Genomic DNA, 72,089 nt, shown 5'->3' with positions numbered 1-72,089 from the left:
CAAAGATCATATTTTTTCCAGATTTTATGTCTCTACTTCCACTTTCATCTCAGCCTGATAAATATCAAACATATGGAAGCAGACCTGTCTCTTGGCAGTTCAACATCTAGGTTCACATCAATTAGGCTGGAGCTGAGCCTACTGGAGATGGACTAAAAATCTGAAAAACAGGTCTTCAGCAAACAGGGAGAAGCCAGTGAAGCTTAAAACAGGGGCTGGCAAACTAAAGTCCATGGGCCAAACCTGGACTGCTGCCTTTTTTTTTTGTCAATAAAGTTTTATGGAACACAGACACACACACAGGCACTTACACATTGTTTGTGATGGGTTTGCACCACAGTGCAGAGTTGAGAGTGGTGTAGCTATGACAGAGACCTATGGTGTCCAAAGCCTGAAACAATTATCTGGCCCTGTACAGAAAAACCTTGCCAAGCCCTGTCTAAAGGATCACTTAGTTGCTTTCATTTTGAAGATCTATAGACAAACAATAAGCTCAAATTCTGGCCCATAAACAATATTATCAAAATCAAAAACGTGAGTGCTTTTTAAGATCTATTCACTCTTTAAAAAAAAAAAAACAAATTAAGAGCACTCTACTGTTTTCTACTCCTAGGAAGTCCTGCAGTGGCAAGCAGAGGAGAGGATAATAATGGCTCTTTATTTTCCTCTCAGACACATCCTGGTACTACTCATCCATTCACTGCTTCCTCCTTCTCATGCCAGGCACATCTCTTACAGTCCACCAGGGGACAAGAAGCCTTTCAAAGTGTTACACTGGGTAACAGCAGAGGCGCAGCCATGTTGTCTCACTGGACACATTCCAGAGTAGCCCATGTGACTATTTGTGCAGAGTGGAGCTTGCCTGATAAATATAAAGTAAACTTTCCTGGGAGAAAAAAAGTTATTTGAACAAGTGTGAATTCTCTTGTATAGCTAAAACTCTGGCTAAAGGTTGGACAAAGTCTAAATGATCAGGCTAGACTGCATTTTCCAAGAGATAGTTGAAAATTATTTACACTTCCTTTAGAACCCTGATAAATGAGTTAGCAATCATTTACCAAGTGTCTGCAAGATTTAAAAAAAAAAAACACTATACTAAATGCTTAGCATGTGATTTTTTAATCATCCGTTATGGAGATGTGGCTGTATTCATAGAAACTGGATAGTCATTCAGAGCCTAAAATCCTTCAGAGGTTATTTGCCAAATAAATTTTAAACACTGTCTTTGGAAGGTTAGGAAATCTCAGTAGAAACTTATTATTTATCCAGCTGCAAACTTACATTACATTAACCTTGATCGACTTTATAGTTTTAAAATTTAGTCCTTTCATCAAGGGCATTATTTAAAAAAGCAAAACAAAAAACACATATTTGATCAAAAGTATTCATTATGTTTTGCAGAATAAAAAGCCATATAGCTTTCAAAACTTGTGCTTCCTGATGACTATGTTCCTCATTCCCATTTCTCTAGCACTTATATCTTCCAGCATACCTTATGCTGTAACTACCTATAGTTTACTACATTATTTTATATTTTACTGGTCCCAAGCTGCTTTATATAGCTGTCATATTCCTCCAACTAGAAGGTAAGACGTTGCCTTCTAATCTTCGATTTAATTTCTTCTCTCTCAATACCTAGTTTCATGTGGCATAAAGCAGAAATAACCGGAGAAATGAATGAAATCAGTACTGCTAATGCTACTATTATTTACAATGATTACATCCTCAATGGACTTGGCAAACTGCATCCATACAACTATAATGAGCTGTAGTTTTTTCCTTTAAAAATAATTAACATTTAACCCTTTACCTTCTTGTTTAATCTCATTAGATGGATAGCAAACCATTTAATATCTTCATTTTAGTGAGGCCCAGAAATTTGTGGAATCAAGATCACAAGGTCAAACAGCTGATCAATTGAGATTAGCTACTAAGCTTTTATGAAATAACTAATTCAGTCCTGGTCTCCTGACTTTAGCCTAGCACACCTTCCAAAAGCCCATCAAATTCCAAAATATAAGGTCTTAAGTCAAATAACGAAGAGCTCAAAATAATGTTTTAGAAGTCCGATTCCATAAGATCACATGATATAAAAGTCAATCATTCTGAAGACAAATAGAAGGATAAACTACACCTGAATTTGAAATTTAATTTCACCCAGACCACTTCAATATCCTTGCCTGGAGAATTCCATGGACAGAGGAGCCTGGTGGGCTACAGTCCATGGGGTTGCAAAGAGTCAGACACGACTGAGCAATCAACACAATAAAATGGTTAGGGGATGAGAAGTCCTTCTAAGAAAAGACTTTAAAAAGATCATGCCTTTTTAAAACATGTGGATGGTACATAAATTAATCTGTTCATCAAATTTCACATATCAGAACCAAAGGTAGTTTCAGAACAATCAGAAGCCTTCTCTTCAAAGTCTAACTCAAGAATTATTTTCTTCCTTTAGGAAGACTTCCTAATTGTCCAGCACTTGGTCACTGTTTTTCCCTTCCCTCTCCTGGCACTTGTATTCAACTGCCAACAATCTCAGTTGCTAAACATAAACATTATAAATATCCTCTCTCTCCAGATGAAGGGAAGCTCTTTTGTGCTAATAACTCTGGAGACCTGATACAAGATAGGCAACATATCTGATGATGATGATTTCTGTTTAATTCCTCAATCCACATTACAAATAATATGTTAACATTCAGGAGGAATTTAAGTGTACCGAAGATATATTCATAACCTATTATTAATGGAAGCCTAGACTGTGTCTGCAGTGTGGATGGAGCTGTTAGGCCGTATACAACTAGAACACCAGCCCACAGAGGCTCTGGTTATAAAAATATTACAGATAAAGAGCACTAAGAGTTTTTAAAAGGGAAGATATTACTTGTTGCCAGGGAAACCTTGAAAGACTTCGTGGGAGGTGCCAGGGGAACTAGGAAGGAAGAGGAGGAGGTTTAAACTGCGGACTAAAGGAGTGCAGGAAGGTATGTGGGAGAGTTTTATGTGGGAGCAAAGCCCTGAGGCTTGTTTGGGGAACAGTGGGTAGTCTACTTTGGTTGTTTATATGGTTATCTTACGAAGTCTGCTGAAAACTGGGGGAAATTATTAAGAGGCGAGAGGCTGGCAAAATACAGGACTGAGAGAAGCGGATGAGTAACAAGACTGAATTTTGGTTTTAAAAAATCACTCTGACAGAAGCTGGAAGTGGTTTAGAGAGTAGAGCAAGTAAGGGAGACCAGTTAGGAGTTAACTTCCCTGCTGGCTCAGAGGGTAAAGCATCTGCCCGCAATGCGGGAGACCTGGGTTCGATCCCTGGGTTGGGAAGACTCCCTGGAGAAGGAAATAGCAACCCACTCCAGTATCCTTGCTGGAAAATCACATGGACAAAGGAGCCTGGTGGGCTACAATCAATGGGGTCACAAAGAGTCAGACACGACTGACTAACACACACACACAGTTAGGAGTTAACTGCGACAGTTCAGGCAGCAGATGAGATCCTGACCTAAGATAGTAGCAGAGAGATGGAGCTGAGGTTCATCTTGACCAAAGACTTGTTAGATCTTGGAGAATGGATGTGTAGGATGTGATTGAAGGAGAAATAAAAGATGATTCTTTGACGTTTAGCTTGAAAAATAAATAGGAATGCTAAAACCTGAAAGAAAGGAATGAAGAAGGCCCCAGTTTTGCAGAGTGGCTGGTAGCTGAACTCACATGTGCCACGTTTGAAGTCTGGTGGCAACATCCCATAAGGAATTTAGCATGTTCATATGGACAGAATTCAGGAGAGAGATCTGGACCAGAATGCAGGCATGGAATGAAACTGTGAGAACAGCTAAAGTGAAATTCGGTTCAATCCCAACATTATAGACAGTAAAAGAACGTGATGTGAGAAACAGTGAAAAAACTAATATCCACTCCCCCACCCCCAGAAAAGGTCTCATGGAACCTGAAGGAGGGAGTAATCCCTGGAGTAAATGATGTCAAATAGTGCAGAGATGCCAAGTAAAGTAACATCAGCCACTGGACTTGGGTCGTCCTGGGTAAGCTAGAGAGAATGCATTTCCAGAGGAGTGGGGGCAGAAGCCAGACAGCAGCCATGGGAAACCCTTGCTTTACCTTCACCTCCACAGTGAACGGTGGAACACAGGCATTTTCTGCTCTGCCCACGATCACTTCCTCTAAGGGGTCCCATTCGTTGAAAGAGGAGACAGGGCAGTCCTTGGGCAGAGGATCAGTGGCCTTGTCATCAGCTGCACAGGAATTCCGGGAGGAAGCCGTAGCTGCCTGGGTGCTCTGGAAAGTTCGCTGCACCCATCCTGTTACAGTTCTTCCAAGCTTCCAAGAACAAAGAAGAGATTATTGTGTGGTCCTGTACAGTACTTGTGGGAGGGAGAAGCAGAGGTGGGATGAAAACCTACGCTAACACAGTCAGGCATTTAAAATCTTTGCAGAGAAAGTAAACTGAGATGTTAGCCTATAGGTGGGTAGTGGGGTTACAGGAGATTGTACTTTCTTGTTTATTTATACATGTACTTTTAAACCTATGTTGTTAGTTGGAATAATTCTTTAAAACTCCTCAGAATATTTTGTCCCTAAATACCATACACATCTCAGAATAGTTTTCTGCAATCAAGCTTTAAGCACTTCTTCTGTGGTTGATGGGTCACCCTTCTTCCCAGAAAGCCAGGAAAGCAACCTCCCTGCTAAGTCCAGCAGGGGAGGGAGCCTCCTTCCCCCTCCAGATCAAAGGTTACTAATATTAAAGTTTCCCCCACCTCCCCAAATGAAAATATAGAAAGCATTTGTAAAGGATTTTATCTTTGAGAATAATCAGTTTCAAGCCATAAATTTCTCCTCACTGACATACACTTCACATTCTTTGGCACTGCAATTATGAGAGAGTGACCAAGTGCTACGGGCTGCATTTTGCAGATGGTCCATAGTACCCTAGCCAAGATAAGGATTAACTAACCCACGTACAAATTTAAACGACTGGAAAGGAGATCTAAGAACTTCATAAAAGCCTTTTGAAAATGTAGAGCCTATAAATTCTAGAGGAGGGAGAGTCCCTCATACGCAGGACAAACCTCGCCCCCCCCCCCCCCCCCCCCGCCCCCAAATCTTTGTTAAAAGTCTTAGGAAGGGGAAAGGAGGGGAGCCAGGTTGGAGACCAAAACAAGAGGGAGTGACAGCTGCTCTGAAGCCAGTTGCAGGGGGAAGCCAAACTGCCCGACTATTCCAGCCCCAGAGCTAGAGAGGGTCTGCAGGCGTTTGCCTGCATACCAGGGAAGCAGAGGGCAGGACCGGACAGAAATCCGGGTAAAGATCGAACTCGCTCCGACTCCCCTTGCGTCTCAAGACTCCATGTTACACTTGGAACGGGCCTGCTCGCTCCCCCTATGTCCCCGAGCCCCTTTTCGCCCCTTCTCCCGTCCGTCCGCTCTACTCGCCTGCCCACCTCTCTGCCCACCCCGGGCCCTGAGCCCCCACCCCCACCCCCGAGCCCACCCTTCACGCAGAGGTGTTGCTTGTCACCCCACCCCCGAGCCCACCCTTCACGCAGAGGTGTTGCTTCTCACCCCACCCCCATCCGGCTGGGGAGGGCGGCGCCCCCTGCTCAGACAGCCCGTGCGTCCACCGGGTGTGGCCCCAACGCGCGCCCCCCCTTCCCCAGGGCCACCGCCGAGCTCCCGGCTGGCGGCGGAGGCTCTTGAAGCGGGGCTTCCGACGGGGCCCAGAAAGAACACGGTCGGGCAAAGCTGGCGGGGGTCAGCGAGGGAACGAGAGGGGGAGAGCACGCGGCCGGCCGACGAGGCGACGGCGCACGCACCCGAGACCCGATGTAGTGCAGCGCTTCGGCACCGCGGCTCCCGCCGCGCAGACACCGCACCCGCAGCATCGCCCCGCGCCCGCCTGGTCTTCACGCCGACCGTGTCCGGAGCTCGGCCGCCTCCGCCCGAGCCTCCCGAGAGCGCGTCCGCGGCGCGGTGTCCTCACGCGCGGCCTTTTGTAGCCTCGCCCCGCCCCAGCCGCCCCCGGTGCGCCCCATTGGCTGCCGGGAGCAGGTGGCGGGGCCGCCAGAGTTAGGAACTGTGCTGACCGCGGGGGCGCGGGGGCGAGTCGGCGAGTCGGCGAGGCCTTCGAACCGGCCTTTTGTTAGCGTGTTGATCCGCCCACTGGCGTATGCAGTGGCCTGTCGGGGCCCCCCGAACGACGGAGAGGGGGGACGCTACTACTGATGAGGCTATGTAATGAGAGAGATATAGATAGATAGATAGATAGATAGATAGATAGATAGATAGATAGATAGATAGATATAGATAGTTTTAAATTCACATTTATGGATTTAAATATGCAAAGAATGAGTACAGCCTTAAATTTAAGTTCATCTCGGTGCACAGACTGACCCAATCCCCCTATTTTGCAGTGAACGAAACCACCTCAAGATTTGGGAGCTTGTTAGAGCAACACCGGGATGGAGACTCGAGGGGACTAGGTCTGGAATTTGAGTCATCCTCTCCTGGGGTGCTGCGCGGTCCACCCACTAGCCGGTTGGGTGTTCTTTGGAATACGTGCCTTTCCAATAGTCTTTGGCCATGTGCCCTTGGCTTGAGAAACTCAGGAAAACAGAGATAAATGTGGGCCAGAAACAAGGGAGGACCACAGAGAGTTTTTTCCTTTTCCCTTCAATTTTATGTATTTAAATTTTTGTTTCAATTTGATAAGGGTACATTTGTTAGGAAAGCAGCACCCTAAGAGCGCGAGGTTTTAATTGCTGTGGATTTGTGTAGAACTGGAGAACTCGCTTTAACCTTTAAATTGCTAGGACAGGAGATTGTAGATTTGAGTATTTCATGTCTGTGCCTACAAAATAATGTAATTGATTATTTTTAATGAGCTGTCTTTTAAATTCTGGTGTCTCACATTTGTTTTCCACTTCACTGACAGAAGGCTCTAAGACAAGCAGGATAGCACTGTGGAAATAGCCTGGGAGAGGGAGTTGGGAAAACTAGGTTCTGGTCTTGACTCTGTCATAGACTACTATGTGTCTTCTTGAGTTGCAATCTTCTTATCCTAAAAGGGAGAACAATTGCATTTATTGTCTCCAGCCCACAACTGGGCCAAAAGGAGAGACTGTAACATAGAATTTAATGTAGCACTAAGAGCTATATGAATATGAGGTAATGTTTCAGCAACTCTAACAATAAGGAGGCCTCTGAATGTGGAATGTGATAATCGGGTGAAAGGAGCCAGTAAACTAGGTTCCTGTCTTAGGTTTGCTACTCACTTGCTTTGTGACCCGGGATCAAATTCTTTCACCTTTCTAATGAAGGTGTCACCTTTCTAGTAAAGGTTTTGGGAAATCTCTAGCATTTCTCAAAATTTACAAAATGCCTTCTCCCTACAATCAAATGCTGCCACCTCTAAGGTCTAATTCTCTCAGTGTACTTCGTGTGGCCAGCGATGCGTTGCTGCTCCTCAATAAAGGGATGTAAGGGGACAGGAAGTCCGCACAAGGGATATTGACATCGTATGTATGTGTGTTAGTCGCTCAGTCATGTCTGACTCTTTGCAACTCCATAGACTGTAGCCTGTCAGGCACCTCTGTCCATGGAATTCTCCAGGTAAGAACACTGGAGTGGGTTGCCATTACCATCTCTGCGGGATCTTCCTGACCCAGGGATCAAACCCTGGTCCTCCTGCACTGCAGGCAAATTCTGTACCATCTGAGCTACCAGGGACATTACTCAGTTCCATTTCTGTCTGAGATCTGAGGACATCCACATGTCCCTCATTAAAGACACCATTTTAATTTTGTAGAGGTAAGAATTGAGGATGTCTGGATATAGTAAGGCCAAGGTGTTTTAAGATTTACATTAAAAAAAAAAAAAACCTTTTATTATAGCCATGGAACATCCCCTTATCTCCTGGAAACCAGAGAAAGTTGTATAAGGTGTATGGATAGAGTCCCCCAAGCTAGTCATACTGCTATAAAAACAAATCAAAGCACTTTATCACCCTTTCTTTCCTATGTATTAATTTACTATTATTATTTTGCTTTGAAAAAGTTTCTGTAACAATTTTCAAGTTGACTTCATCAATTGGAAGCACAAGTCTTCCAAACTGGTTTGTTTGTGTACTACTAAGCCAATTCTCCACAGTATTGATGGTGGTATAATACCTATTGCCTTGGTCTTTGGTTGCTGCTTTTTCCATAGAAATGACATGGACTGTGAACTCTGCCTTTTTATCTCTCATTGGTAATAGGTTGGTGTGACACCAATAACTTTGAACTGAACCAGTACTTGTCAAGAATCTTGGTGGTCTCATAGCTAACGGTTATGCATCAGTATCAGTATCAGTTCAGTGGCTCAGTAGTGTCTGACTATTTGTGACCCCATGGACTGAAGCAGGCCAGGCTTCCCTATTCATCATCAACTCCCGGAGTTTACTCAAATTCATGTCCATTGAGTTGGTGATGCCATATAACAATCTCATCCTCTGTCGTCCCCTTCTCCTTCCACCTTCAATCTTTCCCAGCATCAGGGTCTTTTCCAATGAGTCAGTTTTTTGCATCAGGTGGCCAAAGTATTGGATTTCAGCTTCAGCATCAGTCCTTCCAGTGAATATTCAGGACTGATTTCCTTTAGGATGGACTGGTTCGATCTCCTTGCAGTCCAAGAGACTCTCAAGAGTCTTCTCCAATACCACATTTCAAAGGCATCAATTCTTCAGTGCTCAGCTTTCTTTATAGGCCAACTCACATCCATATATGACTACTGGAAAAAACCATAGCTTTGACTAGGTGAACCTTTGTTGGCAAAGTAATGTCTCTGCTTTTGAATATGCTGTCTAGGTTGGTCATAACTTTTCTTCCAAGGAGCAAGTGTCTTTAAATTTCATGACTGCAGTCACCATCTGCAGTAATTTTGGAGCCCCCAAAAATAAAGTCTGTCACTGTTCCCACTGTTTCCCCATCTATTTGCCATGAAGTGATGGGACCAGATGGCATGATCTTAGTTTTCTGAATGTTGAGCTTTAAGCCAACTTTTCACTCTCCTCTTTCACTTTTATCAGGAGGCTCTTTAGTTCCTCTTCACTTTCTGCCATAAGGGTGATGTCATCTGCATATCTGAGGTTATTGATATTTCTGCCAGCAATCTTGCTTCCAGCTTGTGCTTCATCCAGCCCAGTGTTTCTCACAATGTACTCTGCATATAAGTTAAATAAGCAGGGTGACAATATACAGCCTTGACGTACTCCTTTTCCTATTTGGAACCAGTCTGTTGTTCCATGTCCAGTTCTAACTGTTGCTTCCTGACTTGCATACAGGTTTCTCAAGAGGCAGGTCAGGTGGTCTGGTATTCCCATCTCTTTCAGAATTTTCCACTGTTTGTTGTGATCCACACAATCAAAGGCTTTGGCCTAGTCAGTAAAGCAGAAATAGATGTTTTCTGGAACTCTTGCTTTTTCGATGATCCAGCTAATGTTGGCAATTTGATCTCTGGTTCTTTTGCGTTTTCTAAAACCAGCTTGAACATTTGGAAGTTCACGGTTCACGTATTGCTGAAGCCTGGCTTGGAGAATTTTGAGCATTACTTTACTAGTGTGTGAGATGAGTGCAATTATGCGGTAGTTTGAACATACTTTGGCATTGCCTTTCTTTGGGATTGGAATGAATACTGACCTTTTCCAGTCCTGTGGCCACTGCTGAGTTTTCCAAATTTGCTGACATATTGAGTGCAGCACTTTCACAGCATCATCTATTAGGATTTGAAATAGCTCAATTGGAATTCCATCACCTCCACTAGCTTTGTTCGTAGTGATGCTTTCTAAGGCCCACTTGACTTCACATTCCAGGATGTCTGGCTCTAGGTGAGTGATCACACCATCATGATTATCTCGGTTATGAGGATCTTTTTTGTATAGTTCTTCTGTGTTTTCTTGCTACCTCTTCTTAATATCTTCTGCTTCCGTTAGGTCCATACCATTTCTGTCCTTTTTTGAGCCCATCTTTGCATGAAATATTCCCTTGGTGTCTCTTTCTTGAAGAGATCTCTAGTCTTTCCTATTCTATTGTTTTCCTCTATTTCTTTGCATTGATTGCTGAGAAAGGCTTTCTTCTCTCTCCTTGCTGTTCTTGGAACTCTGCATTCAAATGCGTATATCTTTCCTTTTCGATTCTCTTCTTTTCACAGCTATTTGTAAGACCTCCTCAGATAGCCATTTTGCTTTTTTGCATTTCTTTTTCTTGGGGATGGTCTTAATCCCTGTCTCTGGTACAAGGTCACAAACCTCTGTCCATAGTTCATCAGGCACTCTATCAGATCTAGTCCCTTAAATCTATTTCTCGCTTCCACAGTATAATCATAAGGGATTTGATTTAGGTCATACCTGAATGGTCTAGTGGTTTTCCCCACTTTCTTAATTTAAGTCTGAATTTGGCAATAGTAACATCTACAACTAGTTGTTGGTTTTGCTTTGGCTTCATCTCTTCATTCTTTCTGGAGTTATTTCTCCACTGATTTCCAGTAGCATATTGGGCACCTACCGATCTGGGGAGTTCATCTTTCAGTGTCCTATCTTTTTGCCTTTTCATACTGTTCATGGGGTCCTCAAGGCAAGGATACTGAAGTGGTTTGCCATTCCCTTCTCCAGTGGACCGCATTTTGTGAGAACTCTGCACCATGACCCCTCCATCTCAGGAGGCCCTACACAGCATGGCTCATAGTTTCATTGAGTTAGACAAAGCTGTGGTCCATGTGATCAGATTGGTTAGTTTTCTGTGATTGTGGTTTTCAGTCTGTCCTGCCCTCTGATGGAGAAAGATAAGAGGCTAATGGAAGCTTCTTATCTTTCTTTAAATTATGAATATAAATAATATTATGAACATGCATAATATGGTTATGTGTATTCATGTCTAATAGTAGTATACTCCTGTAAGTTAATTTAAAGGCATAATTTATGGTAATGTGGCTGGGTGGGGGCAGGTAAGAGGGGAGAGAATACAAAATACATCAGAAGTAAGGCAAATGATTCTGCTTTCAGTTTCTCTCTCATTACTGTTGCTTTGGGGATATGCCCATCTCTACCTGGTTCCAACCAACAAAGTAAGGAGTTTTTGAAATGTATCCTGAGATTAAATAAAAAAGCTTGCATAGTCATTGGGTCTAGAAAATAAGTAACACAAGAGCTTATTGTAAGAATTCATTATTTCACTATCATGGTTGACATCAGAATATATACATAGAAAGCAAGCATAATGTATTCCTAGAACTTAGAGATACAGATATTCTGTGAACCCCATAACACACACACACACACACACACACACACACACACACACACACACGAGACTGGTGATCAGTGGAAGTTACCCACGCTGAGACATTTGTACGTTTAGTTTATAAGAGACAGGATAGCTCTCAAATTCAATCAGAAAAAAAGTGAGATTACTTAAGTTGAAACAAGTGACTAAAATATATCCTCATGACTAGAATGTAATTTAAAGAAAGATGCAATTTTTAAGAAGTCCCATTTGGACTGAATTAATCAAATATCTCTGGAAGGACACACAAGACATGGATAATATAAGTTTACCCTGGGGCAGGGGCCTGGGTGACTGGAGGACAAGGCAAGAGGGAGATTTTTTTCACTCTCTACCCTATTGTACTTTTACATTTTTAACATATGAATGTGCTACCTAATAAAAAAAATCAATATTTAAAGGGCTGCATTTATAGAGGTATGATTGTCAAAATGGAGTTTTTTTTTTAACAAAGGAAGCCACAGTGTACAATCTGTCAGAGTCTATTCATCCAGCTCTAACTGAGGATAGAGTCAGAATATTCTGGTCCCTGGAAAGGTTGATATCCACTGAAGGCAGGAATAATGTCATGGGTTTTGAAGTTATTCTTCAAGAATATTTCTTTTATTGTTTAAGAATATTTATTTCCTTCAGACTCTGAGTTTACCAAGTAACCTTCTCATTCTTGGGAACCTTGGCATGGGGAAGGGGTTATCCTGCAGGATGAGGACAAAATGAAAGACAGGGCTGGAAAGATAGAGCCTCCATCATCAAGCATTAAATCATTATTTCAGCTTATCCTTCAAAGTCTGATGGGTTTGGTAGATGTACCTCAGTACTTGCTCTCAAAGTGTGTTCTTCTTAATGTTCTCTGTTTCCTGCCTGCCTGCCTGCTTGCCTAGTTAATTCTGGGTAAACTGGTGAAATTCAGTTTCTGGATCTGAGACGCTATGGGTCTGACTTGCTCTGACAACACCATGTTCTCTGACCTCACAGTGTCTGTCACACTGCACTGGAATAGCCTGCTCATCTGTTTGTCTCTTGTTGGGCTGTTAGCTCCCGAAGGGCAGGCAGCCTGTTTGATCTGCCACTGTATCCCAAGCACTTGTTGTTTCGTTGCTAAGTTGTGTCTGACTCTTTGTGACCCCATAAGACTGTAGCCCACCAGGCTGCTCTGCCCATGGGATTTCCCAAGCAACAGTACTGGAGTGGGTTGTCATCTCCTTCTCCAGGGAATTTCCTGACCCAGGGATTGAACCTGCGTCTCCTGCATTGGCAGGAGGATTCTTTACCACTGAGCCTCTTGGGTATCCCAAGCACACTACCTGAAGAAACACAGGCCCTCCGTTGATTGTTCAAGGAAGGAGGTGCTACTCTGGAAGCCCAGGCTTGAATAACCAGACCTCCCTCTCTGATATTTGTCTTGCAGTCATTGATTTCCACATCCTTTAGGTCTCTAGAAATCCTCTCACATAACATCAGCTATCCCCACTATTCAGATGATTTCAAGTCGTTCTTTCCAAGTAGCATCACTTTGTCTCTGAGGTGTCTTATCTACATTTCTGAATACTTGGAGCTCAGAATGTTAGCCTAGGAGCTCTGATATCAATTTTCAGCTACACTTTGGGCAAGACACTCCTCCTCACTCAGCCTGAGATTTCTCATTGAAAATAAAGGAACTGAAAAAAAGAATAAAGGAACTGGTCACTAGATAATCAATACGTTCCCTGCTGGCTCTAAATTTGCTAAACTTATACAGTATTTTGTCAGCATCTCACACTTAGTGTGCCTGCCGTGGAATGCACCCCAGCCCTTCTTCCTAACTCTTGTCAATGACTTCATATTCTGGTCATTTCCACTTGAAATTCTCTAGGCATCTTTGCCTCATCCCCTTACTCCAGTCCTCCATATCCAATAAGTTGCAAAATTTATGAAAGCAGCCTCTTTACTGTCCTCTTACAGGTCTTTTTGGGATGTTTATTAGTTGTCAACAGCATGGGTCATTACTGCCCAACATTTCTCAATGTGGTGGATTGTTTCATCAGATGACAAGTGCAAAACAGTAGCTCCAACTAAGTTAAACCCAGCTTTATTCAAGATTTAAAATAATCTCAGCTTAAATCAGCATTCAAACTGACCTGGCTTTAAGAAAATTGAGGAAGAAACATGTAGAACCTGCTTCAAGGAATCTTCTAACTTCTTTCACTTCAGTCTTTTGATACCCTCTGGAATTTAAAAACAGTAAAACACTATTCTCCTCTTTCAAGTCCTAAGTAAACTTAAACTAAAAGGCAAAGGTCATAATGATAATATGTAATAATCTCTTGATACATGAGTATATGGCAGGCAATTTTTGTTAACAGTAAAACAAGTGCATCTGTTCCAGCCCAGTCTTTTATTTTTAAATCACAGCCTTATTGAGATAAAATTCACAAAGCATAAAGTTAACTCTATTAAAGAGTACCAGTCAGAAGTTTTTAGTATATGCAGAGTTGTCCACCTGTCATCACCAATTTCAGTACATTTTCATCATACCCAAAAGAAATCTTGTACCCATTAGCAAACACTCCCCTTCTACCTCCTCCCAGCCCCTGGCAACCTCTAGTCTACTTTTTATCTATTGATTTATCTATTTTGAGCATTTTGTATAAATGGAACCATACAATTTGTGGTCTTTTGTGTCTGGCTTGTTTTGATTAACAGTTTTTTCTTTATTTTTTTAATTGGAGCCCAATAGACATTTAGGTTGCTTCCATGTCCTAGTTATTATAAATGGTGCTGCTATGAATATTAGGGTACATGTTGTCTTTTTCAGTTATGATTGTCTCAGGGTATATGCCCAAGTAGTGGGGTTGCTGGCTCATATGGTAGTTTTACTCCTAGTTTTCAAAGGAATCTCCATTCTGTCCTCCATAGTGGCTGTATCAATTTACATTCCCACCAGCAGTGCACAAAGGTTCCCTTTTCTCCACATCCTCTCCAGCATTTACTGTTCCTTGATTCTTTGGTGATGGCCATGCTGACTGATGTGAGGTGACACCTCATTGTAGTTTTGATTTGCGTTTCTCTAATAAAGAACAATGCTGAGCACGTTTGCATGTGTTTATTAGACATCTAAATGTATTCTTTGGAGAGGTGTCTGTTTAGGTCTTCTGCCCACTTTTTGATTGGGTTGTTTGTTTTTCTCATATTGAGCTGTATGAGCTGCTTATACACTTTGGAGATTAATCCTTTGTCAGTTGTTTCCTTTGCAATTATTTTCTCCCATTCTGAGGGTTGTCTTTTAACCTTGTTTATTGTTTCCTTTGCTGTGCAAAAGCTTTTAAGTTTAATTAGTTCCCCTTTGTTTATTTTTACTCTACAAGTTGGGTCAAAGAGGATCTTGCTGTCATTTATGTCAAAGAGTGTACTGCCTATGTTTTCCTCTAAAAGCTTTACAGTTTCTGGCCTTACATTTGTCTTTAATCCACTTTGAGTTTATTTTTGTGTATGGTGTTAGGAAGTGCTCTAGTTTCATTCTTTTGCATATAGCTGTCAATTTTTTCCCCAGCACTACTTATTGAAAATGCCGTCTTTTCTTCACTGTATATTCTTGCCTCCTTTGTAAAAGATGCCCATAGGTGCGTGGGTAGCATAGTGTTTTTAAGATTGATCCATATTGTAGCATGTATCAGTATTTCATTCCTTTTTAAGGCCAAATAATATTCCATTGTATACATAGATGTACCACATTTTACTTACTGTTCATCAGTTGATGGACATTTATATTGTTTTCATTTTGGGCGTTTGTGAATAATGCTGTTATGAACATTTATGTACATGTTTTTGTGTCAGTGCATGTTTTCATTGATTTTGGATGTATATCTATGAGTGGAATCATGTTAACTCCATGTTTAACACTCCGAGGAACTGGGAAACAGTTTTCCAAAGTGGCTGCATGAGTTTTATATTCTCACCAGCAATGTATGGGTTTCCCTGGTGGCTCAGGCAGTAAAGAATCTACCTACAATGCAGGAGACCTGGGTTTCATCCCTGGGTTGGGAATATCCCCTGGAGGATGGCATGGCAACTCACTCCACTATTATTGCCTGGAGAATCCCCATTGATAGCAGAGCCTGGTGGGCTACAGTCCATGGAGTCACAAAGAGTCGGACATGACTGAGTGACTAAGCACAGCACACCAGCAACATAAGAGGGTTCCAGTTTCTTCACATCCTCACCAACACTTGTAAATCCATACTTTTTGGTCATATCCATCCTAGTAGGTGTGACATGTTATCTCACTGTGGTTTTAATTTTATGTTACCCCAGACCAGCTGACCTGCCTCTTGACAAATCTGTATGCAGGTCAGGAAGCAACAGTTAGAACTGGACATGGAACAACCGACTGGTTTCAGATAGGAAAAGGAGTACATCAAGGCTGTATATTATCACCCTACTTATTTAACTTATATGCAGAGTACATCATGAGAAACGCTGGGCTGGAAGAAGCACAAGCTGGAATCAAGATTGCCGGGAGAAATATCAATAACCTCAGATATGCAGATGATACCACCCTTATTGCAGAAAGTGAAGAAGAACTAAAGAGCCTCTTTTTGAAAGTGAAAGAGGAGAGTGAAAAAATTGGCTTAAAGCTCAACATTCAGAAAACAAAGATCATGGCATCTGGTCCCATCACTTCATGGCAAATAGATGGGGAAACAGTGGAAACAGTGGCAGACTTTATTTTGGGGGGCTCCAAAATCAACACAGATGATGACTGCAGCCATGAAATTAAAAGATGCTTACTCTTTGGAAGGAAAGTTATGACCAACCTGGACAGCATATTAAAAAGCAGAGACATTACTTTGTCAACAAAGGTCTATCTAGTCAAGGCTATGGTTTTTATACATATACCCCCTCTTTTTTAGATTTCCTTCCCATTTAGGTCACCACAAAGCACTGAGCAGAGTTCCCTGTGCTGTACACTAGGTTCTTATTAGTTATCTATTTTATATACAGTAGTGTGCGTAAGTCAACCCCAATCTCTCCGTTCACCCCACCACCTCTTTCCCACTTGGAGTCCATAAGTTTGTTCTCTACATCTGTGTCTCTGTTTCTGCCTTGCAAATAAGTTCATCTGTACTGTTTTTCTAGATTTCACTTATAAACAATACTATGTGATGTTGGTTTTTCTCTTTCTGACTTACTTCACTCTGTATGACAGTCTGTAGGTCTATCCACATCTCTGCAAATGGCCAGGCTTCATCCATGGGGCCGCAAAGCAAGGACATGACGGAGCAACTGAGCCTGCAGGCAAAATGGCTCCATTCACCCTGCTGAAAGAGCTGTGCCTCACGTTTCCCCATAAGCTGGCACTTCCCTTTCCTAACGCAACAGCCACTAGCACTGCAGGTGTTGACCAGGGGGTAGACCGTGCGTCATCAGAACACAAGAATGAGGAATGCATTTGGTCATTCCAGAAATGGTGAAGAAGTTACTGAATCACCATCATTATCTTTCATAATACCATGCCACAAAGATTTCTTTGCCTATGAACAATTTCTGGGTTTGCAGAAAATACCCCAGGATGCCTCAGTGGTGGGAGGGCAGCTTTCACTGGGCCCTCTCCCTCAGCTCATTGATTCAGCCTAACTTCTTCTCCCAGTATGTTTTTAACCCTCTTCTTAAATCTGATTCCCTATTTTCATCTCAGGCCTAAGTCTTTAAAAATGCTAAGAAATAAGAAATGAATTGCGTGAATAACAACTGGAAAATAGTTAAAGAAATAAAAGTGCATTAAGCATTGGGCTCCTCTGTGAATAAATAAAAATTTTAATGAATATTTCTTAAATGAATGAATAAATTTAGGATTTAGAACAAGTCAATTTCATCCTAGGATAAAACCTACAGCCATGGACTTTCCTGGTGGTCCCTTGGTTAGGAATCCACCTGCCAATGAAGGAGACACAGGTTTGATCCCTGTTCCGGGAAATTTCCATATGACATGGGGCAACTAAACCCACAAGTCACACCTACTGAAGCCCTAGAGCCCATGCTCCACAATAAGAGAAGCAACCACAATGAAAAAACCTTGCACTGCAACTAGAAAGTAGCCCCCACTTGCCACAACTAGAAAAACCCCAAATGCAGCAACAAAGCTGAATGCAGTCTTAAAGAAATAAATAATTTTAAAAATAAATAAATAAATAAATAATTTAAACAAAACATGCAGCCACTATGAAAGTTTCAGTTCAGTGCAGTTCAGTCGCTCAGTTATCTCCGACTCAATGCAAGCCCATGGACTACAGCACACCAGGCTTCCCTGTCCATCACCAACTCCTGGAGCTTACTCAAACTCATGTCCATCGAGTCGGTGATGCCATCCAACCATCTCATCCTCTGTCATCCCCTTCTCCTCCCGCTTCAATCTTTCCCAGCATCAGATTCTTTTCAAATGAGTCAGTTCTTCACATCAGATGGCCGGAGTACTGGAGTTTTAGCTTCAGCATCAGTCCTTCCAATGAATATTCAGGACTGATTTCCTTTAGGATGGACTGGTTGGATCTCCTTGCAGTCCAAAAGACTCTCAAGAGTCTTCTCCAACACCACATTTCAAAAGCATCAATTCTTCAGTGCTCAGCTTTCTTTATAGGCCAACTCTCACATCTATACATGACTACTGGAAAAACCATAGCTTTGACTAGACGGACCTTTGTTGGCAAAGTAATGTCTCTGCTTTTGAATATGCTGTCTAAGTTGGTCAAAGCTTTTCTTCCAAGGAGCAAGCATCTTTTAATTTCATGGCTTCAGTCACCATCTGCAGTAATTTTGGAGCCCCCAAAAATAAAGTCTGTCACTGTTCCCACTGTTTCCCCATGTATTTGCCATGAAGTGATGGAACTAGATGCCATGATCTTAGTTTTCTGATTGTTGAGTTTTAAGCCAATTTTTTCACTCTCCTCTTTCACTTTCATCAAGAGGCTCTTTAGTTCCTCCTCACTTTCTGCCATAAGGGTGGTGTCATCTGCATATCTGAGGTTATTGATATTTCTCCCAGCAATCTTGATTCCAGCTTGTACTTCATCTAGCCCAGCATTTCACATGATATATTCTGCATGTAAGTTAAATAAGCAGGGTGGCCTTATACAGCCTTGATGTACTCCTTTTCCTATTTGGAACCAGTCTGGTGTTCCATGTCCAGTTCAAACTGTTGCTTCCTGACCTGCATACAGATTTCTCAGGAGGCAGGTAAGGTGGTCTGGTATTTCTATCTCTTGAAGAATTTTCCACAGTTTGTTGTGATCCACACAGTCAAAGGCTTTGGCGTAGCCAATGAAGCAGAAGTAGATGTTTATTTGGAATTCTGTTGCTTTTTCGATGGCCCAGCGCATGTTGGCAATTTGATCTCTGGTTCCTCTGCCTTTTCTAAATCCAGCTTGCACATCTGGAAGTTCACGGTTCATATACTGTTGAAGCCTAGCTTGGAGAATTTTGAGCATTACTTTGCTAGTGTGTGAGATGAGTGCAATTGTGTGGTAGTTTGAACATTCTTTGGCATTGTCTTTCTTTAGGATTGGAATGAAAACTGACCTTTTCCAGTCCTATGGCCACTGCTGAGTTTTCCAAATTTGCTGGCATATTGAGTGGAGCACTTTCACAGCATCATCTATTAGGATGTGAAATAGCTCAATTGGAACTCCATCACCTCCACTAGCTTTGTTTGTAGTGATACTTTCTAAGGCCCACTTGACTTCACATTCCAGCATGTCTGGCTCTACGTGAAGTGATCACTCCATCATGGCTTTCTGGGTCATGAAGATGTTTTTTGTATAGCTCTTCTGTGAATTCTTGCCACCTCTTCTTAATATCTTCTGCTTCTGTTAGGTCCATACCATTTCTGTCCTTTTTTGAGCCCATCTTTGCATGAAATGTTCCATTGGTGTCTCCAGTTTTCTTGAAGAGATCTCTAGTCTTTCCCATCCTATTGTTTTCCTCTATTTCTTTGCATTGTTCGTTGAGGAAGGCTTTCTTATCTTTTCTTGCTATTCTTTGGAACTCTGTATTCAAATGCATATATCTTTCCTTTTCACGTCTCCTCTAAACTATTTGTAAGGCCTCCTTGGACAACCATTTTGCCTTTTTGCTTTTCTTTTTCTTGTGAATGACCTTGATCACTGCCTCTTGTACAATGTCAGGAGCCTCTGTCCATAGTTCTTCAGGCACTCTATCAGATCTAATCCCTTGAATCTATTTCTCACTTCCACTGTATAATCATAAGGGATTTGATTTAGTGGGATTTGAATGGTCTAGTGGTTTTCCCTACTTTTTTCAATTTAAGTCTGAATTTGACAATAAGGAGTTCATGATCTGAGCCACAGTCAGCTCCCAGTCTTGTTTCTGCTGACTGTATAAAGCTTCTCCATCATTGGCTACAAAGAATATAATCAATCTGATTTCGGTATTGACCATCTGTGATGTCCATGAGTAGAGTCTTCTCTTGTGTTGTGGAAGAGGGTGTTTGCTATGACCAGTGCGTTCTCTTGGCAAAACTCTGTTAGCCTTTGACCTGCTTTGTTTCGTACTCCAAGGCCAAATTTGCCTGTTATTCCCAGTATCTCTTGACTTCCTACTTTTGCACTCCAGTCCCCTATAATGAAAAGGACATGTACAGAGTTTGAATAATCTAAGGCAATTTTGTGTCATGATATTAAAAGAAAAAGAACAGACTATGAAATTATACACATAGTATTCTCTCAACCATGATGAATACCTATACAAATAAAATCCTGGAAAGAATTCACTGAAATTTTTTTCTTAATTTATTTTTAGTTGAAGAGTAATTACAATATTGTGTTCATTTCTGCCATATATCAACATGGATCAGCCATAGGCATACACATGTCTTCTCCCTCTTGAGCCTCCCTCCCACCTCCCACCCCATCCCACCCCTCTAGGTTGTCACTGAGCCCTGTTTGAGTTCCCTGATTCATACAACAAATTCCCACTGGCTATCTGTTTTACATATGTTAATATATATGTTTTCCATGCTACTGTCTCCATTTGTCCCACCCTTTCCTTCCTAGTGGAAGTGTTGAGTAGATTCAAAGGATTAGATCTGATAGAGAGAGTGCATAAAGAACTGTGGATGGAGGATCATAACACTGTACAGGAGGCAGTGATCAAAACCATCCCCCAGGAAAAAAAATGCAAAAAGGCAAAATGGTTGTCTGAAGAGGCCTTACAAATTGCTGAGAAGAGGAGCTAAAGGCAAAGGAGAAAAGGGACGATATACCCATCTGAATGCAGTGTTCTAAAGAATAGCAGGGAGAAATAAGAAAGACTTCCTCAATGAACAATGCAAAGAAACAGAGGAAAACAATAGGATGGGAAAGACTAGAGATCTCTTCAAGAAAATTAGAGATACCAACAGAACATTTCATGCAAAGATGGGCACAATAAAGGACAGAAAAGATATGGAGCTAACAGAAGCAGAAGATATTAAGAAGAGGTGGCAAGAATAAACAGAAGAACTATACAAAAAACATCTTCATGACCCAGAAAGCCATGATGGTGTGATCACTTCACGTAGAGCCAGACATGCTGGAATGTGAAGTCAAGTGGGCCTTAGGAAGTATCACTACAAACAAAGCTAGTGGAGGTGATGGAATTCCAGTTGAGCTATTTCACATCCTAATAGATGATGCTGTGAAAGTGCTACACTCAATATGCTAGCAAATTTGGAAAACTCAGCAGTGGCCACAGCACTGGAAAAGGTCAGTTTTCATTCCAATCCTAAAGAAAGACAGTGCTAAAGAATGTTTAAACTACTGTACAGTTGCACTCAATCCACATGCTAGCAAAGTAATGCTGAAAATTCTCCAACCTAGACTTTAATAATACGTGAACCGTGAACTTCCAGATGTTCAAGCTGGATTTAGAAAAGGAAGAGGAACCAGAGATCAAATTGCCAACATGCGTTGAATCATAGAAAAAGCAAAAGAATTCCAGAAAAACATCTACTACTGCTTCATTGAATATGCTAAAGCCTTTGACTGTGTGGATCACAACAAACTGTGGAAAATTCTTCAAGAGATAGAAATACCAGACCACCTTACCTGCCTCCTGAGAAATCTGTATACAGGTGAAGCAGCAACAGTTAGAACCAGACATGGAACAGTGGACTGGTTCCAAATCGGGAAAGGAGTACATCAAGGCTGTATAAGGCCACCCTGCTTATTTAACTTCTGTACAGAGTACATCATGTGAAATGCTGGGCTGAATGAAGCACAAGCTGGAATCAAGATTGCTGGGAGAAATATCAATATCCCCAGATATGCAGATGACACCACCCTTATTGCAGAAAGGGAAGAGGAACTAAAAAGCCTCTTGATGAAGGTGAAAGAGGAGAGTAAAAAAGTTGACTTAAAACTCAACATTCAAAAAACTAAGATCATGGTATCTAGTGCCATCACTTCATGGCAAGTGGAAGGGGAAATAATGGAAACAGTGACAGATGTTATCTTCTTGGACTCCAAAATCACTGCGGATGGTGATTGCAGACATAAAATTAAAAGATGCTTGCTTCTTGGAGGAAAAGCTTTGACCAACCTAGACAGCATATTCAAAAGCAGATTCATCAGTTTGCTGACAAAGGTCCATCTAGTCAAAGCTATGGTTTTTCCAGTAGTCATGTATGAATCTGAGAGTTGGAGTATAAAGAAAGCTGAGCACTGAAGAACTGATGCTTTTGAACTGTGGTATCAGAGAACACTCTTGAGAGTCCCTTGGACAGCGAGGAGATCCAATCAGTCCATCCTAAAGGAAATCAGTCCTGAATATTCATTGGAAGGATTAATGTTGAAGCTGAAACTCCAGTACTCTGGCCATCTAGTGTGAAGAACTGACTCGTTTGAAAAGACCTTGATGATGGGAATGATTGAACGCAGTAGGAGAAGGGGATGACAGAGGATGAGATGGTTGGATGGCATCACCGACTCGATGGACATGAGTTCGAGCAAGCTCTGGGAGTTGGTGATGGACAGGGAAGCCTGGCATGCTGTAGTCCATGGGGTCGCAAAGCGTCAGACATGACTGAGGAACTGAACTGAAATGAGCTGATAAGTAACTGTACCTGACAGGAGTTGATAAGGAACCAAACATAGTGAGAGCCGACTATGACAGCTCTCATGACAGAGGAATATTTTAAGTGCCAGAGTCCTAAGTTTGAAAAGATCTTGGTGTGTTTAAGGAACTGAGAAACCAATGTGAGTGAGGGAGAAAGTTGCCTGAGATAGGAAAGAAGAGGTAGGTAGGAGACAAATCATGCAGACCCTCTAGGTTATGGCAAGTTTTTGAACTTTATTCTAATTAAATGCATTGCGAAGTTATTGGAGGATTTTAAGCAGGGCACTACTGAGCGACTGAACAACAACTCCTTCCGCCCTTCCCCGTGTCCATAAGTCTGTTTTCTATGTCTGCATCTCCATTGCTGCTCTGTAAATAGGTTCATCAGTACCATCTTTTTAGATTCCATATATATACGTTAGTCACCGACACAATGGACACGGGTTTGGGTGGACTCCGGGTGTTGGTGATGGACAGGGAGGCCTGGCGTGCTGCGGTTCATGGGGTCACAAAGAGTCAGATACGACTGAGTGAATGAACTGAAGTGAACTGAATATACGTTAGTATAAGTTATTTGTGTTTCGATTTCTGACTTACTTCACTCTGTATAAAAAGCTCATTAGCACTGACTCAAATGTGTTCCTTTTTATGGCTGAGTAATATTCCATTGTGTATATGTACCACAGCTTGTTTATCCATTCATCTGTTGGTGACATCTAGGTTGCTTCTATATCCTAGCTATTGTAAATAGTGTTGCAATGAACACTGGGTTACATGTGTCTTTTTAAATTATAACCTCCTCAGGGTATATGCCTAGTAGTGGGATTGTTGAGTCATTATGGTAGTTTTATTCCTATTTGTTTTTTTTTTAAGGAATCTCCATACTGTCTTCCATAGTAGTTGTATCAATTTACATTCCCATCAACAGGGCAAAAGGGTTCCCTTTTCTCCACACCCTCTCCAGCATATATTGTTTGTCGATTTTTTGATGATGGCCATTCTGATTGGTGTCAGGAGAAATTCACTAAATTGTGAACAATAGTTATTATCCTCAGATAGAGATATATCATGGGTGTTCTTTTTGTTCTTTCCAATTTTCAGCAACTTCTGCAGTTTTCTCTATGAATCATTCTTACACTTGTAATCAGAAAAAAATAAACATAAATGTCAGTATTTTTTTCTTTAGAAGCAAAGGGTCCTGTGTTATACTATAAAGAACTCTCTCATTGTCACAGATGTTTTCTCTCACAGCTCTGCCCCAGGAAAACTGGAAACACTGTTCTGGGAGAATGCCTCCCACAGCCACCTGGCTCCTCTCGTGTCCACACACGTGGTGATCTGGCAGGACGAAGAGATTAGTGTGGGAAGGCGCTTCTGTCTGCCATGCACTTTGCCCAGCTCTCAGCAGGTCTGTGCTTGCCATTCCATTCCTGTCTGTCTCACTTGTTGCTGGTGAGGAATTTTCCCAAATTATCACTCCCAGAGAAAGGCATTTCTCTAACTAGGTCTTGGGAGATGGAGACGTAACATTTGCCAGTTTTCTGTACCCGTCTCTCAGGTTGACTTGGGCCACATCCCAGGAGAAAGCACTTACCCCACCCACCTCAGGAGCATTACGTGGCAAAACATCCCCCCAGCTGTGTCCTGTTCTCACTGAAGAAAGGCCTGCCTACACAGAATTTTTCAGAATTTGCAAGCTAGTGTCAGTGTAGGACCCACTTTTTAATATTTTGCTTAGGACTCCTAAATTTCCATTTCCACCATGCTGTTCAGAATTTAAAAGCAAAACTCTATACTAAGACTGAGGACTGCAAGGCCTGAGCCACAAATGTTCAGCCATAAGATGGAAATGAAATTATCTGAGAGGTATGAATGTTTAATGAGGCCTGATTTGGAAATGACAGCCAACACAGGGCCTTTTCTGGAAAGTTATATTGTTCATGTGACAGCAATTAAGTCACCCCAGGGGACAGATTTCATGCATATCAACATTCCGCAGACAGGCGAGTCTGCAACAGGAGACAATGTGCTTTTCTGGCCCAGCTCTGTAACAGCCACATTTCTGACTTAACAGTCCACTTATGGCAGGGAAAATCCAGCAATCTCAACTTACCATACACAGCCAATTAAAAAAAAATGTGTACTACTATAGGACAGGTTCCTCATTGACTCTGGTTAGGTTAACTTGTAATATTTCATGGTGATCTTGTTTCTCAGGTCCAAAGCCTTCTCGAACCTCCACAGGCAGAGTGAAGCAGTTCTACCCTGAGTACCAGCGTACCTTGTTAATGCCTCTCTTACACCACTTGTTACATGCCCGGAACCGCTTGTTTACAGATCTCTCTCTATCACTGGACCGAGACTTCTGGAGGGCAAGGGCTAGAACTCTTGTACTGAGCACAGCGATTGCCAAAATTAATAAGTGCCCGTGGCACTAACTGCCTGTCAAAATGTTCATTTCTCCCCTCAGAATTGATACCACACTTTAAACAATGTTTAACACAGTTGAGAGAGCTATATTTATAGAATTTTAGAACCGAGGGGGAACCTCATTTTGTTGAGGGGATAACCACAACTCAGAAAGGCCCAGTGACCCATCCAAATTCATCGAACATTGCTGAACTGAAACATGTACATTACCATGTGTAAAAGAGATAGCTGGTGGGAAGTTGCTGTATAACACAAAAGCTCAACCTAAGGCTCTGTGATGACCTAGAGGGGTGGGATCTGGGCGGGAGGGAGGCTCAAAAGCCAGGGGGCAGTTGTATACTTATGGCTGATTCACGTCGTGGTATGGCAGAAACTGACACAACATTGTAAAGCACTTATCCTCCGATTAAAAAAAATAATAAAAAAAACATTGCTGAGACCATTCCTCAGTGCAGTTCTCTTTGTAAGAGTTAAATGGGCTTTAGGAAGACAGACTTTTATTTTACATTCTGGGAATTCATATCTGTGAGCCTTTAACTTCCAAGTTTAACATCATGGTGCTAACAGGCCTCAAGACGTATTTTAAGTATGGATAGTATAGGTCACCGTTGGGCCCAAGTCTGCCCTCTAAACTTGAGGAAGATATGGATCAAGAGAAACCTTGCTTTAATGTGTTAAAACTATTTTCATGAGTTTGTGGGACATTTTATTTTTGTTTTCCATTATAGTTTTAGATTTATAGAAAAGTTACAAAGGTACTACAGAGTCCTCATAAATCTGTCACCCAGTGTCAGTTTCACCTAATGCCATCTTACATTATCTATATTTGTCAAAACTAAGAGACTAATACTGTGTGCATTCTTATAAATGGAACACCAGAATTAATTCAGATTTCACCAGTTTTTCCACCAATGTCCTGATTCCATACCAGGGTCCCATCCAGGATACCACATATGGTTAGTTGTCATCTCTTCTTTGAGCTTCTCTGGTCTGTGAAAGAGAAGCGTCTTTGCTCTATGACAATTTGTTTGTTTCTAATTTTTATTGGAGTATAGTTGATTTACAGTGTTGTGTTGGTTTCAGATGTACAGCAAAGTGAATCAATTATACATATATCTATTCTTTTTTAGATTCTTTTCCCATATATGCCATTACAGGGTATTGAGCAGAGTTCCCTGTGCTATACAGTTGGTCCTTACCAGGGACCTAGTTTATATATAGTAGTTTATATATGTCAATCCTCACAATTTATCGTTCCCTTCTTTCCCCTGGTAATTCTGTTTGTTTTCTACATCCGTGAGACTATTTCTGTTTTGTAAGTAAGTTAATTTATATCCTTTTTTGTTTTTGGATTCCACATATAAGTGATATCATATGGGATTTGTCTTTCTCTGTCTGACTTACTTCACTCAGTATGACGATCTCTAGATTCATCCATGTTGCTGAAAATGGCTTCATTTTGTTCTTTTTCATGACGGCCATGACAGCTCTGAGGAGTACTGGTTGAGTATTTTTTAGATTGTCCCTCAATTGGGTTGGTCCTATGTTGTCCTCATGACTAGACTGGAGTTGTGGGGTTTTGGGAAGCATACCACAAGGTGACATTCCCTTCTCATTACATCATATCAGGAGGTGAGTGATATTCCCATGCTATCACTGGTGAGGCTAACCATGATCACTTGGTGAAGAAGGGTATTTGCTAGGTTTCTCCACTGTAACGTTAGTATTTTTCCTTTCCATTCTCTGTCCTTTGGAAGTGAGTCACTAGGACCGGCCTGGAAGGGAAGAAAGGTTTTATGTTCATATAGTATTTGGAATTCTTTCCTTAGGGAGATTTATCTCTTCAGTTCAGTTCAGTTCAGTCCCTCAGTCGTGTCCAACTCTCTGTGATCCCATGAATCACAGCATGCCAGGCCTCCCTGTCCATTACCAACTCCTGGAGTCCACCCAAACCCATGTCCATTGAGTCGGTGATGCCATCCAATCATCTCATCCTCTGTCATCCCCTTCTCCTCCTGCCTTCAATCTTGCCCAGCATCAGGGTCTTTTCAAATGAGTCAGCTCTTTGCATCAGGTGGCCAAAGTATTGGAGTTTCCACTTCAACATCAGTCCTTCCAATGAGCACCCGGGACTGATCTCCTTTAGGATGGACTGGTTGGATCTCCTTGCAGTCCAAGGGACTCTCAAGAGTCTTCTCCAATACCACAGTTCAAAAGCATCAATTCTTCAGCGCTCAGCTTTCTTTATAGTTCAACTCTCACATCCATACATGACTACTGGAAAAACCATAGCCTTGACTAGATGGACCTTTGTTATAAATGTCTCTGCTTTTTAATGTGCTGTCTAGGTTGGTCATAACTTTCCTTCCAAGGAGTAAGTGACTTTTAATTTCATGTCTGCAATCACCATCCGCAGTGATTTTGGAGCCCAGAAAAATAAAGTCAGCAACTGTTTCCACTGTTTCCTCATCTATTTCCCATGAAGTGATGGGATGGGATACCATGATCTTAGTTTTCTGAATGTTGAGCTTTAAGCCAACTTTTTCACTCTCCTCCTTCACTTTCATCAAGATGCTCTTTAGGTCTTCACTTTCTGCCATAAGGGTGGTGTCATCTGCATATCTGAGGTTATTGATATTTCTCTCAGCAATCTTGATTCCAGCTTGTGCTTCCTCCAGCCCGGTGTTTCTCACAATGTACTCTGCATATAAGTTAAATAAGCAGGGTGACAATATACAGCCTTGATGTACTCCTTTCCCTATTTGGAACCAGTCTGTTGTTCCATGTCCTGTTCTAACTGTTGCTTCCTGACCTGCATACAGGTTTCTCAAGAGGCAGGTCAGGTGGTCTAGTATTCCCATCTCGTTCAGAATTTTCCACAGTTTATTGTGATCCACATGGTCAAAGGCTTTGGCATAGTCAATAAAGCAGAAATATATGTTTTTCTGGAACTCTCTTGCTTTTTCGATGATCCATCTCTTATCCTCCCATTATTTGTGGAGACTTTGGTTTAATAGATAATAGCAATTCCTTGAATTTGTGGAAAGCTAAACTAAATTAAAATTGTATAAGATAGTAAGCTTGGACAGATGAAAAAATAAGCATATGGTGTTAGAATATGAATTTAAGTAATAAACACCTCTTTGGGGGATACCACCATGGCTACCCTGGTGGTCCAGGTGGCAAAGAATCTGCCTGCAATGCAGGAGACCCAGGTTTGATCCCTGGGTCAGGAAGATCACTTGGAGAAAGAAATGGCAACCTACTCCAGTATGCTTGCCTGGGAAATCCCATGGACAGAGGAGCCTGGCGGGCCACACACAGTCCATGGGGTTGCAAAGAGTTGGATGTGACTTAATGACCAATACTTTCACCATGGCTGAGAGGATTCACGTCAGTAAGCTTTCCAGATAACTGAAATGCATTTCTTTAATCACCAAGAGGGTTTTTTTTTTAATATATAAACTTCTCCCATTTTTCCAGCTGCCTTTCCAAGATGTATGCTTTTATCTTCTTGAACAGAATATTCTGAACACAAATATAATGTTGTTACAAAGACTGATCATTATACTGAAATTCACAGTGATGATGATGGTTAAACTTGACCTCAAAAGTTTTTTTCCAATCCAAGTTTAACAACTATCAGACAAAATTAATGATGCTCTGTCCCCAAATAACCAAAGACTTCTTGTTTTAAACCTGAGGTTTTTACCTTCAGCTGGGGTATAGTGGTGTCAGCCTTACTTCTAGACCGGAAGGAAGCAACAGGTGTTCACACAAGAGCATGCAGGACAGCTCATACAAATTGCTTGCGGAGGTGGTTAAAAACAAGATTCTGATTCATGCCTGAAATTCTGCATGTCTAACAATCTTCCAGGTGGTGCCGGTGCTGCTGGTCCATAGATCGCTCTTTGAGTGGCAAGGACCCAGGAACTCTACCCACTAAACTGTGCAGTCTGGTTATTGGCAAGGCTTTAGGAGGCCAGGAAGTTCCTGGCACAGAGCAGAGCTGCAAAGAACTTTGACTAGACATGGATCATTCACAAAGTACAGACAGAGCTTAGAAAAAGAAGGAGCTAGGTGACAAAAATAAATCACTCATACTTCTAAAATAATCCAAAGGAAGGAAAGAGAATTCTCTTCCTTAAGAGATGTATTAATAGAGACAAATATTTTCTGGTCTCTGTGGTTCCTTTGATGTTGAAAAGAAGTACCCAGGCCACATCAAAAAAATAATAAGCTAATGTTACATAAAGATCAGTTTTGTGGAGAGAGGTCCACTTCTACAGCTTGAGACTTCTTATCCTAAAATTATACTTGAGAATTTTAGGATGCACTAATGTGCGTTTTATATGATTGCTTCTATTATTTTCTCACAAACAAAGGTTGGTTTGTCCTTCAAGATCCAAGCCACTACAGCCAAACCCTTAGCTTCTTTCAAATTAAGCTAGTATGACATATGGAATCTATTTATTTAAATCTAAAATCATTCCTCACTACCCAAAGAGGGTTGACTCCAGGACTCCTGTGGATAACAAATCCATGGCTGCTCAAGTCCATTATATAAAATGTTTGCATATAAATGATACACATCCTCCAGTATAGTTTAAAACATCTCTAGATTACTTATAATACCTAATACAATGTACATGTTTTGTGTATAGCTGTAAATGTTAAAGCTATATAAATACCCTCCTACATTTTGTGGGAATGTAACTTGGTACAGCCATTATGGAGAACAGTAAGGGAGTGCCTTAAAAAAAAACAAAAATAGAGCTATCATAAGACCCAACAATTCTACTCCTAGGCATATATCCTGAGAAAACCGGAATTTGAAAGGATGCATGTACGCTAAATGTCATTGCAGCATTATTTACAATAGCCCAGGATGCTAGTAAAGTAATGCTCAAAATTCTCCAAGCCAGGCTTCAGCAATACGGGACCTGTGAACTTCTAGATGTTCAAGCTGGTTTTAGAAAAGGCAGAGGAAGCACAGATCAAACTGCCAACATCTGCTGGATCATCAAAAAAGCAAGAGGTTCCAGAAAAACATCTATTTCTGCTTTATTGACTATGCCAAAGCCTTTGACCATGTGGATCACAATAAGCTGTGGAAAATTCTGAAAGAGATGGGAATACTAGACCACCTGAGCTGCCTCTTGAGAAACCTGTATGCAGGTCAGGAAGCAACAGTTAGAACTGGACATGGAACAACAGACTGGTTCCAAATAGGGAAAAGAGTACATCAAGGCTGTATATTGTCACCCTGCTTATTTAACTTATATGCAGAGTACATTGTGAGAAATGCTGGGCTGGAGGAAGCACAAGCTGGAATCAAGATTGCCGGGAGAAATATCAATAACCTCAGATATGCAGATGACATCACCCTTATGGCAGAAAGTGAAGAGGAACTAAAGAGCATCTTGATGAAAGTGAAAGAGGAGAGTGAAAAAGTTGGCTTAAAGCTCAACATTCAGAAAACTAAGATCATGCCATCTGGTCCCATCACTTCATGGCAAATAGATGGGGAAACAGTGGGAACAGTGACAGACTTTATATTGGGGGGCTTCAAAATTACTGCAGATGGTGACTGCAGTCATGAAATTAAAAGATGCTTGCTCCTTGGAAGAAAAGTTATGACCAACCTAGACAGCATATTCAAAAGCAGAGACATTACTTTGCCAACAAAGGTTCATCTAGTCAAAGCTATGGTTTTTTCCAGTAGTCATATATGGATGTGAGTTGGACTATAAAGAAAGCTGAGCACTGAAGAATTGATGCTTTTGAACTGTGGTGTTGGAGAAGACTCTTGAGAGTCTCTTGGACTGCAAGGAGATCCAACCAGTCTATCCTAAAGGAGATCAGTCCCGGGTGCTCATTGGAAGGACTGATGTTGAAGTGGAAACTCCAATACTTTGGCCACCTGATGCAAAGAGCTGACTCATTTGAAAAGACCCTGATGCTGGGCAAGATTGAAGGCAGGAGGAGAAGGGGACGACAGAGGATGAGATGATTGGATGGCATCACCAACTCAATGGACATGAGTTTGGGTGGACTCCAGGAGTTGGTGATGAACAGGGAGGCCTGGCGTGCTGCAGTTCATGGCATCAAAAAGAGTGGGACACAACTGAGTGCTGAACTGAACCGAACTGAGTTCATGGAAGGAACCTAAATGCCCAGTGACCGAGGAATGGAGAAAGAAGATGTGGTCCGTGAGTGGTATGGAATCTAGTCAGCCATAAAAAAGGAATGAAATAATGCCATTTGCTGAGATGTGGATGGACCTAGAAATTGTCATACAGAGTGAAATAAGTTAGAAAGAGAAAAACAAATATGGCATAATATCACTTATATGTAGAATCGAGAAAACGGGTACAGATGAACTTATTTGCAAAGCAGCAATAGAATCACAGTTGTAGAGAACACACTTATGGTTACCAAGGGAGAAAGTGGGGTGGGATGACTTCTGAAATGAGATTGGGATTGACATATATACACTACTATTTATAAAATAGGTAACTAATGAGAACCTACTGTATAGCACAGGGAACTCTCCTCAGTGCCATGTGGTGACCTGAATTTGGGAAGGAAATATTAAAGAGTGTATATATATATATATATATATATATGTATGACTGACTCACTTTTCTGCACAACAGAAAGTAACACAACATTGTAAAGCAACTATACTCCAATAAAATTTAGCTTTACAAACCACGTAAACAGACACCAGAGTGCACAAAATTCAAGTTTCACTTTCTGAAACTTTCTGTAATTTTTTTCTAAATATTTTTGATCACAGTTATTTGAATCCACAGATGCCTGAACCTGGAGATACAGAGGGATGACTGTGCAATGCAAGTATGATTCCTGAGTGAAATGTGTCTTTATTAGGGCAACTAATGAAGGATTTCTTTCTTTTTAAAATTTATTTGTTTTATTTTTGATTGGGCTGCGTCTTCATTGCTGTGCACGGGCTTTTTTCTAGTTGCGGTGGGTGGGGGCTTCTCACTGCTGTGGCATTTGACTGCAGAGCATGGGCTCTAGGCACACGGCTTTCAGGAATTGCAGTTCGTGGGCTCAGTAATTGTGGCGCACCGGTTTAGTTGCTCTGTGGCGTGTGGAGTCTTCCCTGATCAGGGATCAAACTTGTGTCCCCTGCATTGGCGGGCGGATTCTCGTACCACCAGAGAAGTCCATGGAGGGTTTCTTGACTGTGAGAAAGCTTTCACATCATCATATGTGTTACAGCAAGGTTTTGGAAATAGTTCTGGTCAGAAATGCAGTACTGAGGGGAAAACACCGCAGACGGATCTGGAGACCTGAATTCTAGCCCCTGCTCAACCAGTAACCATTTGGATAACGTTTACCACTTGGGCAAGACACTTAACCTCTCTAGGCCTAACTGTATAAACTAGATGACCTCAGGGTTTCTTTCAAGCCCTGGTTTTTCACCACTCCATTCCCATATCTCAGAAAGATGTTTTGCATACATTTCAAAATAATACTTACATCTGTTTACAGTGTCATTAATAAAGCTGATTCTGCCAACATGTGCTTAACCCTTGAGCAAGTAGAAATTGAATGTTATATCAAATAAATATCAGAGAAAAAAACAGCTGAGATTTGACCTCACTTCTTGAGTAGATATGTTTGTGGTTGTCAGCTAGCTAAGCCACTAATTTAGTTAATATTATACAGAGTTATTGCTAAACTCGCCTTTCCCCCAGATAATGACTAAAAATCAAAGTTTATAGCATGGGTTATTACCAGTTGGTAAAACTCTGAATTCATCATACTGGGTAACAAATATTATGTTAGAGTTGATTTTATTTATCTATTTAAGAAATTTTGGCCGCACCACCCAGCATGTGGGATTTTAGTTCCCTGACTAGGGTTTGACCCCGTTCGCCCTGCAGTGGAAGCACGGAGGCCACTGGACTGCCAGGGAAGACCCCAGAGCTGATTTTAGATGGAAAAAAATGACTCTAGCATCATTGACTGAATTATAAAAGGTAAAGAAGAAAAGTGTTGACTGCTGCCTGAAAAAATTTAGCTTGGTAAATATATATCTGAAACAGTGGCAGGCACTGTGGCAGGGTGAGATGCAATCAGCATAGCAGTGAGAACATGGGTTGCAGAGCTATATATTCAGATCTGAAGTCTGACTCTACCACTTGCTGGCAGTATGACTGTGAAGTTGCTTAAACCCTCTGGACCTCAGCTTTCTTGAATGTGACAGGAATAATACTAGTACATAACTCACAGAGTTGTTAGGATGATTAAATAATACATGTAAAGCACTTAAAACATCACTCATTACATGTTCACTGTTGTTACTGTTAGGAACTAAAATGGGGAGAAGGAGAACTAGTCAAGACAGGAAGGCAAGCATGGTCACATTAAGAGAAAGATGCTGAGAGCAAGTTCAGAAATGGGGAAGATAGTAGTACTTTCCATGTCTACTTCCTACATCGATTATTCTCTGGATGTGACTACAATACTCTTGTATATAACCCTTCACTCTCTGCATGTGTGTGGGTAATATTTCAAAGTGATTTCATACATATCTCATTTGATTATCAGCAATCTAGGGAGGTAAAATCTCTTACCCAATCTAGCAAATACTGCTGACTCGCCTAGAATGTGGGTGAGGCAAGCCCAGGACAGTCCCTTAGAGCACATGAGCACAATGCCAGAGAGCATGGCAGATCACGGAAGGCTGTCTCCTATCTGGATGCCCAGAAGTGTTGCTGGGCTCTTTATATGCCACTGGAGATGTAATGTGGGGTTGTTTTCTTTCCCACGATGACCTTACTGTACATTTCTTAAAAGCATTACGTTTGATCATCCTCATAGCTTCACATCTACCATCTGTACCTCATGTTTGTTGGTACTAATAGTAAGCATATTTTTCATGCTTCACCCAGACTTGCACTTCCCTTGTGGCTCAGCTGGTTAAGAATCTGCCTGCAATGCAGGAGACCTGGGTTCAATCCCTGGGTTGGGAAGATCCCCTGGAGAAGGGAAAGGCTACCCACTCCAGTATTCTGGCCTGAAGAATTCCATGGACTGTATAGTCCATGGGGTTGCAAAGAGTCAGACATCACTGAGTGACTTTCACTTCACTTCACCTCACCTCACCAGCTCTAATTTTGTATCAGAAAGTAGCCATTTAAAGCACTTTCTTTGCTTAACCCTGGCAGGTAATTGTATTGCTGCATTTTATGTTGTTTGTTTTTGCTATGATACCAAAGCAATATCCTATGAAACAGTGCCACAAAAATATTTCACATAGAGTTAGGGAACCCATAGAAAAGGTCTATATGGTAATGATAGAACATAATCTCTGGCTGAGTAACAGGAAATGTGTCAAAGAAGTTATTGGCTTATTATTATAAATTAAGACAATAGTTAACATTGACCACCTTCTGTGTGCCTCGCAATATGCCAGGTGTTTTATGTGAATATAATCCATATGATATTGCAGTATGCCCAGCATATAGCAAACAGTAGGAGTTTAATAGATATTTGTTGAGTAAATAAATTTGTGGGGTAGGAATTACTTTTATCCATTTTACAAATGATGAAAATCAGTTTAGAATTTTAAGCTTTGCCCAAGATCACATAACTATTAAGTAACTAGTGAACCTAGTTGGTCAACCGAAATTTGATTGTAGCATAACATAGTGTAGTGGTTCAGCGTGGGAACTCGAGCCAGCCAGACCACCTAGTTTCGAATCCTAGCTCTGCCACTTGCAAACTGTGTGACCTTGGGGAAGTTACTTGGCCTTTCTGTGCCTCAGTTCCTTCATCCGTAAATTAGAAATAATAATTCCAACTTCCCAATGTCATTGAGACAATTAAATAAGATCATACATGTAAAGCACTTAGAACTGCGCCTGGCACTCTCTAAATATAACTATTACTGTTTAGTAGAGTCTTACATTACATACCAGTAGAGCTTTCTACTTTTCAAAGAAAAATTTTTATAAATTATCTCATAATATTCTTATAAGGTATGCAATAATCATTACAATTAATATAATAGTATTTTATGGAGTATAACCTATAAAAATATTGAGTCACTATGTTGTACACCCAAAACTATTATAAGTCAACTATATGTCAATTTAAAAAATAATAGTATCTCACTTAATCTTCACAATAGTCCATTTTATAGATTACAAGAATCAGGCTCAGAAAGATTAAATGCATTGCTGAAGATCACAAAGCAACTAGTTAGGCCCTGTTGGGAAAAGGTAGAATGAAATATTAAAGATAACACACAGTGTCAACTCTTAGAATAACTTTTAAGAAGGGAGTAGAGGGAAGACAGATAGGAAAACAACTAGCCCATTCAAGGCATAATGAAGGCATGTGCTAAACGGGGTTCAGGTTACATGTTGAGAAAAGCCAAAAGAAGAATTGATGAATTCTGTTTGGAGGTATGGCACCAAAGCAGGTCACTGTTTTCATGGCAATGAAACATACAGCGTCTGCTTGAAGTCAAAAAAGTTTGAAGGTCTGGGAGTAGCAGATAAACATGGAAAGGAGTTTCCCAAAGAAAACTTTGAAAAATGCCTAAGCATTCATAATCACTCCCACACATTTGGGGACGTGGGAAGGAAACAGTGACCTTCATTTTAACAGACAAATGAAGTATTCAGTACCAAGGATAATGTGAACAGTGTAGAAAATGAGTGGACATGGCCTGACCCATGTAGAAATTATGTGAAAATAAGTAACTATATAGACAACAGACTGTTTCATACACCTGGGTGTGAATCTTGGGAAAACCTAGAAGCCACAGTTGAGAACACTTCCAACTCAAATCTTAGGGCCTTTTTGGTTCCAGACTCCCTCTAGTGGTCAACATTGGTGCTTTAATTGGTACTCGTCAGTTGATAGAATCAGCAAATTTGGGATCATATTAAAAGCAAATAAGCAGGGAATTCCTTGGTGGTCCAATGGCTAAGACTCCACACTCCCAATGCAGGAGACCCGGGTTCCATCCCTGGTCAGGAAACTAGATCCCACATGCCACAACTAAGAGCTTGCATGCTGCAGCTAAATGTCCTGCATGCCACAATGAAGATTGGAGATCTTCACTGAGTGCCACAACTAAGACCAGTGCAGCCAAATAAATAAATAAAAGCAAATAAGCAAAAGAACCACACAAATCTTCTTTTTAAAATTTTTTTATTTTTTATTAATTAATTTATTATCTCTTTTATTTTTGGCTGTGCCAGGTCTTCATGTTTTGCGTGGGCCTTTCTCTAGTCGTGGCAAGTGGGTGCTACTCTTCGTTGCGGTGTGCCGGATGCTCATTGCGATGGCTTCTCTTGTTGTAGAGCACAGGCTCTAGGTGTGCAGGCTCAGTAGTTGTGGAGCACAAGCTTAGTTGCTCCGAGGCAACATGCCTTGATCAGGCATGTGGAATCTTCCTGGACCAGGAATCCGTTTCTCCTGCATTGGCAGGTTGATTCTTTTTTTTTTTTTCCATTTATTTTTATTAGTTGGAGGCTAATTACTTTACATCATTACAGTAGTTTTTGTCATACATTGAAATGAATTAGCCATGGATTTACATGTATTCCCCATCCCGGTCCCCCCTCCACCTCCCTCTCCACCCGATCCCTCTGGGTCTTCCCAGTGCACCAGGCCCGAGCACTTGTCTCATGCATCCAACCTGGGCTGGTGATCTGTTTCACCCTAGATAATATACATGTTTTGATGCTGTTCTCTTCAAACATCCCACCCTCGCCTTCTCCCAGAGTCCACAAGTCTGTTCTATACATCTGAGTCTCTTTTTCTGTTTTGCATATAGGGTTATCATTACCATCTTTCTAAATTCCATATATATGTGTTAGTATACTGTAATGGTCTTTATCTTTCTGGCTTACTTCACTCTGTATAATGGGCTCCAGTTTCATCCATCTCATTAGAACTGATTCAAATGAATTCTTTTTAATGGCTGAGTAATATTCCATGGTGTATATGTACCACAGCTTCCTCATCCATTCGTCTGCTGATGGGCATCTAGGTTGCTTCCATGTCCTGGCTATTATAAACAGTGCTGCGATGAACATTGGGGTGCACGTGTCTCTTTCAGATCTGGTTTCCTCGGTGTGTATGCCCAGAAGTGGGATTGCTGGGTCATATGGCAGTTCTATTTCCAGTTTTTTAAGAAATCTCCACACTGTTTTCCATAGTGGCTGTACTAATTTGCATTCCCACCAACAGTGTAAGAGGGTTCCCTTTTCTCCACACCCTCTCCAGCATTTATTGCTTGTAGACTTTTGGATAGCAGCCATCCTGACTGGCATGTAATGGTACCTCATTGTGGTTTTGATTTGCATTTCTCTGATAATGAGTGATGTTGAGCATCTTTTCATGTGTTTTTTTGCCATCTGTATGTCTTGCTTGGAGAAATGTCTGTTTAGTTCTTTGGCCCATTTTTTGATTGGGTCATTTATTTTTCTGGAATTGAGCTTCAGGAGTTGCTTGTATATTTTTGAGATTAATCCTTTGTCTGTTGCTTCGTTTGCTATTATTTTCTCCCAATCTGAGGGCTGTCTTTTCACCTTGCTTATAGTTTCCTTTGTTGTGCAAAAGCTTTTAAGTTTCATTAGGTCCCATTTGTTTATTTTTGCTTTTGTTTCTAAAATTCTGGGATGTGGGTCATAGAGGATCCTGCTGTGATTTATGTCGGAGAGTGTTTTGCCTATGTTCTCCTCTAGGAGTTTTATAGTTTCTGGTCTTACATTTAGATCTTTAATCCATTTTGAGTTTATTTTCACACAACGCTTCTTAAAATGGTTTCTCACAAAAAGAAACTATTTTGTTGAATGGTATAATTTCAACTATTGAGGTAGTGGGAATAATAGTGTTGCAAATGGTCTGATCTAAAAAGGAACACAGTGGATATCACAGGCTGACTGGAAAAGCCAGTTACAGTTCTGCTGATGTGTGGGTAAGAGCTGAAGGTCGAGGAACAGGGTTCCTGTATGCTTTTGTTTGCAAACTAAGGTGAGAACTCAACTTTTAGGGATAGAGAAAAGTGAATATTTTCTGTGTATATGGATCCTACAGGGTCAGAGAATTCTAGCTTGGCCTTGTATAAAGTCAACCTTTAGACTAACCCAAAGAAATATGTAGTTTCTTTCCTATCATATTCCTAATGTTGCAGCCTCTACATCTGTATTAAACCAAATTCAGAAAATTCTAAGAGTGATATAACTGTTTCCCTTCATTGGCTTTGGTTACACCCTTTGGCTATGTCTTTAAAAAGTCTCCTACTTCTTCTACACGACCACATGAGGAGGAAGACTTCTGTGTTTCCCTTCCTGCCAGTTCTGTATTATAGATACACATAAATCTGCCAACTTTTTAATATGACAGCCCTTTACATATTTAAGAGTGTTATCATGTCCTCATTAAGTCTTCTTTCCCTTTTTTGGATTTCCAAAGCTTTTTGGAACCAGAATAAACAAACCTCTGTGAGGTACAGCTATCATGATTGAATAAATTAATGGGCATTTGTTCAAACCTTCAGAGGTAAAAAAATATGTATTGGAATATAGTCGACTTACAATGTTGTGTTAGGTTCAGGTGCACGGCAAAGTGAATGAGATACATATATACATATATCCATTTGTTTTTTTAGATTTTTTCCCCCATATAGGTTATTACAGAATGTTGAGCAGAGTTCCCTGTGCTATTCAGCAGGTTCTTGTTAGTTATCTATTTTGTATATAGTAGTGTAGTAGTGTGTATATTATGTCAATCCCAATCTCCTAGGTTATCTTCTCCCGTCCCTTTCACCTTTGGTAACCATAAATTTGCTACGTCTGCAGTCTATTTCTGTTTTGTAAATAAGTTCATTTTTATCCTTTTTTAAGATTCCATTTGTAAGTGATATCATATGATATTTGCCTAAGTTTATCCGTGTTGCTGCAAAAAACAATGGCTTTTTATTTCAGAAAATACAAAGCTGTTCTTCAGGATAGAAAGCCCAGAGATGAATCCATGCACCAATGGACACCTAATTTATGACAAAGGCGGCAAGAATATACAATGGAGAAAAGACAGCCTCTTCAATAAGTGGTGCTGGGAAAACTGGACAGCTACATGTTAAAAAATGAAATTAGAACATTCCCTAACACCATATACAAATGGTGTTAAACAGAATGGATTAAAAACCTACATGTAAGACCAGACACTATAAAATTCTTAGATAAAAACACAGGCAGAACACTCTGACATAAATTACAGCAAAATCTTTTTTGATTGACCTCCTAGAGTAATGAGAATGAAAGCAAAAATAAATAGGACATAATTAAACTTAAAAGCTTTTGCACAGGAAAGGAAACCATAAATCTGACAAAGAAACAGCTCTCAGAATGGGATAAAATAATAGCAAATTAAGCAACTGACAAAGGATTAATTTCCAAAACATACAAGCAGGTCATATAGCTCAATGTAAAAAATCCAATCAAAAAATGGGCAAAAGACCTGAATAGATACTTCTCAAAGCAGACACAGAGATGGTCAACAAATACACGAAATGATGCTCAACGTTACTAATTATTAGAGAAATACAAGTCAAAACTACAATGAGGTATCACCTCACACTGATCAGAATGGCTATCAACAAAAAATTTACAAACAATAAATTCTGGAGAGGGTGTGGAGAAAAGGGAACCCTCATACTCTGTTGGTGGGAATGTAAATTGATATAGACACTATGGAGAATAGCATGGAGGTTCCTTATAAAACTAAAATTAGGTATAACACAGCAATTCCATTACTGGGTGTATACCCAGAGAAAACCATAATTCAGAAAGACACATGCACCCCAATGTTCAATGCAGCACTATTTACAATAGTTGGGACATGGAAGCAACCTAAATGTTCATCAACAGAGAAGTGGATAAAGAAGGTGTGGTACATATATACAATGGGATATTACCTGGTCATAAAAAGGATTGAAATTGGGCCATTTGTAGAAACGTGTATGGATTTAGAGACTGTCATACAGAGTGAAGAAAGTCATAGAAAAGTGAATATCCTTATTAACTCACATATGTGGAATCTAGAAACATGGTATCAATTCAGTTCAGTCGCTCAGTTGTGTCCAACTCTTTGCGACCCTATGGACTGCAGCACGCCAGGCCTCCCTGTCCATCACCAACTCCCGGAGTTTACTCAAACTCATGTCCATTGAGTCAGTGATGCCATCCAACCATCTCATCCTCTGTCATTCCCTTCTCCTCCCATCTTCAATCTTTCCCACCATCAGCGTATTTTAAATGAATCAGCTCTTCCCATCAGGTGGCCAAAGTATTGGAGTTTCAGCTTCAGCATCAGTCCTTCCAATGAATATTCAGGACTGATTTCCTTTAGGACTGACTGGTTTGATCTCCTTGCAGTCCAACACCATACTTCAAAAGTCTTCTCCAATACCATAGTTCAAAAGCATCAATTATTCGGCGCTCAGCTTTCTTATAGTCCAATTCTCACATCCATACACGACTACTAGAAAAATGATAGCCTTGACTAGGTGGACATTTGTTGGCAATGTCTCTGCTTTTTAATATGCTGTCTCAGTTGGTCATAACTTTTCTCCCAAGGGTCTTCTACAACACCATAGTTAAAAAGCATCAATCCTTTAGCACTCAGCTTTCTTTATAGTCCAACTCTCATATCCATACAGGACTACTAGAAAAACCATAGCCTTGACTAGATGAACTTTTGCTAGCAAAGTAATGTCTCTGCTTTTTAATATGCTGTCTAGGTTGGTCATAACTTTCCCCCCAGGGAGCAAGTGTCTTTTAATTTCATGGCTGCAGTCACCATCTGCAGTAATTTTGGAGCCCCCCAAAAAAGGCAGCCACTGTTTCCACTGTTTCTCTGCCATGAAGTGACAGGACTGGATGCCATGATCTTAGTTTTCTGAATGTTGAGCTTTAAGCCAACTTTTTCACTCTCCTCTTTCATTTTCATCAATAGGCTTTTTAGTTCCTCTTCCCTTTCTGCCATAAGGGTGGTGCCATCTGCATATCTGAGGTTATTGATATTTCTCCTGGCAATCTTGACTCCAGTGTGTGCTTCTTCCAGCCCAGCATTTCTCACAATGTACTCTGCATATAAGTTAAATAAGCAGGGTGACAATATACAGCCTTGACGTACTCCTTTTCCTATTTGGAACCAGTCTGTTGTTCCATGTCCAGTTCTAACTGTTGCTTCCTGACCTGCATACAGGTTTCTCAAAAGTCAAGTCAGGTGGTCTGGCATTCCCATCTCTTTCAGAATTTTCCACAGTTTATTGTGATCCATACAGTCAAAGGCTTTGGCATAGTCAATAAGGCAGAAATAGATGTTTTTCTGGAACTCCCTTGCTTTTTAAATGATCCAGCAGATGTTGGCCAATTTGATCTCTGGTTCCTCTGCCTTTTCTAAATCCAGCTTGAACATCTGGAAGTTCACGGTTCACGTATTGCTAAAGCCTGGCTTGGAGAATTTTGAGCATTACTTTACTAGTGTGTGAGATGATTGCAATTGTGTGGTAGTTCGAGCATTCTTTGGCATTGCCTTTCTTTGGGATTGGAATGAATACTGACCTTTTCCAGTTCTGTGACCGCTGCTGAGTTTTCCGAATTTGCTGACATATTGAGTGCAGCACTTTCACAGCATCATCTATTAGGATTTGAAATAGCTCAACTGGAATTCCATCACCTCCACTAGCTTTGTTTGTAGTGATGCTTCCTGAGGCCCACTTGACTTCACATTCCAGGATGTCTGACTCTAGGTGAGTGATCACACCATCGTGATTATCTCGGTTATGAGGATCTTTTTTGTATAGTTCTTCTGTGTTTTCTTGCTACCTATTCTTAATATCTTCTGCTTCTGTTAAGTCCATACCATTTCTGTCCTTTGAGCCCATCTTTGCATGAAATGTTCCCTTGGTATCTCTAATTTTCTTGTAGAGATCTCTAGTCTTTCCCATTCTATTGTTTTCCTCTATTTCTTTGCACTGATCACTGAGGAATTCTTTCTTATTTCTCCTTGGTCTTCTTTGGAACTCTGCATTCAAATGGGTATATCTTTCCTTTTCTCCTTTGCTTTTTGCTTCTCTTCTTTTCACAGCTGTTTGTAAGGCCTCCTTAGACAAAGCAAGAGTAAAGACAGAGACATAGAGAACAGCTGTGTGGATACCCAAGAGGGAAGGGTTGGGTGGCAGGAATTGGGAGATTGGGATTGACATATATACACTATTGATGTTATGTATAAAATAGATAACTAAGGAGACCCTACTGTATAGGGAACTCTACTAAATGCTATGTGGTGACCTAGGTGGGAAGGAAATCCAAAACAGAGGATATGATTCACTTTGCTGTACAGTAGAAACAACATTATAAAGCAGCTATACTCCAATAAAAATTTTTAAAAGTTACAAAGCTGTTCTTGAGAAGTCTGAATTTACAGTCTTTGTTCTTCAAAGATAGTAGAAAGCAATAGGATTAAGAGAAAGAAGAAAACAGGGTTTAATTGATGATTTCCCCATCTCAGGATCTCTCATTATAGTTTCCTGGTTCTTTTTAGGTTGTTCCAGCCTAGAAGCTGGAAGCAGACAGCAGAGGTCAGTAAATGACTATGGACTCCAGAAGTCACCCATAGTGTCTGCAAAGCTATAAAGAGGGCGACGAGATTTTACCAAACCCAACACCGCGGCAAAGTAGCCTGACGGTCCCATCATTGTCTAACTTCCTATTGGTCCTTTCCACCTATCAGGGATCCGCATCTGCGGCTTCCCTGGCGCATGCGCATCACCTGCTTCCGGCCGCGGTGTGCCGGTCTTTCCGGCCCGGTGGAAGTCCTACGTTATTTTCCTGGGTTTTGCGTCTTTCGCGAGAAATGGCTCCGGACTCGGGTTCCTTTCCGGAAGGACCTCCCTTAAAGCTGCTACCCGTAGATGCTAGGGATCGAGGCACCCAGCGCTGTCGTTTGGGCCCTACCGCCCTCCGCGCCTTAGGCGCCCATCTGGGCTCGGCGGTGAAGATCTCTCTACCTGACGGTGGCTCCTGCCTCTGCACCGCCTGGCCGCGGCGGGATGGAGCAGACGGCTTTGTGCAGCTGGACCCGCAGTGCATGAGCCCGGGGGCGGCAGTGGGGGCGCCGGGGTCTCGGGGGATTATTAACCTGAACCGATTCCGCTTAGTGCCCTGTCCGCCCCTTCGGCGCCTCGCGGTGTGGCCGGAGTTGAGGGAGCAAGCGGGCGCGTCCGGTGCCCCGAGTACAGCCGCGGTGCTGGAGGCGGTGCAGGAGCTGCTGAGGAACCGTCCAGTCTCTCAGGGCCACGTGGTGGCCGCTCCACCAGGCGCTCCGGGTCCAGTGGCCGCCCTGCACATCGTTAGCGGGGTGCCCCAGCCCGAATCCGGCCGGGCTGGTTACCCCTCGCACCCACATCAGTCTAAGCGAGGTTCCTCGGTCGGAAGAGGAGCCGCAGCCCGAGGTGCCCCTGGGGGGGCTTTCGGAGGCGGCCGACTCGCTGCGGGAGCTCCTTCGCCTGCCGCTCCGCTACCCGCGCGCCTTGGCCTCTCTAGGGCTAGAAGTGCCACGCGGGGTGCTCTTGGCCGGCCCCCCGGGAGTGGGCAAGACCCAGCTAGTGCGGGCAGTGGCCCGGGAGACCGGCGCGGAGCTGCTGGCGGTGAGCGCTCCCGCGCTACAGGGCTCCCGGCCCGGGGAGACGGAGGAAAATGTGCGGCGGATCTTCCAGCGCGCCCGGGAGCTGGCCAGCCGCCGTCCCACCCTCCTCTTCCTGGACGAGGTGGACGCCCTGTGTCCCCGGCGGGGCGGCCCACACCAAGCCCCCGAGAGCCGCGTGGTGGCCCAGGTGTTGACGCTGCTGGACGGCATCGGTGAGGACCGCGAGGTGGTGGTTGTGGGATCCACGAACCGGCCGGATGCTCTAGACCCAGCGCTGCGCAGACCTGGGAGGTTCGACCGAGAGGTAAATGCTCAGCCAGTTAGCGCGTTACCCCTGAACCTGGCCTCTTGTGCCCCTGGTTGGCTGCCCCGAGGCGTTTCCCACTTAGCTTTGGAAGTCAGGCAAACTGGAGTGGGGCTTTTTCTTTTTATTTTTTTAGAGAACCCGTTCTCTGGTCTACAAATGATCTGCGAGCCAGGACCCTTTCCCTCGCAGAGTCAAATTGCTCTGAGAAGCCAGGGGGCCGTTTGGGATTGTTGTGCAGGCCCTGAGGATGAATACTGTTATCAGTAATGTTAGTTTTTAAGGACTACTACAAGCTATTAAATGGCAACCCACTCCAGTATTCTTGCCTGGAGAATCCCATGGACCAAGGAGCCTGGTGTGTTATAGTCCATGGGGTCACGAAGAGTCAGACATGACTAACACACGAGCTATTAAACTCTTAGATTTGGAATGAGAATCTAAAGTAGAAGGATAGCCTCAAGAAATGTGTTGAAATAAGAAAGAAGGCAGGAAAGAACTAAATCAAAGCAGACGTTAACTCTTCTATCTAGATTTATTCATTCCTTGTCTGAATGCCAGCATCCTGTACCACAGTTGCTTAGTTGGCAGGAAGATTGAATATTCAAAATATTCAGATATTCAAGTATTATTTTATAAACTTCAGCCCTAAATTGATTCTTGGTTTCTGTTAGATAGTTTGAATAGTGGTTGTGATGTTTGAACTTTGTGGTAGGATTGTAAAGAGACAGCTGATAATTGCAGACTTTAGCATAATCTGTTTAGAACTTGAGTGGATTTCTTCCTCACACCATCTAATACTTGTCTGCTGAATAAGATCCATAAGGGCAGGGATGTAGACTTTCTCATTTACTGGCTCCTAGAATGTGGTAGGTTCTCAAAAATAACAAAATAAAAACTTCCTGACGTTGTTGTTGTTGTTCAGTCACTAAGTCATGTCTGACTCTTTGCGACCGCATGGACTGCAGCACACCAGGCTTTCCTGTCCTTCACTATCTTCTGGAGTTTGTGCAAGCTCATGTCCATTGAGTCAGTGATGCTAAGTAATCATCTCATCCTCTCTTAACTCCCTTTTCCTTTTGCCTCCAGTCTTCCCCAGCAGCAGGTTCTTTTCTAGTGAGTCGGCTGTTTGTATCAGGTGGCCAAATTATTGGAGCTTCAGCGTCAGCATCAGTCCTTCCAATGAATATTCAGGGTTGATTTCATTTAGAATTGACTGGTTTGATCTTGCAGTCCAGAGGACTGACTCTCAAGGGTCTTCTTCGGCACCACAGTTCAAAAGCATCAATTCTTAGGCACTCAGCCTTCTTTATATGGTCCAACTCTCACATCTGTACATGACTACTGGAAAAACCATAGCTTTGACTGTATGGACCTTTGTTGACAAAGTGATATCTCTGCTTTCTCATTTGCTGTTTAGATTTTTGTCATAGCTTTCTTTCCAAGGAGCAAGCATCCTTTAATTTTGTGGCCGCAGTCACTGTCCGCAGTGATTTTGGAGCCCAAGAAAATAAAATCTGTCACCGTTTCCACTTTTTCCCCTTCTATTTGCCATGAAGTAATGGGGCGAGATGCCATAATCTTAGTTTTTTGAATGTTGAGTTTCAAGCCAGCTTTTTCACTCTTGAAAATAAGGATTTTCTCATATTCAGAATCAAGTTATATACTTAAGAGTACCTAGTAATAGTTCCAGATTTGTTCGCTAAATTATTATACATGTTTGTGAAGATAAAAAAATATTTTTAAGCTGTAAATGTTTTCTTTTCTTGCTTCGCACATAGGTTGTCATTGGAACTCCCACTCTTAAACAAAGAAAGGCAGTTCTACAAGTGATTACTTCAAAGATGCCTGTCTCCGGTCAAGTTGATTTGAACCTCCTTGCAGAAATGACAGTTGGCTATGTTGGTGCAGACCTGACTGCACTCTGTAGGGAGGCTGCCATGCATGCTTTGCTTCATAGTGAGAAAGTAAGAAGTATTGGTTTATGACCTACATTAACCCTCTTATTAATGTAACAAGTTAATTTGGGTACTTAAAAAAGTGGTAAGTACCTTTTCTTGAAACTTTTGATACCTTAGACATCTGTTTCTTTTTTTTTTTTCATTTATTTTTATTAGTTGGAGGCTAATTACTTTACAACATTGCAGTGGTTTTTGTCATACATTGACATGAATCAGCCATGGATTTACATGTGTTCCCCATCCCGATGCCCCCTCCCACCTCCCTCTCTACCCGATCCCTCTGGGTCTTCCCAGTGCACCAGGCCCGAGCACTTGTCTCATGCATCCAGCCTGGACTGGTGATCTGTTTCACCATAGATAATATACATGTTTTGATGCTGTTCTCTCAAAACATCCCACCCTCGCCTTCTCCCACAGAGTCCAAAAGTCTGTTCTGTACATCTGTAGACATCTGTTTCTTATATGTATTTTTACATCTGAATTCCATATATAAATAGTGTATGACTGAAAGTGGGAACAGAGAGCTGACTTCTCTAGGTCAGCCGAGGGACTGTTCCCGTTCTCCCATAGTGCTAAAGCCCAGAGCAATAAGGAAAAAGACACTGTACCCCCAGAAGAATCAAACATGTGTCTTTAAAATTTTCATTTTATTTTGAATCTACTTCAGACTTAGAGAAAAGTTGCAAAAATAGTACAAAGAAGTTTTGCATTTTCTTCACCCAGATTCTTCAAATGTAACATTTTACCACCTTTGCTTTATCATACTCTCTTCATGTGCATGGTTGTTTCTATATATATACTCATACTCTCAAGTGCAGCCAAGATGCCCACATAACTTTGAAAATTTGAGTGTTTATTTCCTAATATCAGACTAACCAATAGTACAATAATCAAGATGAAGAAATTAATACCAACTTTTACTTAATCTATATAGACCTTATTCAAATCACAGCATTTGTCCCATTAATTTTCTTTGTAGCAAAAATTTTAAAAGGAAAAAAGAAAAAAAATATTTTTTGATCCAGGATTACACATTGCATTTGTTAGTTGTCATGGTTTTCTTAATTTTTACTGAAAAGATATTTTATTTCCAATTATTTTTTGCACTGGTCAATGCTTTCTACAAATAACATCTTTAATACAGCTTACATATCCTCATTCACATATTCAATAATCACATAAGTTCATTATGTGAACAGCAGTGAAAATGTTTAATCATTGGATATTAATTTTTAATCTAGAAACTTCTTCAGTCTTTCTTTTATGATTTTAATTATTTTTAAGAGTACAGTTCAGTTGTTCTGTAGGATATTCCTCAGTGTAGGTTTGACTGATACCTTCTCATGATTTGATTCAGGTTTTGCATTTTTGGCAGAAATATTCCAGAAATGATACTGTGTTCTTCTCATTGCATCTGTTAGGTAGAAATGATATATCTTTGTCCTGTTACTGGTTTGATATCTTGGATAAGGTGGTTATTTCTGAGATTTCTCCATTATTAAGATACTGTTTTCCCCTTTTTTATCAATACTCATCTTGTAGGGAAAAGAACCTATTCTTACTCTGAAGAAGATTAGGTGCCTGGAATTTTACTTAAATTCATCTTTGACATTTAAATCCTTAATTCATGACTGCCTTTTGAAAAAATAGTTGGGATATTAATTTAAATGTAGTAGTTTTCAACAATATAGATTGGAAAATCTGTTCACTTTGTATGTAATAAGTCATCCTGAGTCCCTAAACTCCTCCAGAAAAAATTAATTTCATTGTGCTAGGGGTTCTGTTGTAACACTTAAAATTGTCCTGTGATCGTAGATAATTTTAACCCCTAATTTTGAGAGCTTTTTTTTTTTTTATAAACCATAAAAGGATGATTTATCCTAGATTTTGAAAACATTTTTACCTAGTTAATTTCTATCCTTCCTCATCTTCTTTTCCTTTATTTTTACTCTTACACTGAAGGTAGGGAAGGAATTATGTGAACTTTAAGTCCTCATCTTTGGGGTTTAGAACCAAAAGTGCTTAAAGATTCAATGACAAGTCCCATGTGTGAAGATGTGAGAATATATGCCTCTTGCAGGGAGGACAGGAGTGCAGGAAGTGGGAACAGAGGTTTACGTTTAGAATTCCCTCTGCTTTGAAGTTCCAGGTTTGGCCTGAAGCACGCTGGCTTAGGTGGACAGACTGCTGCATTTGTCCTGGGGTGGAGCCCACTGCTGCTTCAGAAGGGCCTGCCCAGGCGTAGTTACCGCAGGTGACGGCTGAGTCCATAAACAACCAGGGAAAGTGGGAAAAAGACAGGCAAAAAGGAAGAGTGGACAGAGGCGTCTGGGCACGTACTGGCTGCATCTGTTTCTTTTTCCCTCTCCAGGAAGCTGAGGGGCTGTTGCTGCCGCTGTCTATTACAGGGCAGATGAGGACACATTAGAGTTTGTTCAGCTTTTTGTCAAGTATGTCTATTAAAGTATTGGAAATACAGTTTAACACATAAACATATACACATGGAAGGGAAATGATTTTATCTGCCTGAAAGGTTTGTGAAAATCAAGTGAATAATACACACACTAATGATCTGGAAGTGTAAATGGGATTTTCAAATGTTAGTTGGTGTTCACTTAAAGTATATTAGTATTCATTTACCCAATATCTGATACTGCTAGCTAGAAAAAAAAAAAGATTCTATTAAAAAAAATTATTTAATGACATTCTTTGTGAGAAATTAAATAAGATCAAACTTATCTGAAATCTCATCTCCCAGAGATTATAATTACTAACATATTTAGGAACACTGTTAAGAATAGCTCTGTATATACATATTCACTTATTTAATTTTACATAAATGGGATAAAATAGTTTGTTATTGAAAATGGGAATTTGGGGACAACTAAATATTCAGAATTTGATGTAAGGGTAAATACTTAAATATAATACAGATATTACAAATATAAATATGAATTTTTAATAGCCAAAAAGAAGATAATTTGCTGATTTGACAATTTTAGAATGGCAAAACAATACTATTTTTAAAAAAGATGATAAGTTCAAAAGCAAAACAAACAATACTATAAACAAAGGCGAGGACATGAGACAGACTGGGAAAAGTACTTTCAGCCCATGACAAAAGACCAGTTTCCTTGGTATAGAAAGAAGTCTTAACAAAGCAATAAGACCAATCCAAGAGAAAATGTGTAGTAAAATATGAACTGATGAACTGGTAGTTGACAATGAAAGGATTACAAATGACTAATAAACATGAAAAATCCTCAACTTTCTTTAAAGATTAGTCTTTTTTGATTCTTTCCCTTTTTTAAAAACTTATATTGAAATAATTAAAACTTCAGGGGAAAAATTTTAAAAATTAAAACTTCAAGGAGTGTTGAAGGTAGAGAACTCCTGCTAATTCCTTTATCCAAGCTTACAAGTTTTTAGCATTTTGCCATATTAGCTTTATCTTCCTCTCTTTTCTCTCATCTCTTTGTCTCTCTATATATATATACAGTTGATTTTTGAGCAACATGCGTTTGAACTGCACCAGTTCACTTATACATAGATATTTCTTGATAGTAAATCCTACAAGTAGTGCACAGTCCAGGATTGGCTGAATCCACATGGATGCAGGGAACAACAGATTCGTTGGGCTACCTCTACTTAAATGAGGATTAATCTCCATGTTGTTCAAGAGTCAACTGTATACATATACACATTGGTTTTTTTTTTTCTGAATCATTTGAAAATGGGTTGCATGAGTTTTAATCCATTATCCCTTAATATTTTAGTGTCCATTTCCTATGAACGAATGTGTATAATCTCATTATATTCAGGAAATTTAACACTGATCAAAATGTTGTCACATCTACAGTCCCTATTCTGATTTTGGTGGCTGTTTCAATTTTTGTAGCACCCTTTTCCTTCAGTGTAGAATTTAGTCCAGGGTAATGTATTATGTTTAGTTTTTGGTTTTCTTTACTTTTGAACATTTCCATAGCACTTTCTTGGTATGTGTGCGAAATTTTGACATTGACATTTTTAAAGATTTAAAGTCAGTGATTTTACAGAGCATCTATCAGTTTGGGTTTGTCTGTTTCCTCCTAGTTAGATTCAGGTTACTCATGCCCATTAGGAACACTGCATTAAATGTTAGTGTGTTCACCTGCTTCTCACTGGGGGTGCCCCTCGTGAACGACTGGTGCAATCAACTAGTCAAGCATTGGTCCAGTTTATCTGCTGTAGAGCTGTTATTTTTCCCTTTGCAACTAATAAGAAATCTGTGAGGAGCCCCTCTGAGACAATGCAAGTATCCGTTCCCCATCAGACTTTCTCTCCCCTAGATTGGCATCCACTGATGATTCTTGCCTCAAATAGCCATTACTGTAATGGTTGAAAAATTTATTTTCTAATTCCATTATTCCTTTTACCTCACTCTTGATTGAAGAAATTCAATTAACACAATAGTAAACACCATGTTTTCTGTCACAGTGGCAGAAATTTAACGTTTGGTCATGTCCAGTGTTAGGTGTGGGGAAAATAGCTTCATATCATTGGTACAGCTTGGAGCACATTTTAATAGTAGCTATGAAAATTTTAAGTGTGCATACTCTTAAGCACAGTAATTCTATTTTGAGGCAAGTATTATATAAAATACTTGAACATGTGTACAAAGACATTCAGTTGCAGCTTTGTGTTTAGCACCAAAAGACTGGAAAACCTCTGTTCAACAGAAGGGTGTCATTAAAATATTCATGTAATATTATGAAGTTGTCTGAAAGAATGAGGTATTAATGTATTTGTGGACATGAAAAGATTCTTGAGAGATGAAAAAGTACAAATTAATGTGTACAGTATGGTCCCATTTGTGTGTCTCTTTGAAAGGATATACATATGTCATAAACATACTGGAAGAATACACAGGAGACTATTGACATTCTCTGGGGATGAAGATTGGTGGGAGTTGAGGGGGAGACATTTAATTTTTTCATACCATGTGTTATAAATTTCTTTATAGTGATAACAAAATAGATGTATAAATTCAAATAAGGATCACAATAAAAAAGTAATCATGTTGTGTACCACAAAAAAGGCCCACCTGATTTTTGGTTTGATTTCGCTTTTGGGGTGGATTACTTCAGAACCAGGACAATCCGACGATTGATGAAACAGACTTCCTTGAAGCTTTTAAAAAGATCCAACCCTCATCACTTCGAAGTGTCATTGGACTGACAGACATCAAACCTGTTGGCTGGGAGCAGATTGGTGGCCTTGAAGATATAAAACTGAAGTTAAAGCAGGTGAGATAGAGAATCTATCTATATATATAATAAAAATCCTAATCTAGTTCCTTTTTGCCTGCAGGATAATAGCATAATATCTTATCCCACCTTACACTCCAATATTAAATAGAGAATCTGCTTAAGCCAGTAGAATATGATGGTCTAAGTGTAATGCATTTGTGCTGTAAACAAGTGGGACTGAAACTTCCGGCCGCCTTCACTAATGCGAACCTAACATCTGGATCTAATGATCGCCTTTCAGTCCTTGTTTAACTGGACTCTACAGACGTCAAATGCCATTTTTCATACTTTCTTTCTTCACCTTTTTGTTTAGTTTTTGCTCTAAAGAGTTTCTAATTTAGATGAAGGATCAGTAAACTCTTTCTGTGGAGGACCAGAAAGTAAATAATTTAGGTTTTATGGTCTCTGTTGCAGTCATTCAACTCTACTATCACAGCGCAAAAGCAGTCCATTGTTCCATGTCCAGTTATAACCGTTGCTTCTTGACCTGCATACAGATTTCTCAGGAGGCAGGTTAGGTGGTCTGGTATTCCCATCTCTTTCAGAATTTTCCACAGTTTGTTGTGATCCACACAATGAAAGGCTTTAGCATAGTCAATGAAGCAGAAGTAGATGTTCTTCTAGAATTCTTTGCTTTCTCCATGATCCAACAACTGTTGGCAATTTGATCTCTGATTTCTTCTGCCTCTTTGAAATCAAGTTTGTACATCTAGTTTTCAGTTCACTTCAGCCAGTTGAAGTCTAGGTTGAAGGATTTTGAGCATAACCTTGCAAGTATGTGAAATGATGCAATTGTATGATAATTTGAACATTCTTTGGCATTGCCCTTCTTTGGGATTGGAATGAAAATTGACCTTTTCTAGTCTTGTGGCCACTGCTGTCTTTCAAATTTGCTGACTTATTGAGTGCAGCATTTTAACAGCATCATCTTTTAGGGCTTGAGATAGCTCAGTTGGAATTCGTCACCGCCACTAGCTTTGTTCATAGCAGTGCTTCATAAGGCCCACTTGACTTCATACTCCAGGATGTCCAGCTCTAGATGAATGACCACACCATCCTGGTTATCTGGTTCATTAAGACTTTTTTGTACAGTTCTTCTGTGTATTCTTGCCATCTCTTCTGCTTCTGTTAGGTCCTTAACCATTTCTATCCTTTATCGTGCATATCCTTACATGAAATTTTCCCTTGATATCTCCTGTTTTCTTAAAGCACATTTAAATATGCTCTAATTTTCCTATATGCTCTCATTTAATCTTCACAAAATAGCCATACTTTGCTGTGAGACACACTGTCTTCCTTTAGCTCTGAGATGTTAGGCTTCCCTACCTTTTTGAGCACTCCTCTCCCTTACTTTAAATGCTAATTCTTCAAGCTCCGAAGAGTCCTCTTTTTGCATTTTCTAAGTGAGTCCTTCATCTCTCATCTCCTGAAGCGTGTCCCAGGCTTCAGCTGTCTCCTGAAAGCAGCTAACTCATAAATCTTTTGACCATCAAAACTACTTAACTCCCTGCCTATTAACTAACTTCCAGGGATCTCGGATTCAGCGTGGCATGTCCAGAGTTCAACTTGTCAATTCCATCTTTACATCTGGATTCCCTCTCCCAGTGAAGACAGCCAGTTACCCCATCTCCTAAGTCAGAGACCTGTCTTCTAAATGCATGTCATGTTGTATGTCACGTAACTTCCCCTCTGGACTTCCCCCCCTGCATAAAATACACTTACATTTTATGTTTCAAGTCCATCCCTTCCACGCGGTCTCTGCTGCCTGTGACATACCCAGCCTTATTATTTCTGTAGTCTGAGTCATCGCACTCATTGACCACTTCCCTCTGGTTTCGTTTCCTTCTAGTTCATTCTCCGTACTGCTTCCTCATTGTTGACTAACCAGTCAAGGCCCAGTGTGATCTGACTCCTACTTCCATTTCAGCTCCATCACTCCTTGCCTCCCACGTCCTCCACTCTGTTCTGCTTACTGCTGGGAGATGAACTGGATGGTTTGATGTGTCTCTGTATATATTTGTTCCTTGTCCACGGAATGCCCTACTCTGGCCTGGTTGTTAGTTTTTAAGCCTGTCTCCCCAACTACAATAGGAGTTTCTAGCACGGGGATCTTGTCTGTCTTTTTTTGTAGAGGCAATGTATCAGTAGTTAAGAACTCATGCTCTTGACCTACACTGTCTGGGATTAGTCTTAGTTCTGCTACCTCACTCTCAATAAGGTAATAAGACCTGGGCAGGTTACTTCACTTTTTAAGCCTGAGTTTCTGCATCTCTGAAATTATGATGATAACAAAACCATCTACCTCAGAGGTACTGAGGATTTGTTTATAATTCAGCTAACATTTAATGAGTGCCTACTTTGTGAAGGTGGTGTTCTAGGTGATGGGGATTTAGAGGTGAACTTTGCCTACATTCTGGCAAGAGCAGAATGACAAACTCAACATGGGAATACAGTAATTTCAGCTAGCAAATGAGTGAGTGCTCCAAAAATAAAAAATGGATAGTAGCATAGAGTGCCTAGGAGGAGGAAGGTCTGTTTTAACTACAGTGGTTAGGGAAGACCTCTCCAAGGAAATGACTGTTGAGTGGAGACCTGAGTGATGCAGAATAGCACATAAAGATCGTAAGGGAGTATTTAAGCAGAGAGACTAGCAAGTAAAGGCCCTGAGATGGGAATAAACTGGGGTGTTTGGGTGATGGGTTATGTTAGGCCTTGTAAGCAGTGATAAGTTAGGAATTTGGATTTGAATATTGTAATTCTGACAAGTCATTGAAAGATTTTAAGCAGGAAGTGATGTGACCTCACTTACATCATAAGCTCACTGGGTGCTATGTGGAGAATGGACCCCATATCCAGCTCATAGCAGGTAGCTGAAGATTGTTGAATGAATTTATTGAATTTTTTTTTCACAGTATACTAAAACAACTGTTTCCTTTTGTGTCCTGTCTCTTTTTGTGTTCTTTTAGAGCATTGAATGGCCTCTGAAATTCCCTCGGGAATTTGTTAGGATGGGCCTGACACAACCAAAGGGAGTTCTTCTATATGGGCCCCCTGGGTGTGCCAAAACCACGCTGGTGAGGGCCCTGGCTACGAGCTGTCGTTGCTCTTTCGTTTCAGTGAGCGGAGCTGATCTCTTCTCGCCTTTTGTTGGAGATTCAGAGAAAATCCTGTCTCAGGTTGGTTTATTTTCCCCCATGTAGTTAAGTTTACTTTTGAATTTTTGTTTCTTGCCTTAAGGATAAACCCTATTATTTTTTAAATGTAACTGGCTATTTTTCCTGTTAACGTTATACCTGTTTGTGTATAGAAAACTTAGAAAATATAGAAAAGTATAAATAGGAAATCCTCCATAATCTCTCTACTTCTGTTAACATTTGGGTGAATTTTCTTTGTCATTTTGTTTCCTTGGGTGGGAATATGTATTATATATATAATATCCACTCGTTTTATATATGTATATCCATTCATTATAGATACGTGTATATACCTATCCACTCATTGGAGAAGGAAATGGCTACCCACTCCAGTGCTCTTGCCTGGAGAATCCCAGGGACGGTGGAGCCTGGTGGGCTGCCATCTATGGGGTCACATAGAGTCGGACACGACTGAAGCGACTTAGTAGCAGCAGCCCCATCCACTCATTATGTATATGTACTATCCACTCATTTTATATGTATATATATAATATATATATATATATATATATCCATTCACATATATATACATATACATACATGTATATTTTTATTGTGATTTAGTGTTACCACTTTTAAAATTCGGTAATATTAAGTGTTTTTTGAAAATAAGATTTTTAAACCCTGTATAATACTCTGTTCTTTATTTTATTTGTTCATTCCCCAGTTCTTAAACATTTAGAATCTTTCTTTTTATATTTCAAAAATTATAAATAGTAGTGCAGAAAACATTCATTCATATGAGTAAGGCATGATGTATAGCCTTTTAATATTTCCACTTTTGAACAAAAGGTATTTCGACAAGCAAGAGCAAATACACCAGCAATTGTGTTTTTGGATGAAATTGATTCAATCTTGGGCTCTCGATCAATCAGCAGAACAGAATGTAATGTTCAAGATCGTGTTCTTTCTGTTCTTCTAAATGAATTAGATGGTGTTGGATTGAAGACTATAGAGAGAAGAGGAAGTAAATCAGATCAACATGGTAAATGCAAGCAGCTGGAAACAAATGAAGAGGTATTTACTAGCCAGGATACACCAAAAATCCAGGCCAAACAGACTGCATCTATATTATCTTTCCCTATGCTGGATTCATCTCTATAATTTGTTTGACTATTAGGATTTTTACAGAGCTGATAAAATTGTGATTTAGCTGGGAAGATGAGGCAAATTTTATAATAAAGTATTTTAGATATGTATGAATGTGAATTTTTTCCTAAGATTAGAAATATAACTACATATTGCTAGTGAAGGGAGTGTCTTAATTTCTGTATCCTGTGAAACTGGTGTTTTATGTGAAATGGAAGAAAACAGACTATTCTTTCCAATAGTCAGTAATTAAAAACTTCCAGCTTTGTTGAGGTTTCCTTGGTTCTGATGAAGTTAAACTGACCTTTGGAAATCCTGTTCCTTCCTAAACTTTTATTTGTTTTTTCTGGTTGTTTCTTGTTTCCCATTTCTTAAATTGTTCCATAGAAAGAGAATCTTATAGCTCCTTAGAGACATATGCCACTAGAATTTGAAGGGACCCATGAGGTGTTCTAATCAATTCTCATAAAGCAGGAATTCCTTCTATAGCCTCTGACAGGTGTTTACCTAGCCTCTGTTAAAATATTTGCAGATACAGGGAACTCATTGCTTTGAGAGATCACATTATGGAAAAACTGCTCTGAAAATTAAGTTCAGCAATTCTGAATGCTTAGCATGTGTAAGGCCTTGCTATAGCAGCTCTTAGATATTTTTAAAAAAATCTTCATCCTGGATTTATATACATGCAACTTATATTAGTTGTTATATTTTTGCCTCTGTAAAGAAAAAAAAAAAAAGAGGTAAAATAAATCTCCCTCTTCAAGAACATGAGAGCCAAGACTTTTCATAGGTATACTATGTTGCTAGTCAGATACTTCTGTCTTTTCAAGTCATGCATTTAAGTTGTAATCATTGGCTGGGACTCAGATGCATTCAGGTCAGCAGATAGATGTTCTCTGCTGTGGTGTAGAGCTTTTTTCATCAGTTCTCACATTGAGAGATGCCCCACTGGGTTGATCACTCCCTTCACTGTGTGCACAGAGTAGCTCTTTGATTAATAATTTGTTTCTAGGGTGCCTTGATATTGAGAAGGTGGTCTGGATAGGAAATGTAAGCATTCTAGTCTGAAGAAAACAGTATTCTCCTATTTAAAAACAAATGGACCTGCTGATTTGTAATTTAAAAAAATACATTTACTAATTAACGACTTATTGATGTTACTTTGTGTTGTATATTTTCCCTCAGCTAGAGTTTCAAGAAATTTTCAATAGCAACGTCATGGTTGTTGCAGCAACAAATAGACCTGATGTGTTAGATGATGCCTTGTTACGGCCTGGAAGACTAGATAAGATTATTTATATTCCACCTCCAGATGAAAAGGTAATCACTGTGCACGTTTACTCTGTGTGAGCATTCCTAGTAACACATCAGTGTCTGAGCTCTAAGAAGATGGCAGAGTTGAGTTCCTGACTGGATGTCGGTATACATGGTGTGTGTCCTATATTGGATTCTGTGTTTTTCCTTACCTGATGGCCCATCATATATCATCATTTTCATCTGCTTTTGCTGGGTACGCTGGCCATGTTTTCAGAGAAACATAAGCCTAAAAAATGGTAGTAATTTCAGCTTTGTGGAAGACTCAAAATACTGAGTTTAAGAGTCTCCTCAACATTATTTTGCAGCTAGAGTGGAAGAATCCTAAAGCGTTAAAGAGTTTTGGAGATTATCTGGGTGAGCATCCTTATTTTGCAATGGAGAAATCTGAGCTTACAGAGATTATATAATGTATCCACAGCCAAAGAATCAGTAAACCCTTTGTCCTTCACAACCAGAGCCACTGGCAGAGTGGTGAAAGACACAGAAATTGCATTTTTTATTTATTAGATTTTGAAGGGATGAAAAAATTTTTTTAATCTATTTTACTTTTTTTAAATTATAAAAATATTAAAATTTATCTTGATGTCACATTTACTTTCTTACCTCTTGAGAAAAACTGATTCTTATTTTTTAATTCTTAAATATATATACTTTCTCTGTAATATAGAAAATTCTGTATGTTTTAATATAACATTGTGTCAAACATTAAGCTTCTAAACATATTATGATTTATTTTGTTCCAGGGAAGGCTTTCTATTCTGAAAGTCTGTACCAAAAACATGCCAATGGGGCCTGATGTTTCCTTAGAAAAGGTAGCAGCAGAAACCTGTTTTTTCTCTGGAGCTGATCTTGGAAACCTCTGCAAAGAAGTAAGTTAATTAGTGAAGAAAATTTACACATTTCTGCATTTATTCAGATCTTCATTCACTTGGCAGTATTTACTGAAAGGGAGGCACAATGGGAGGTGAAACAAGCCGCTCTGGTCCCTTACCTTCTCTTCAGGGCTTACGGGTTGATGGGGCAGGGGGTGGTACCGAGAGGTGATACTCCATTTAAAAATGTAGTGAGTCAGGGAAGTTTAGGGTGCTAGGAAGAATACCAGTCCAGACTTGAAAATAAGAGAAGGCTTTCTGAGAGAAGGTGTGTGTACATTGCAAGTGGAAGGACGATTAGGGAGTTAGCCAGTCTGTGGGAGAGAAGGGGAGTGTTTGAGGCACAGGGAATAAAACATGCAGGTGATCAGAGGTGAGGGGATGACATTGTTGAAGAGGTGGCCAGTGGCCGGCTCCCACAGGTCCCTGTAAGGCACTCTAAGGCATTTAAACTTTATCTTGAGGGCAGAAAAAAGGTCAGCCATTGTAGGTTTTTCCTTTCCAAAAACTTGTGAAAATAAAACATCAGAAAAATGCACAGATCAGGATAAAGCCCACTGAATTAACAAAGTGAACACACTTGTGTAACTACCACTTGGGTCAAGAAAGAATGTCATCAGCATGCTAGAAGTTTTCGTGGGCCTTCCTACTCTATCACCAAAGAACCACTCTCCTGATTTCTAGCACTGGGGAGATGACTTTTGCACTTTATATTAATGGAACCATATGGTATCCTTTTCCGTCTGCTTCTTTAACTCAAGATTATGTCTGTGAAATTCTTCCGTGGTTTTGTGTGTAACAGTGAAAGTGTTAATTGTTCAGTCATGTCTGACTCTTTATGATCCCATGGACTGTAGCCCACCAGGCTCCTCTGTCCTTGGAATTCTCTAGGCAAGAATACTGGAGTGGGTTATTCTCTTCTCCAGGGGATTTTCCTGACCCAGGGAGTGAGCCCTGGTCTCCTGCATTGCAGGCAGATTTTTTATCATTTGAGCCACCAGGGAAGCCTGTGTATAACAGTGGTTTGTTCATTTTCCATTTCTTTATGATCAGTGCTGTGTCCTGTTTAAAAACTCCTACTCTGAGATCAGGAATACAGTCGCTCATCTTTTTTTTTTTTTTAATTTTATATTGGAGTACAGTTGATCTCATCTATACTCCAATATAGTTGTTCTGCACGCTGCTCCACCCCTCCTCCCCCACATTTAAGGCTAGAATGTAATGTAGAAGGAAAGATGGTCCACTGAGAAGACTTAATCACTTTAACTTTTTAGCTTAATGTTTTTATTGCCACGAATATTGAACTTCTGTGAAGTGAGACTGAGATTTTGATGTTCAGATTTTAAAGTATAACCATATATCATAAAACAACAGTGAAGCGTATTTATTATTTCCTATTGTTTGTCTTTTATAGGCCGCCTTGCTGGCTCTGCAAGAAAATGGACTGGAAGCAACCACAGTGAAACAAGAGCACTTTCTAGAATCACTTAAGACTGTAAAACCGTCCTTAAGTAATAAGGATTTGACTTTATATAAAAACTTATTTCAGAAAAAAGAATTTTCTATCTTAGAAGATATTTAAAAATTATTTTACATACCTGCTCAAGGCTTAATTGAAATGTGAATATGCACTATAATTTGTAACTTACTTTGTGTGTATTATTTCTTATAAATAAACAAACTTGTGCCTGATAGGCTAAGATTTCATACAGAAAAGTTAAAAGAATAAGACAGTCTTATGTACTTTTAACTCAGATTCACCAATTTTTTTTTTTTTTTTTTTTTGGCTGTGCCAGGTCTTAGTTGTGGCATGCAGACTGTTAGTTGTGGCATGGGGAATCTAGTTCCCTGACCAGGGACTGAACCTGGGGAGCTTGGATTCTTAACCACTGGGCCACTGGAAGTTCCTCTAGATTCACCAGTTTTTAACGTTTTGCCACATTTGTCTCCTCTCTCTCTCCCTCTTTCTCCTCCCCTCCACAGTATTTTTTATGAACTATTTAAAGTAGATTTTACACATCACACATCTTTATCCCTTTAATACTTCATTGTACATTCTTATAAATGAGGTTATTTTCTTATATGACCACAGTGCAGTTATCAGATTCAAGAAATTTAACATTGATACAACATTCTAATCTACTGACAATTTCATCCATTGTTCCAATAGTGATTGTTTTTCCATTAGAAGATCTAGTCTAGGATCACACATTCCACTTAGTTGTCGTGTCTCTTTAGCCTCTCTGCCTCTTAATCTGAAACAGTTCCTCAGCCTTTCTGAGTAACCTTGACACTTCTGAAGAGTACAGACTATTGTATAGAATAGTCAGTTCCTGCTGTGTGTGTGTCTTATGTACATCATGATGGATTCATGTCGTGCAGCAGTATACGTGCTGTCATATCCTCAGATCACAGATGGAGGCACATGACATCTGCACTTTATTGGTGATGTTAATTTTGACCACCTGTTTCTGATATTGTCCCTGTCTCCACAGTATAGCTATTAGTTTTCCTTTTGTAATTCTGAGTATTTTTTAAGGAGCTAGATTGTATGTAAGCTTTTATTTTCCTTTATTAAAAAGGTAATAATGAAGGGAAAAATAATAAAATAAAAAGGTAATAATGCTAGAAAATACAGATGAACATGGAGAAGACACTTGGGTGTTTAACTTTCTAGTCCCTTATACATATACAGATATGTACGGGACTTTTTAAAACCAAAAGGCATGGTACTATGTAGCTCTTGTTTTTTTTCTCACGTGACATTATCTGCTAAGTATCTTACTGAGACACCCACAAGGTGTCACAGAGAACAAGAGTGTGAGTGAAGGATTCAGACATGGCATGGATAGAACAGCTGGGAGCTGGGACCTCAGACAAATCATGCAGTGAATTAAGCACCAGATGAGCTTCGAAAGAAGTGTATGTACAGTCAGAGCATGGTGCATGAACTATACGAAGTCGTAAATGTGAAGCAGTTGTTGGAAAAGTTTCCTATTTCTGACTGGAGCCAGGTTTATTACTAAGCAATTGAGCAATTACTTTTGATTATTACTAATAATTACAATTGATTATTACTAAGCAATTGAGCAATTAAGAAAAAGCCCTGTCTTATTTATAGATATAAAATGTAATTCATGGAGGAGGAAATGGCAACCCACTCCGGTATTCTTGCCTGGAGAATCCCATGGACGGAGAAGCCTGGAGGGCTACAGGCCAGGGGGGTCACAAAAGAGTCAGAAACAACTTAGCAACTAAACACCACACACTCAATCCAGTTATTGGGAAACATTTAAGTGTCTTTGGAATAACTTGAGTATGTGAATTGACTTTCTTAACCATAAATTTTTTAAAATTTAAATACAAGAAGATCAAACCAATCCTAAAGGAAATCAGTACTGAATATTCATTGGGAGGATTGAAGCTGAAGCTCCAATACTTCAGCCACCTGATGCAAAGAGCTGGCTACATTGGAAGAGGCCCTGATAGTGGAAAAGATTGAAGGCAGGAGGAGCAGGGGGCGATACAGGATGAAATGGTTGGATGGCATCACTGACTCAATGGACATGAGTTTGAGCAAACTCTGGGAGATGGTGAAGGACAGGAACAGGGAAGCCTGGTGTGCTGCAGTCCATGGGGTCACAGAGTCGGACATGACTTAGCAACTGAACAACAAAATGCAGGTCAAAGGTTTCTGATGAAAATTTAACATCCAAATCAAAATGCGCCATAAGTAAAAATGTACACTGGAATTCAGACTCAGCATGAAACAAACTGTTAGGCGGTTTATTAATTGTCATTGATTACATGTTGATGTCACTGTTTTGATATGTTAGGATAGATAAAGTAGATTACTTAAAAAATTAAAATTATTCTAACAAAGTGACATGCTTTAGAGTAGTAGGGAAAATACTTAGAAATTTTATTAGAATTCTAATTTTTGTTCATGTGTCAGTTGATTTTGTACGACAAGGCAGCTATTAGGCCTTTGCCATCTCTAGGTCTAAGTCACTCTAGCCTGAACCCCTTAACTCTTCTAGCTGTGGGCCCTTTGTTTTTTCCTAGAGGAAGTTTCCAGTGGTCAGCCTAGAAATTTAGTACACACACTTTGGTTAGAAGCTTGAGTTTTGCTTTGAAATTGTCTTTTTATAACTTCTCAACAGAATTTCTGGAAGCTTCAAAATTCTTGAAGACAAAAAAGTCCATGTTTTTTTTCTCACTGATATAAATGATGAAGTCAGATTAAGGAGTTCTTTGACTCAGTTTCAGTGTGATTGAAGGTTTGGTCTGGGAAACTTCCAAAAGCTGTGTTCTTAATCGGTGAGAAAACACTTCCACTTCTAAGTACTTGGGAAGTGTGAACAGTTCAGTTCAGTCACTCAGTTGTGTCCGACTCTTTGCAACCCCATGGACTGCAGCACGCCAGCCTTCCCTGTCCAAGGTCAAATCCCAGAATTTACTCAAACTCATGTCCACTGAGTCGGTGATGCCATCCAACCATCTCATCCTCTGTTGTCCCCTTCTCCTGCCTTCAGTCTTTCCTAGCATCAGGGTCTTTTCTAATGAGCCAGTTCTTTGCATCAGGTAGCCAGAGTATTGGGGTTTCAGCTTCAGCATCAGTCTTTCCAATGAACACCCAGGACTGATCTCCTTTAGGATGGACTGGTTGGATCTCCTTGCAGTCCAAGGGACTCTCCAGAGTCTTCTCCAACACCACAGTTCAAAAGCATCAATTCTTTGGCAACTTTCTTTATAGTCCAACTCTCACATCCATACATGACTCCTAGAAAAACCATAGCTTTGAATAGACGGACCTTTGTTGGCAAAGTAATGTCTCTGCTTTTTAATATGCTGTCTAGGTTGGTCATAACTTTCCTTCCAAGGAGTAAGCATCTTTTAATTTCATGGCTGCACTCACCATCTGCAGTGATTTTAGAACCCCCAAAACTAGTCTCTCACTGTTTCCACTGTTTCCCCATCTGTTTGCTATGAAGTAATGGGACCAGATGCCATGATCGTAGTTTTCTGATTGTTGAGCTTTAAGCCAGCTCTTTCACTCTCCTCTTTCACTTTTATCAAGAGGCTCTTTAGTTCTTCACTTTCTGCCATAAGGGTGGTGCCATCTGCATATCTGAGGTTATTGATACTTCTCTCAGCAATCTTGATTCCAGCTTGTGCTTCCTCCAGCCCAGCATTTCTCATGATGTACTCCGCATATCAGTTAAATAAGCAGGGTGACAATATACAGTCTTGATGTACTCCTTTCTCTATTTGGAACCAGTCTGTTGTTCCATGTCCAGTTCTAACTGTTGATTCCTGACCTGCATACAGATTTCTCAGGAGGCAGGTGAGGTGGTCTGGTATTCCCATCTCTTTAAGAATCTTCCAGAGTTTGTTGTGGACCACACAGTCAAAGTCTTTGGCATAGTCAATAAAGCAGAAGTAGATGTTTTTCTAGAATTCTCTTGCTTTTTCAGTGATCCAATGGCATGTTGGCAATTTGATCTCTGGTTCCTCTGCCTTTTCTAAATCCAGCTTGAACATCTGGAAATTCACAGTTCATGGACAGTTGAAGCCTGGCTTGGAGAATTTTGAGCATTACTTTATTAGTGTGTGAGATGAGTGCAATTGTGCAGTAGTTTGAGCATTCTTTGGCATTGCTTTCTTTGGGATTAGAATGAAAACTGACCTTTTCCAGTCCTGTGGCCACTGCTGATTTTTCCAAATTTGCTGGCATATTGAGTGCATCACTTTCACAGCATCATCTTTTAGGACTTGAAATAGAGTTCAGCTGGAATTCCATCACCTCCACTAGCTTTGTTTTTAGTGATGCTTCCTAAGGCCCACTTCGCATTCCAAGATGCCTGGCTCTAGGTGAGTGACCATCGTGATTATCTGGGTCATGAAGATCTTTTTTGTATAGTTCTTCTGTGTATTCTTGCCACCTCTTCTTAATATCTTCTGCTTCTGTTAGGCCCATACCATTTCTGTCCTGTATTATACCCATCTTTGCATGAAACGTTCCCTTGGTATCTAATTTTCTTGAAGAGATCTCTAGTCTGTCCCATTCTATTTTTTTCCTCTGTTTCTTGAACGGTGTTACATTAAACTCAAACTCCTTTCTGAGTCACATTATAGCATTAAACAATATGTACAGATGTGAGAGTTGGACCATAAAGAAGGCTGAGCACCAAAGTACTGATGCTTTTGAATTGTAATGCTGGAGAAGACACCTGAGAGTCCCTTGGACAACAAGGAGATCAAACCAGTCAATCCTAAAGGAAATCAATCCTGAATATTCATTGGAAGGACTGATGCTGAAGCTGAAACTCCAATCTTTTGGCCACCCAATGCAGAGAGCTGACTCTTTAGAAAAGACCCTGGTGCTGGGAAAGACTGAGGGCAGAGGAGAAGGGGGCAAAAGAGGATGAGATAGTTGGATGGCTTCATTGACTCAGCAGACTGGAGTCTGAGCAACCTCCTGGAGATGGTGAAGAATAGGGAAGCCTGGCATGCTGTAGTCCATGGAGTTGCAGAGTCGGACACGACTGCACAACTGAGCAACAACAGACTGTGTGAAATTTAGCAAATCCATATTTGCTAACCCTGGTAACAGGCAGCCGCCGAAGGATGGGCATGAGAAAATAATGAAAATGTTCAATGAAAGTATATTCTATTTTTCTTGCAAAGCCTAAGCTGGGCTGACTAAAATCTAAGTTAAATTCCTAGAGTGGGAACCAAGTAGCTGTGGTTTCATGTCCCTGCAAGTCTGGGTTACAGCTAATACCTTCCTGCCCCACCTTTCTGTCTTTATAAAAGCTTTCTGTTTGTACTACCCCTTGGAACACCTTTTTGGTTCATCAACTATTGAAAAAAGTCAATTAGGTCTTAAAATTGACTCCGTTGAATTTTATTTTTTAACACTATATACAATTTATACATTTTAAAAACATTTTAATCTGAATATTTTCAAACATTTAGTAATATAACAAACTCCCACATATCTATCACCTAGATTAGATCATCAGTATTTTGCTAAATTTGCTTCAATTGTTTTCTAACTGAAGTATTTTATGGTAAATCCCATATATATTTATTAATCTCTTTAAAAATGTGTTTAAAAAAACCCCATAATACCATTATCATACCTGAGAAGATCAACATACTCCTTTAATATTTCATCTCTGGTCTGTATTTAAGTTATTGCGCCCAAAATGTCTTTTTACAGTTGGTTTGTTTATGTTCAAATAAATATCTTCATCTTTGGTACGATTTTTCAGAGCCCCTTCGTCAGAATTAGTCATCTGTCTTTGGCACCAAATCATGTTAGAAATACCCATAGAAAGTAAATTGGAAGAAATGTGGTTTACCATGCCCCATTCCCAGAATAGTGCCTAGGCTATTATTACACAAAACTGCATTTTGAAAAGCAATGACTTTGGCAAAGCAGGGCTCTGAGTTTCACTCAGCTTGTGGGATCCTAGTTCCCCCACAAGGGATCAAACCCAGGTTCCCAGCAGTGGAATCTCAGAATCTTAATCTCTGAGCCACCAGGGAATTCCCAAGGGCTACACATTTTAATTTTAACTTGTGGGCTATGATAGATTCCTAGAAGATTTCCTTTTTCTCCTCCTTTCATCCTATAAACAATTTATCTTTAATTAAAATGAGGCTTTTCTTAGAACCTTCTGACAAGCTTTAGAAATTCTGCAGAAGGAGCATTAAAAGGCTTCTTTGATTCTGTTCAGTACAAATTATTCAGTTCAGTCACTCAGTCGTGTCCGACTCTTCGACCCCATGGACTGCGGCACACCAGGCTTCCCTGTCTATCACCAACTCCTCGAGCTTGCTCAAATTCATGTCCATCGAGTCGGTGAGGCCATCCAACCATCTCATTCTCTGTCGTCCCCTTCTGCCTTCAATCTTTCCCAGCATCAAGGTCTTTTCCAATGAGTTAGTTCTTCACATCAGATGGCCAGAGTACTGGAGTTTCAGCTTCAGTGTCAGTCCTTCCAATTAATAGTCAGGACTGATTTCTTTTAGGATGGACTGGTTGGATCTCCTTGCAGTCCAAGGGACTCTCAACACCAGACACACTCCAACACCACAATTCAAAAGCATTATTTCTTCAGCACTCAGCTTTCTTCATAGTCCAACTCTCAGATCCATACATGACTACTGGAAAAACCATAGCTTTGACGTTTGTTGGTAAAGCAATGTCTCTGCTTTTTAATGTGCTGTCTAGGTTGGTCATAGCTTTTCTTCCAAGGAGCTAGTGTCTTTTAATTTCATGGCTGCAGTCACCATCTGCAATGATTTTGGAACCAAAAAAAAAAAAAAAAAGTCTCACTGTTTCGATTGTTTCCCCGTCTAATTTGCCATGAAGTGATGGGACTGGATGACATGAGCTTCTTTTTCTGAATGTTGAGTTTTAAGCCAATTTTTTTCACTTTCCTCTTTCATTTTCATCAAAAGGCTCTTTAGTTCTTCGCTCTCTGCCATAGGGGTGGTGTCATCTGTGTATCTGACAGAGGTTATTGATATTTCTCCTGGCAATCTTGATTCCAGCTTGTGCTTCACCCAGCCTGGCATTTTGCTTGATGTATTCTGTGTGTCAGTTAAGTAGGCAGGGTGACAATATATAGCCTTGATGTACTCTTTTCCTGATTTGGAACCAGTCTGTTGTTGCATGTCCAGTTCTAACTAGCTTCTTGACCTGCATACAGATTCCTCAGGAGGCAGGTAAGGTGGTCTGGTATTCCCATCTCGTTAAGAATTTTCCAGTTTGTTGTGAATACAATCTACAAAAAAATGTTTAATTTTCTTTGAAGTAATCAACATACGTCTCTAGTTACAACTCGGGTTATACAGGAAGAATTAGGTGGCAGTAACTGGATTAGAAGTTATATTTATGTTCTCCCGTATATAAAACAATTATTTGCAAATAACAATTACTATTGATTGAATGCCTACCTCAGGCATAACAGAATGCTACATTCTTGGCATACAGTCTACCATTTTTTCCAACTCCCTGCTGAGCTAGGTTTGTCCCCATTTTATGAGAGTCATAAAGCTTAAGTAGTTTCCTTGAAGTCAGTCAGCTAATAAAGCGTGGCAGGGATGGGCTCTGAACTCAGGTCAGTTTGAATGCAAAGTCCCTGACTAGAACTAAAACCGGGTTGAACAGAGCTGGATCTGGCCCTTCAGAGAACACTGTTTTCGATTTTACATTAACTTATAGCTTGAACTTCAAATAGTTTTAAAATAACTTTTTAAATAACTGAGCTTGCACTCTTGTCTTAATTTCAGTTGCTAAGAGTGGGGTGCAGAAAGAACAGTGAGATCGATTGTCAGAACTGGGCCCTGATTGCATCTCTACCACTTACTGGCTATACGACTAGAGCATCTCTGACCCTAAAAAACTTATCTTGCGAAAATGCCGAAAAGATTCTTGTACAGTGTCTGACACACAGATTCTGATTTAATTATTGTTCCCGTGATTCTGCAGCCGCCTGCATGTTCCGTGCAAGGCTTGGCTGCTAGCTTAGGGGTGAGTTAAAACCGGATAAGACAAAGCCAGCCTTCAGGGTCGTCTAAGAAATCTTCTCTTGGAAATCTCTCCAGTTGATTCTTTTTGTTTCTTCTCCCTCACATCCTGATTTTTTTTTTTTTTAATGGTAAAAAATCAAGACAATGAGGAATTACTCTGAAAGGAACTTTACAATTTATACGTGTGCTACATCCCATTTTTGGAGCTTTTAATGTGACTTGGATTAATTCTAAGTTACTTGCCTGCACCAAGGAGCCTCCCATGGGACCCCCGTTTCTGCGGCTCTTTTTCCGGATCTCCTTTTAGAGGGGCTGCTTTTCATCAGTGTTGGCTATCCGAGTTCTCCTGGTTCTCAGCTGCAGGAGCGCTAACGCTCAGCCTGGGCTCGCTCCGAGCGGAGGTTGAGAACCGTGGCGGGCGGCAGGGGGCGCTCGCGTCCGGCTGCGCGGCGACTGCGGACGCGGAGTCCTGTAGGGGGCGCCCAGTCACCCGGCACCCGGCCGGGAAAGCGAGGCAAGCCCCGCACGGCCCCCGCGCGTCCCGCGTGACCAGAACGCTCCGGCCGGCCTTCCGAAGCGGGCGGGGTTGGTATATAAGGCGCGGAGGTTGAGATCAGGTTCGGTTCTGGGCGTTAGCATCGTCCGCTCGTGAGGTCCCGCCGGATCCCCCAGGTGAGCCTCCCTCGGATGAAGGCGGTGATCATCTGGCTCGAGGCTGGCTTTGGGATACGTTAGCCGGTTTGGCGCCCACCAGGTTGAGTCCTAGTAGCTGAGTTTTTGATCAATATTTTGGATTTTTCTCCCCCTATAGATTTGGAGTCTACTCTTAAGTCATCATGGGCTTTTACCAACTCCTGATGAAAAAGAAGGAAGTAAGTTTTTAAAGCAATTGAAAATTTTGACTAAAAAGATTAACTTTTAAAGATGAACAGATGGTGCCGATTTGGAGAAAGTATAAAATGATATAGAGCTATTCTGTTATATTTCAAGTGTTTCTCATTGAAACATCGGAATATTTTGTTCTCTGTTAGCTTATTCCTTTGGTGTTTTTCATGGCCGTGGCAGCCACTGGAGCTTCATCATTTGCTGTGTATTCCCTTCGAAAAACCGATGTGATGTAAGTAAGCATTCATCATTTATAGAAATGTTTTTTAGTAGTGTTAGGCTGACCTTCAGCTTATGAAATGCATGGTATCAGTTTCCTGGTTTTTCCCAGAGAATAAGAATGTCAAATTGTGAATTGGGAGTCAGGGCCAGAAAGTATCCAGGTTTCACAAGGCTATTAAATGATGATATTGATGAAATAAGTTTGTTTCTTGTATCTAAATATCCTTGCATCCATTTCAACCTTTCATCCTCCTCTTCTGCAGAAAAATAAAGTTTTTTTTTTAAACATACATTTTGAAATGTAAAGTTCTTGGATAGTCTTGGGATATGTATCATCAATCTTAAATCATCATTTTAATGACATTTTATTTATTTATTTATTTATTTATTTATTTATTTAGAGTAACTATGGAAATATTTATTCAACTTTTCACTTGACTTTCTTCTAAGCATTTTTTATTTCATTACATAGTCTATAGTCTTCATACTAAAGATTATTTCTCAATTATAACTGAATATCACACCAAAAAAAATATGGAACGCTTCACGAATTTGCGTGTCATCCTTGCGCAGGGGCCATGCTAATCTTCTCTGTATCGTTCCAATTTTAGTATATGTGCTGCTGAAGCGAGCACTAATGACATTTTAAAATGTCAGTTTACTAGAAAGGTCTTTCCTAATGTGGTAAAGTTGACTGATTCAGTTGTCTACAATAAACTTAATTTCAGTCCTGGATATAAGGTAAAATACCATGTATCCTGGAATTTAAGGAACAGAAAAATTGAAACTGATCTTGGCCCGATGTAGGGCTCCATAGGCAGTAATGGGAGGTTCTGGCAGTTCACCACCTAGAGGGTTCAAGCTGAGCCCTTCTGCCCCTCCCAGAAACTGGGGCAGGAGCTTATCTGCTTGCTCTTAGCCTGGCACTTCCGCTCTCATTGCTCTCTGCTTATGAGAACATTTTCCAGTCTAGCCCCATAAAGGCACTTGTACCCTGCAGAGAAATTGATCCTTAATGTGTGAGCCAAACTGTGAAACTTTTTAAAGAACTGTTCCATCAATTTCAGTTAGTGATGAATGCCTAAGTATGCACTTGAGTCTGTCCCAAGAGTAGTATAAACCCAATATCAGAGTTGGTTTAAATGCACTTACTTTAATGTTTAATCAGCTTTCTTTTTCTTTTAGCCTTGATCGAAAAAGAAATCCAGAACCTTGGGAAACTGTGGATCCTACTGTACCTACAAAGGTATTGCTACATTAAATATGATTTATACATAGCCCAAACCTTAGCACCTTTGTCTGCAGAACAGATGTAATACCTTTCGTGTTTAGGGTGCCATTTAGTGTAGTGTTAAGAGAGTGCTGTAGGATTGTGGAGATCTAGTTCACATCCTTGCTCTGTTATTCACAGGTGATTTTAGACAACTTGGTCTCTCTGAGGTTCTCAGAATCTATAAAATGGGCACAGTAATAAGGCCCTGCCTCAGAGATTAGAGGCTTAAAGAAGATAAAGTAGATAGAGCCCTTTAGCACGGTGTCTGGCCCATAGGAAGCACTCAGATAATTAACTTTTATCATTGTTGTGATACATCATCTCCTTTTTAACTTATTTTTTATTTATATTGGAGCATAGTTGATTTCCAATGTTCTGTTACAATAGTTTCAGGGGTACAGCAAAGTATCTCAGTTATATATATATATATATATATATATATATATGTGTGTGTGTGTGTACGTATATACACATACATACATATATCCATTCTTTTTCCAATTCTTTGCCCATACAGGTTATTACAGAATACTGAGTTGAACTTCCTGTGCTCTACACAGGTCCTTGTTGTTTATCTGTTTTATATATAGAAGTATCAGTCCCAGACTTGTGATTTAGCCCTTTCCCCACCTTTCCCCTTTGGTAACCATAATTTTATCTTTGAAATCTATGAGTCTGTTTATGCATAATCTCATTTTATCCACTATTTATCAAACGTTAATATAAGGTCATTGTGATAAGTAACAGGAACTCCTAAAAACAGCAGTGGCATTCTCTGTAAGCAAAATTAGCTAATATCGTCTCATCCAAATGAGGAGATTTTTAAGACTATTGAAAAGATTTTTTTACATTTTAAATATTTTGGAAGTAAACATGTAGTCTGTTGGAATGAACGTGACTTCAACTGTCTCCAGAAAGTTTGTGTGTGTGTGTGTGTGTTTGTGTTTAAACAAAGCATTCAAATGACACAGCTTGACTTAGGGAAGGGCGTTTAGGATCTTTAAAGCTACCTTTAGGATCTTTAAAGCTACATCTTCCTGTTCCTGGGGGAATAGAAAACTTGCGAGAGTAAATGCGAATCTCTGAATGTGAGTTCTTTGGAAGTCAAGACTTGTCCTCAGCTCTCTGTCTTTCCCCTTGTTGTGTAACTTGGATCATTTGTACTTTGTTGAGTGAGGAAATTTTAAGTGCCTAGCTCTGTGCTGGGAACATTATATAGCCACTCACATGGAACAGATGCACTTTTTGAGCTTATAGTTCACTTAAAATCATAGGAAATAAAAAAATCTAGAACCTGTTAAGTGAAAATGGGGTAAATGTGTGTGATCTTTCTCTCTAATCCTATAACACCCAGGAACCCAAAGACTTTATTTAGAGGGGTAGAACCAGTACATGTTACTGTTTTAATTAGAGATGGGAAGAGGTGATTCTTTGGCTACAAATGTTATGGTGATACTTTTTCCGGACAGAACTGTGTACAGATTTGAAAAGGGGACCTGAGGATGGACAGATCCTAACAAAATATTTTAATTTTGTTTTATTTATTTTTTTAAAGCTTGTAACAATCAACCAAGAGTGGAAGCCCATTGAAGAATTGCAGAAGGTCCGAAAGGCAACCAGGTGACCGGTCCTCGCCTTTTTCTTCCAAAGAGTACTCTATGAATCTAGTGGAAACACTTCTGCACAGACTAGATTATGGATACCAGTGTGCGGAAATGCTTCTGCTACATTTTTAGGGCCTGCCTACGTTTTTGGACTCTGGCTAAAGAATTATAAAGGTAGCACAGCATAACAACATAGTCCCAAAATAAGATTCTGTGTTGTTTTGTGCATTGAAATTTTTGTGTTTATAATGCCTAAATGTTTTCCTATAAAGATTTGTTAAATTCGATTGTCTCTAATAAAATACCATTTGTGTAAGATTTCTTAAAGATCAGGTACATATTTAAATGGAGGGGAAAGATTTTTTTATGGGAGATAAACACATTTTGAAGCATGGAGATTCATTATTAAATTTTATTTATTTTTAATTTTTAAAAGATCTTTTTCTTTTTTTTTTTTACTTATTTTTTTTTTTTTTGTATTTTGGTCATGCCACACGTCATGTGGGATCTTTCTCCCACCAGGGATTGATCCTGGGCCTCCAGTGAAAGCTCTGAATCCTAACCACTAGGCCACTGGGTACCTTCATGGAGCTTCATCTTTTTAAAATAACACCCAGTGCAAATTTCTGTGTAACCTTTTTTTCCAAATTCATTCATTCACCAGAGATCTGTTGAATATCTGCTGTTAGCCACATACTGTTCTTGTGCAGCAGAGATAAATCAATGAACAAAACCAAATTTTGGAGGGAGAGGAATAAAAGATGGCAAGTACAATGAGGAAAGTGAAGACGAGATGGAGTATGAGACTTTGGGATTCGTCTTGGAGGAAGTACTGGGATTCTGGCGGTGGTGGGAATGTGACGTATGTGAGACCGGCCCTCCAGATGCCAAGGCTAACAGTGGTGCTCATGTGGGGAGGGGAGGATGGAGAGCACCCCACAAGTTTGGGGCTTCTCGTCACTCTGGCCAGTGGTCC

The 72,089-nt window shown here is 40.4% G+C and overlaps 3 protein-coding genes and 1 non-coding gene across 4 annotated transcripts in view; 2 read left to right on the top strand and 2 right to left on the bottom strand.

Annotated features, from left to right (window-relative positions):
• The window catches only part of GATM (glycine amidinotransferase), a 15,729-nt gene extending 9,742 nt beyond the window's left edge, over positions 1-5,987 (bottom strand). The window contains exons 1-2 of the mRNA XM_020912853.2: positions 5,831-5,987; positions 4,117-4,335 (exon numbers count right to left, since the gene is read on the bottom strand). Of these exons, the coding sequence (XP_020768512.1) occupies positions 4,117-4,335; positions 5,831-5,899 (288 nt within the window). The 5' untranslated portion in view covers positions 5,900-5,987. The remainder of the gene's footprint in view (positions 1-4,116; positions 4,336-5,830) is intronic.
• Positions 5,988-42,675: 36,688 nt separating this feature from the next.
• On the top strand, positions 42,676-59,272 carry AFG2B (AFG2 AAA ATPase homolog B). Its single transcript, XM_070469355.1, is given in 9 exon segments — positions 42,676-43,270; positions 43,272-43,859; positions 45,641-45,826; positions 50,947-51,105; positions 54,075-54,284; positions 55,095-55,319; positions 56,577-56,711; positions 57,452-57,577; positions 58,995-59,272. Coding segments are annotated over 9 exon segments (2,304 nt in total). The 5' UTR covers positions 42,676-42,763; the 3' UTR covers positions 59,163-59,272.
• An 8,389-nt stretch (positions 59,273-67,661) lies between these two features.
• C6H15orf48 (chromosome 6 C15orf48 homolog) lies at positions 67,662-71,429 on the top strand. Its single transcript, XM_020912830.2, has 5 exons — positions 67,662-67,801; positions 67,941-68,001; positions 68,161-68,246; positions 69,422-69,482; positions 71,065-71,429. Exons 2-5 carry the CDS (start codon positions 67,966-67,968, stop codon positions 71,131-71,133), a joined length of 252 nt encoding a protein of 83 aa, XP_020768489.1. The 5' UTR covers positions 67,662-67,801; positions 67,941-67,965; the 3' UTR covers positions 71,134-71,429.
• Positions 68,765-68,871, bottom strand: LOC139035827 (U6 spliceosomal RNA). Its single transcript, XR_011488531.1, has one exon. It is a non-coding gene; the product is annotated as a U6 spliceosomal RNA (small nuclear RNA).
• Positions 71,430-72,089: the final 660 nt, after the last annotated feature.

The sequence above is a fragment of the Odocoileus virginianus genome, chromosome 6 (assembly GCF_023699985.2).
Source record: "Odocoileus virginianus isolate 20LAN1187 ecotype Illinois chromosome 6, Ovbor_1.2, whole genome shotgun sequence".
Taxonomy (NCBI): domain Eukaryota; kingdom Metazoa; phylum Chordata; class Mammalia; order Artiodactyla; family Cervidae; genus Odocoileus; species Odocoileus virginianus.
The sequence above is the reverse complement of the archived record's forward strand: the minus strand, read 5'-3'. Positions and strand labels throughout refer to the sequence as shown.

What these genes read in the sequence shown, in the direction of transcription:
- C6H15orf48 (XM_020912830.2), top strand. Translation starts at nt 67,966, where the DNA reads ATGGGCTTTTACCAACTCCTGATGAAAAAGAAGGAA. An exon ending in TCCTGATGAAAAAGAAGGAA is followed by an intron (nt 68,002 to 68,160) that starts GTAAGTTTTTAA and finishes GTTCTCTGTTAG; the next exon opens with CTTATTCCTTTGGTGTTTTT. An exon ending in CTTCGAAAAACCGATGTGAT is followed by an intron (nt 68,247 to 69,421) that starts GTAAGTAAGCAT and finishes TTTTTCTTTTAG; the next exon opens with CCTTGATCGAAAAAGAAATC.